At 41.5% G+C, this 72,089-nt stretch overlaps 3 protein-coding genes across 3 annotated transcripts; 2 read left to right on the top strand and 1 right to left on the bottom strand.

The window, feature by feature from the left end:
* Positions 1–30,369: 30,369 nt before the first annotated feature.
* On the top strand, positions 30,370–32,664 carry LOC115140508 (4-galactosyl-N-acetylglucosaminide 3-alpha-L-fucosyltransferase 9-like). The gene is made up of 2 exons (XM_029678843.2): positions 30,370–30,466; positions 31,239–32,664. The coding sequence occupies exon 2, from the start codon at positions 31,246–31,248 to the stop codon at positions 32,320–32,322; it is 1,077 nt and encodes a 358-aa protein (XP_029534703.1). The 5' UTR covers positions 30,370–30,466; positions 31,239–31,245; the 3' UTR covers positions 32,323–32,664.
* Positions 32,665–37,746: 5,082 nt separating this feature from the next.
* On the top strand, positions 37,747–47,412 carry LOC115139517 (E3 UFM1-protein ligase 1-like). Its single transcript, XM_029677008.2, has 19 exons — positions 37,747–38,001; positions 38,481–38,626; positions 38,827–38,855; positions 38,984–39,081; positions 39,168–39,282; positions 39,458–39,588; positions 39,686–39,744; positions 39,941–40,087; positions 40,206–40,381; positions 40,535–40,714; positions 40,826–40,952; positions 41,125–41,247; positions 42,417–42,537; positions 42,865–43,031; positions 43,398–43,528; positions 43,656–43,736; positions 46,414–46,499; positions 46,609–46,789; positions 47,043–47,412. The coding sequence occupies exons 1-19, from the start codon at positions 37,925–37,927 to the stop codon at positions 47,250–47,252; spliced, it is 2,385 nt and encodes a 794-aa protein (XP_029532868.1). The 5' UTR covers positions 37,747–37,924; the 3' UTR covers positions 47,253–47,412.
* A 9,746-nt stretch (positions 47,413–57,158) lies between these two features.
* On the bottom strand, positions 57,159–71,673 carry LOC115139516 (probable G-protein coupled receptor 63). The gene is made up of 2 exons (XM_029677007.2): positions 71,160–71,673; positions 57,159–58,892 (listed from the first exon to the last, which is right to left on the bottom strand). Exon 2 carries the CDS (start codon positions 58,761–58,763, stop codon positions 57,501–57,503), a length of 1,263 nt encoding a protein of 420 aa, XP_029532867.1. The 5' UTR covers positions 58,764–58,892; positions 71,160–71,673; the 3' UTR covers positions 57,159–57,500.
* Between the last annotated feature and the right edge of the window lie 416 nt (positions 71,674–72,089).

Below are 72,089 nucleotides of genomic sequence, written 5' to 3'. Positions count from 1 at the left end.
AAGACAAACAGAAAATCACTGTAGGCTACTGGGTGATCTATTTTTAGAGAATAGTACCTAGCATATTTGAGAAAACAATGGAGTTATATTGCTCTACCTAGCCCTGCTTACTTTACCAGCACGGTGTAACAATATTATGCATATTGAGTGTGAATATATTGCCTGCTTCTTAATGTCCCCACGTTGTGTGATGAGGGTGAACTCATTCGTCTCTGGGAGCAGGTTCACTCAGTCTGTTGAGTTTTTCTATCCTGGTGGCACAAGGCGTGACCGAATTGCAGCACCACTCAGAGCAGTCAATTAGCCGGCAGTATTTTGAGTCAGTCGCCATGTTGCTGTGAGCTTCGTTACTGCATTAAATCACTGCTCTGCCAGCTGTGCTCTGAACTTTCAGCGGGCGGAGGACTCCCACTCTCCTTTCCTCTGCAGGCCACGAGTTATAGAACGAACCACAGCACTGCAAACTATGTTGCGTAATACAACTTCGCCTCAAGGGACTTCATGAATTCCCATATTCGAAATATTTTTTAATTTCATAGCTGTGTTACACACACACACACCTTTATTTTGCTTGGTGTCCTTTCTGAAGGTTGTGAGGGCTACCCTGTACTTTACTTCTGACTGAAGCCTCATGCTAGTATTTTAGCCAATCCATCTGTCCATCAAACAGTAGCAGAAGCTGCTTAATCTTCCTCTCATCTAGACATTAATAGGTTAAGTAGCTGTTTTGGCTGGAGGTAAGGCTTAAATCCCTGAAAAGCAGCAACCACCTGCTAGCCATTGTTACCCTCAGGCAGCCTAAGGGACCCATTCAAAATGCCAAGCTGCCAATGAAAACGTGCCTCCACACAGCGAATCCAAACAAACAATGACACAGGGATCAAGCCCGGAACATTAAACCCTGCAAAGTAAATGGTAAGTGGTACAGTATCTTATTATCTACCTGCTGCTACTTTACACTGAGCAATACCACTTCCGTAATCTGCTTATATCCGAGGGGAAATGTCTTAAGCTGCACAAGGGGAGTAAATTAAAGCTTTTTCCCATGATCCCCCAGTGTGTGTGTGATGCCCTGCTCGTATCCTTGGAGATCCCTGTGTAGATTAGTATTCAGACCTGCAAACACAACCTCTCAGTGGTGGAGGCCTCTTTCAATCTCACATCCAATTCAACTCTACACCTAGTGTGTTCCTGACCTTACTCAGTAGGTAGACGGAAGGCAGGCAGCCCAATGGAATTTGAAGTTTGCCAGACATTAATTGAATGAAAACAACTGACTGGACCACCAATGACTTCAAAACGCTCAAATGTGGTGTCATGTCTACTGTAGCACTTGTACCATCCATGTAGTATATCCTCATATATTATGCAAATCAGTATTCCATACTGCCCATGCATGGACGTACCTGCTTGCTGTCAAAATACCTCTTTGAACGACATTCATTGCCAGCGTGTGTGTAGCTCACTGTGTGTTCGGTCTCCTTAAATAAAAGTTAATGGCTTCACAAGTCATTAAAAGGTTGGCTGCCCATGTCACTATCAGTGTAATCTGCTGTCACCACGCACTGCAGCTTTAGCAAACAGATTTATGCTTTGACACGGCAAGTCCAAGGAAATGGCGGTGTCACCGCAATCTGATCGGGCCCAACTTCAGGCACTCAAGTGGCTCGTATCAGCTAATGGAATCCGAGTAGCGGCTACTGTCAATACGCTGCCAATGTTTGAGATTATCTTCACATTATAGGGACATGTTGGCTGGGTTCCCTTGATAAGGTTCCCCCGTACTGGTATACGCCATCACAGGGAGACAGCATGGGAGATCACGCGCACGCCTTTCTCCTTGAAACCCTAAAAACAGCCGATGGATGTGCAGGGCAACTTTTAGTGAAACCATGCAACTTTGAGGAAATCCCAGAGCCTTCAAACTTCTCCAGGCAGCGCAAAGAAACTCAAAGACCATTCGGAACCGAACCGAAGCATTGACGGAGAACGCACACCACAGTCTAACTGAAGCGGAGTGATATTACCATTCACTGTTATCTCCGTTCCTTTGTTCCCTTCCCTCAGCATCACTGCAGGTACGGCATATAGTGACGTAAACAGTAGATCCAAACAAAAAGGGCCTATAGAGTCTAGAACGGTATTGAATCCATATACAGTATCAATGCCACTGTTCATTCCGATTGACCACATCCGGGGCTGGATCCCCAACACTTTAATGTGAATATTAAGTCAACTAATTGGATTTGGCTCTTTAAGCCTCTTCCGCAAAGGGGACAGAAGAAAATAAAAGGCAGAGTCATGGACCATCTCTGTATCTCAGTCAGGCCATGGGAATAAAGTAATTATGGTAATTGAATCCAAATTGCATGTGTGTTAATCTTTCAGGGGGGCTTGACTGTAAACCTGCATGAAAAACCAGAGTATTCGGCAAAAATACAGTTCATCTGTAAGTGGCCATTTGTGAACTGAAATATGGCTGATCAAACGGTTATTCTTCGACAACAGAATGAATGAGTTGTATGTATGAAATGTCGGCTAGTGCGAGTTCTTCCTGTTAGGATGAACCATGATGAGCTCGGGAAAGTGAACAGCACGGCTCTCGTCTTGCGTAACACAGTGAGAAATATTGTGCGGAAATTAAACCTGAAGTTAGATCAAGTGTGGGTGTTGTGTTACATTCACTGACGTAATGCTGGAAGGGTATGCGTATCACACTTACAGGGCCTTCAGAAAGTATTCACACTTCTTGACTTTTTTTCACACTTTGTTGTGTTACAGCCTGAATTTAAAATGATTTAGTGACACTGGCCTACGCACAATACCCCTTAACGTCAAAGTGGAATTATGTTTTTAGAATTCATTTACAAATTAATACAAAATGAAAAGCTGAAATGTCATGAGTCAGGAAGTACTCAACCCCTTTGTTATGGCAAGAGTACAAATGTGCTTGATAAGTCACATAATAAGTTGCATGGACTCACTCTGTATGCAATAATAGTGTTTGACACCATTTTTTGAATGCCTACCTCATCTCTGTACCCCACAAATACTGTGATCTGTAACGTCCCTCAGTCGAGCAGTGAATTTCAAACACCGATTCAACCACAAAGACCAGGGAGGTTTTCCAATGCATCGCAAAGAAGAGAGCCTATTGGTAGATGGGTAAAAATGAAAAAAAGCAGACATTGAATAACCCTTTCAGCATGGTGAAGTTATTAATTACACTTTGGACGGTGTGTCAATACACCCAGTCACTACAACCATACAGGCGTTCTTCCTAACTCAGTTGCCGGAGAGGAAGGAAACCGCTCAGGGATTTCACCACGAGGCCAAGGATGACATTAAAACAGTTACAGAGTTTAATGGCTGTGATCGGAGAAAGGATGGACAAACAACATTGTACTTTACTCCACAATGCTAACCAAATGACAGAGTGAAAAGAAGGAAGCCTGTACAGAATAAAACAATTCCAAAACATGCATCTTGTTTGCAATAAGTCACTAGCGTAAACTGCAAACATTTTGGCAAAGAAATGTACTTTATGTCCTGAATACAAAGTGTTATGTTTGGGGCAAATCCAACAGAACACATCACTGAGTATCACTCTTCATATTTTCAAGCATGGTGGTGACTGCATCATGTTATGGATATGCGTGTCATCGGCAAGGACAAGGGAGTTGTTTTTTGTTTAAAAAGAAACTGGCTAGAGCTAAACACAGGCAAAATCCTAGAGGAAAACCTGATTCATTCTGCTTTCCAACAGACACTGGGAGACAAATTCACCTTTCAGCAGGACAATAACCTAAAACACAATGCCAAATATACACAGGACTTGCTTACCAAGACGACATTGAACGTTTCTGAGTGGCCAAGTTATAGTTTACACTTAAATTGGCTTGAAAGTCTATGGCAAGACTTGAGAATTGCTGTCTAGCAAACAACCAACTTGACAGAGCTTGAAGAGTTTAAAAAAGAATACATGGGAAAATATTGTACAATACAGGTGTGCAAAGCTCTTAGAGATACAGTTGTAAATCGCTGCCAAAAATAATTCTAACATGTATTGACTCAAGGTGTTGAATACTTATCTAAATAAAGATATATTAGGGCTTCATTTCTTTGAAAATGTCTTCCACTGACAGTATTTTGTGTAGATCAATGACCAAAAAGGACAATTAAATACACTTTAATCCCACTTTGTAACGCAACCAAATGTGGAAAACAATCAAGGGGTGTGAATACTTTCTGAAGGCACTGTAATTCAGACGGATACTGCGCTAAGGGATTCAAATGTCAGTGTACAATATGTTTTTTTACATAGTAGCATATGATGGTATGAGTTGACTGACACTAGGCTGTTTAACTACCCTCCTACCCTCCTGTGAAATTTTAAGCAAGGCTGTGCAGTTTCGAATGTATGTTATATAAATGCTACATGTGCTATGTTTAGAAGATGATAATAATAATAATAATAATAAGTACTGAAAAGTTAACTTTTAAGCTGGCTAACAGTTTTTTAGACTCAAGAGTTCACCTAAGATGAGAGAGTCAGGCAAAGTTGAACAGTCATATCTTTCTCCCACAGCTCAATTCTCATTAATGTCAATTTCATAGTGCCGGCCCGAGGGGGAAGACCTTCCTAATAATATATACCACTTATTCAATACACTTCCTCACATCAAAAGAGTCTGTCGATAACATTAGCTGTTTATCCATAACGTCTGGAGAACAACTTTTGCCCTTTTGACTGGAGGTAGTCGCAGTGTCACGTAAGACAGAGTACAAAATGAAATTGTTCCTTAACACATGAGCATAGGCCTATGCTTCCTCCTTGGAGTTGAAAAATACTTGACGTTGAGAGAAAAAAAAACTGAGCTGAATTGGAAACAGCACATGAAGACCCGATGAAAACCATGGCGGCTGAAAATGTTTTTAGTTTTTTTAACAATACGAGCATTATCAATAAGGTTATGAGGTACAGTGATTCCGTGACCCATAAAAGTAAGGCTGCAGTAATAATTCATTCTCACTGTTGTCATCATCCCTTCAGCAGACACACGTTGCCTCTGGGGGGGAAAATGACATGTTAAAACCCTGCAATGGGATGCGGTTCAGCGTTCAGTCTATGACTAGTTCGTGATTCAACTGAAGTCGAGAAAATACTGGGGTGAGTTTCAGGCCAAGCATAAATCTGTTCTTTGTGTGTGGGCTCACACTGCACTATGGTAGCATGTAAAAGAACCTCAAAGATACTTTCCTCTGACGCTTTCAAGCTCTATGTTGCTCTCTTGCTGTCCTTTTATATCCCTTGTGCTTTTAGTCAAGATACATATTTTGACAGCAAAACCCGCTGTGCACTCCAACTTGGTTGCCATGGACACAGTTCAAGTTAGGGAGGGTATCATGTTGTGCTGTCCGTCTGACATTTATCCTGTTGGAGAAGGATCGGACTTACTGGGAAGAGTTTTTTCCTGCAACCTGTGTGGCTCCACAGGGGAAGGGCTGTGTTGATGGGAAAAAGCTCTCTGAGCAGCACCTGGCTGGGAAACAAAACTGATTTAGAAGCAGCTAACACCAGCAACACAGCTGAGCCTCGCTTCACAGGTCACACAAAAAAACAAGCAGAGTCGCAGTAAGACAGCAAAGATCGTATCAAATCACCTTTCTATCTCAACTAGGCACTTCTGATTTTAATGGTGCCTGGTAGGGTTGAGCAGTATCCATATTTCCATACAGTTATATATGTACATATATATACATTAGAGTGTCTAGTTTGAGAAACAGACACCTCGCATGTCCTCAATTGGCAGCTTCATTAAATAGTACCCTCAAAACACCAGTCTCAACATCAACAGTGAAGAGGCGACTCTGGGATGCTGGCCTTCTAATGTACTTGTCCTCTTGCTCAGTTTTGCACTGGGGCCTCCCACTCCTCTTTCTATTCTGGTTAGAGACAGTTTGCTCTGTTCTGTGAAGGGAGTGTTGTACGAGATCTTCAGTTGCTTTGCAATTTCTTGCATGGAATAGCCTTCATTTCTCAGAAGAAAGTGCTTTGTTTCTGGCCATTTCGAGCCTGTAATTGAACCCACAAATGCTGATGCTCCAGATACTCAACTAGTCTACAGAAGGCCAGTTGCATTGCTTGTTTAATTAGGACAACAGTTTTCAGCTGTGCAAACATAATTGCAAAAGGGTTTTCCTAATGATAAATTAGCATTTTAAAATTATAAACTTGGATTAGCTAACACAACATGCCATTGGAACACAGGAGTGATGGTTGCTGATAATGGGCCTCTATACGCCTATGTAGATATACAATTTTAAAAATCAGCCGTTTCCAGCTACAATAGTCAATTACAACAATGTCTACACTGTATATATATATATATATATATATATATATATATATATATATATATATATATATACAGTGGGGCAAAAAAGTATTTAGTCAGCCACCAATTGTGCAAGTTCTCCCACTTAAAAACTATGACAGACAAAATGAGAAAAATAAATCCAGAAAATCACATTGTAGGATTTTTAATTAATTAATTTGCAAATTATGGTAGAAAATAAGTATTTGGTCAATAACAAACGTTTATCTCAATACTTTGTTATATACCCTTTGTTGGCAATGACAGAGTTCAAACGTTTTCTGAAAGTCTTCACAAGGTTTTCACACACTGTTGCTGGTATTTTGGCCCATTCCTCCATGCAGATCTCCTCTAGAGCAGTGATGTTTTGGGGCTGTTGCTGGGCAACACGGACTTTCAACTCCCTCCAAAGATTTTCTATGGGGTTGAGCTCTGGAGACTGGCTAGGCCACTCCAGGACCTTGAAATGCTTCTTACGAAGCCACTCCTTCGTTGCCAGGGCGGTGTGTTTGGGATCATTGCTGAAAGACCCAGCCACGTTTCATCTTCAATGCCCTTGCTGATGGAAGGAGGTTTTCACTCAAAATCTCACAATACATGGCCCCATTCATTCTTTCCTTTACACGGATCTTTCGTCCTGGTCCCTTTGCAGAAAAACAGCCCCAAAGCATGATGTTTCCACCCCCCATGCTTCACAGTAGGTATGGTGTTCTTTGGATGCAACTCAGTATTCTTTGTCCCCCAAACACGACAAGTTGAGTTTTTACCAAAAAGTTATATTTTAGTTTCATCTGATCATATGACATTCTCCCAATCTTCTTCTGGATCATCCAAATGCTCTCTAGCAAGACGGGCCTGGACATGTACTGGCTTAAGCAGGGGGACACGTCTGGCACTGCAGGATTTGAGTCCCTGGCGGCGTAGTGTGTTACTGATGGTCGGCTTTGTTACTTTGGTCCCAGCTTTCTGCAGGTCATTCACTAGGTCCCCCCGTGTGGTTCTGGGATTTTTGCTCACCGTTCTTGTGATCATTTTGACCCGAGGGTGATTATCAGTGGTCTTGTATGTCTTCCATTTCCTAATAATTGCTCCCACAGTTGTTTTCTTCAAACCAAACTGCTTACCTATTGCAGATTCAGTCTTCCCAGCCTGGTGCAGGTCTACAATTTTGTTTCTGGTGTCCTTTGACAGCTCTTTGGTCTTGGCCATAGTGGAGTTTGGAGTGTGACTGTTTGAGGTTGTGGACAGGTGTCTTTTATACTGATAACAAATCCAAACAGGTGCCATTAATACAGGTAACGAGTGGAGGACAGAGGAGCCTCTTAAAGAAGAAGTTACAGGTCTGTGAGAGACAGAAATTTGGCTTGTTTGTAGGTGCCCAAATACTTATTTTCCACCATAATTTGCAAATAAATTCATTAAAAATGTAATTGACTATTGTATTTATATATATTACATATATACACACACACACAGTATTACCGGCAGTGCGCATAAGGGGGACTATTTATTTTCCAACTAAAATAATTAGCCCTGAGGGGTATACTACAAAGCCGGATCAATGAGTTATCCTGCTAACTTCTATAAACAACCAGAAATAACCACCTATTTTATGGTTCATTAAGAAAGCTAAACTTACATATGTGTTTTTGTTGTTGAGTCAACTAGATCATGTCAGTTTCAAGCCTATCTTTCGAAAAATATGTCCGAATATTTAGGCAAGTTAGATGGCTAACTCCTCCTTTGTAGATACCCCTCAGCTGCAAATAATGTATCTGGCACAATTTAGATAGTTAACTTGGCATGCTCAGCTGCAGCCCACAAATATCATTTGACAATGCTGTGTGTTTACATAATTGCATATTTAATTGCTACCTTGCTGAATCCCCTGGCAGTAAACTCAATCCAACAGGAAATGCTGCATATTGTAATCCCATTTCCAAGGCTTTTAAGTGGAGACCTTTTTTTGTTGTTGGATTGAATCAAGACAGATTGAAAGGAAGTCATCTGGAATAGGTTGCATGGCATGTAATGAAAACTCTTTAATTGACATCAGAAGAGAGAGGAAGGGAGACGTTAGGATGGACATTGAAATAGGGAACAGAGCTGCAATGCTGATTATCAAATTTGGCTCCGAATGATCAAAAGCTGAAACAATGCTAACAAGTTAACAACAGTGCCTTTATGTCCACTTCATAGACCATGCATGATAAAACTGTGTGTTGCTAGGCAACGGTATTTAGTACTAGGCTAGATTTGGACCTTCGACCTGTTGACAGAAGGCTTGTACTGCTCACTTCTGCATGCATCATCTACACTGTATGCAAGTTCTTTTGAACAGCAAAGCATGGTAAACAATGGATGTTTGATACATTTTATGAACAAGCGTTGTCATGTTGTCCACAAGGCCATCTTAAATCGTATTTCTGATTTGATCTCCATTTTTGTTTTGAAGGTATGCTGTTTCATCATCAGAGGCCTGTTAGTTACAGTATGCACACCACACAGGAAGGCCCCTTCAACTACGACTGTAGCCTAGCTCTGTACAGGGCACATCAGTGGATTTAGATATCTTCCTGTAAAGAAAATCTACATTTCAGTGCCTTCTATCCCGGTCCTCTCCGGAGTTCTCCTTTGCATTTTCCTGACCCCGATTTCTCAGTGTGCAGCTATGATTAGGATCCCCAAAGGAATTGGCTCTGTAGCGGGGCCAGGCCAACAAGGCTGGGGGTTTTCTGCACTCCGTGGAGGCTATGGATCCCTCTGGATGTGGAAATAGATTTCAGTCAGAGTCTGGCTCTAATTGTAGCTGCTCAAGGTCCTGCCCATGTCGTGGCACATTTCGCTCAAAGTGTTCAGCCTGGCGGGAAAAGGACTATCCAGAACACTCATAAAGGACTTATGCCCTCCTTACTGACATCTCAATTGTTGACTTACACTCTCTGTCTTTCCTCACTTTTGTAGTTTACAAAACTATGGTCATTGGCTACTTTTTCTGTAGTTGCAGAAGTTACTCTGAAGCATAAGCAGTTTTAATAATTAAAGAGCACATTGTCTGCCCTTAATGTCTACCATAACTTTTCAAGGAGACTGTTTGTGTTCTATTAACTATAATTCACAGCAGGGGTCATTTAAACCAAATAGACCTCGGAACTATAAAAAGACTTCATGGTGAAACGTCCTTCACTTGGCCGTGATGAATGACTGGTTCCCTCCGCTTCCCATTTCCTTTTGAAGGTCAATTATTTTTTCGAAAAATATAGGCATGAATTAAAGCCTTGTCCATTCTGTTCACATCCCTGTACTAGGGAGAGAGAGAAAAAAGATCCCATGGATAGTGAAATTTGATTTAGATCCAGGTGATTTAAATCTTTAAGTAGTCTCCGAGCTAGGTGAGAAGAGAGAGATAGGCTACTGTTCTTCCCCTTAATGATCATGATGAGTTGATGAGGTAGGATCTGAGAGAAAACGGGCACAAGTTAGGATTAATCCTTCATTTCTTCATATTAGAGAGCTTCCGTCTAACACAAATACCACCATCACTTCACTATGCACTTCCATGCGTGGCAGTCCATTCTGAAGCCCAGCCAATGGCTGTTGAGTTGTACACCTTCTGACAAATGACCAGCAGCAGTTGTTTATCATGCAGGTAATTAGGCCATTACAAATGACACAGCTGTTGGTAAAGCAAGGCTTCTGTTACCGACTGTGTACTCACTGGCACGCCTGGAGCCAAGAGGGTGTAAAAAAAAACGGAGAAAACAGAGGAGAAATCAATACTATATTACCTCAATTAAACTTGATTAACCACGGGGTCCCCGAGCCGAAGGTGTGGAGAGAGAAAGCTTGAGAGACGAGGCAGCCAGCAGGCTACATGTTGGGCTACCGAGGACCCAATAAATGACGGTAACTATAGGAGGTTCCATTTCTCTTTGTATCTTCACCCAAAATAAAGAAGAAAAAAAAAACGGTAGAAGATGATTTGAATTGTTAGCAAATAGTGCACTACACATGTGAAATTGTTGTGTATGCCAATGTTTCAAGGAATCAAATGGTAACACGCCTCGATGAATTTAAATGATCACGTTAAAAGGTGGAATCGGCATTAGGGGAAACAGCGCCCCTGCTCGCCCCAGCACAATTCTCATTGTTTTTGTTTTGTTCGTGAAAATGGAGGAAAAGAGCATCCAGGCATGGTGGTGAATTGTTGTTGTTGTTGTTGTTGTAATACTTTTCTATCGTGTGTGCAACGATTTCACATGTCATTGTTTGAAGTAACTTCTTTGTTGCTGTAACATTGCAAACGGACGAGGCAGTTTAACCATGACTGATTCCAGCTTTAACCCGAATGTTTGGTTTCATGCATATTCTAATTAAGAGGCGGCAGATGGGATAGCTCTCGAAGTAAAACAAAGTGCGTTGTTTACTTTCCTGTCCATGGGGAGAAACCGAATGGCGGATGGGAAGTTGATCGTAAGATTCTATTAGCAGAAGACAAACACAAAGAGAAGCAGACACTAGCAGCTAACTTTCAAGGCCAAAACCAGATTAGGGGAAAAAATATCCTCTGTCTTTGCAATGATCATCTGAGGTATTTCTGAATAGATATCACTGAATAGTGAATAGGTAGAAAGAACATCTTGTTTCAAATTATACAATCTAGGGCGACATACAGTACATTAAGAATGAACTTTATTCCATGTGTTTTTTAAACTTGTACCACACCTATCCAAAGATAACAGTCGTCGCGCTCACATTGATATTATTCATGAGAAATGTCCAAGGCACCGACTTTTCAAAAGACACATTCACTAATAACGGGTTCTACCTCATTCCTACCTCAATCTATTCATTTTCCCGATGATATCGGTAGAATGAGGTAGGACCCGTTACTAATTCATTAAATAGTATTTGCACATTTGAAAACATTGTCCAACCTACAATGGAACTTGATAAATGACTCATTTTAATGTAGTGGCAAATGGTGCAGAAACTTATGTTTAATATGATTCCTTTTAGTCTGAGCATATGTGAGAACCGATCATAAGTGCCCCCCCCTCCACACACACACACACACACACACACACATCCATGCGAAAAGGATATTACTCTTCAATCACGTGACAATCCCTTCCAAAAATCTCTACCATATACAGAGATGACCAACTCCCACCACAGACTTCAGAGGAGGGAAGGAAACTCAGACATGGCACATAAATCCAATTTGTAAGTCGCTCTGGATAAGAGCGTCTGCTAAATGACTTAAATGTAAATGTAAATGTATAAACAAGTCAATCAGTCTGCCCCTCAAACCTGATGCCGAGGCAGAAACGCCACTACAGCAATTTCCCCTCTGTTGTGTCGACCAGCATCTACAGTAAGTGTCTGTCTGGGCCTATGAAAACATTTCCCTCGACACATTTTGCTCTCATGCCTTACTTTAAGTCAGAGATGGGCTACTTTGATGGGGGTGGGGGCCAACAAAAAACGAATCATGAGGGGCTCGCTGGTCTGCCTCGCGGGTCTGCCTATCCACATCCATACCTACACATGCAATCAGAGCCACCCTAAGCAACATTTTGTTGGGGGGACCCCGCGACCTTGCAGGCAAAAAATGTTGTGGTCCCCGTCTTGACAGCAGAGAGAAGAAGAAAAAATCTGAGTTAATGTCATAGAATTCTACACATTTTGCCATGGGATGTAAAGAAAATACTGCCGTTTTTACAATTGTACACATTTGGCATGGGGTGGGGAGAAGTTTTTACAATTGTATAACTCATTTCATGCAATTCTACTCATTTTGCTATGCGGCAGAGATAAAAAAAAAAAATAGCAGTTTTAACAGCTAATTTCATGCAATTCTACATATTTTGCCATTGGGAGGAGAGAAATGTTTGCAGTTTTTAATATGATATTTGAATGAGCGTGGCTTACAAAATCAGTGTGGGCCCCCCAGTTGGTGATTTGAACCATGATTACTAAAATGTAGAAAGCTAGCCATTAGACTAATTTACCAATCTAAAAATGTTTAGCTCACATGGGCTAATTGACTGACTGCCAGTGACTGACATAACAAGAGAAAAACTGCTGGTTCACAACCAAATTTTGTAAATGCACCTTGTGTATTCTACTATTATAACTCTCAACAGTAAGTCGAGACCCCGACTGAGTAAACATTTTTTGTATCATTTAAAAAATATTGTGTGGAGATTGATCCGTAGGCCAACAAAAGGAGCGTGGCCGCCAGTTGCCCATCCCTGCCTTTAAGTATAGCAACTAGTCCGCTTAATTTGTCCTGGAGAGATAAGGAATTGGTTGCCAATTGAATAGCTATTTGAAATCACAGTCTCTGTCAAGTCTGAAGACATGATAAACTGACTAGCTGACCGGTGGGGGAAAGGAGAGAAAATAGGGCAGGAGCTGACAGAAAACCTACATTTACACGCACAGCCCTATACGTACACACAACTCCCTCCTCTCCCTCCCTTTCTCTGCCTTTGATAGCGAGGCGCTACAAAGCAGAGAGGGAGCTTCAAACAGGCTGCACATTAATATTTTTAAAAGGGCACCCGCTACTTTTGATGTGTGGACCTTTATGCAAATGTGCTCGTAGATACGGGTCCCAGCAGAGAATGTGTTGCTTTATTATTTGTTCCGGAACATTTTTCTTGATAAATCTAAATGAACTTTTCACACTCCCTCTGCAACCCTGAGAGCTGGAGAAAAAGACAGTTAAAATCCTCCGCCTCCAGCAGTGTGTGTGTGTGTATGTATGCGTTTGCAAATAAACAGCTGGCCACAGTGAAAAGCCTCTACCACTAACGAGGGAGTCCCTGTAGATAATGACCCTGAAAATAATGCAACATCATTCATGTGTGAGTCTCAATGTCGTAGGATGCTGCCTCTGCCAGGTAATTGTACACGGACTATATTGTATAGCATGATTTGGCATGAGTGTCATAGTGAGACGAATGCAATTATCGGCTGGCTACTCTGAACACTTTATTTGGACAGTGAAGCTAACACTTTTAATTTGGCTCTATACAACAGCGTTTTGGATTTGAGATCAAATGTTTTATATTAGGAGACAGTACAGAATGTCACCTTTTATTTGAGGGTACTTTAATACATATCTGTTTTACTGTTTGGAAATGAAAGCGCTCCCCCATTTGAAGGTGACATAAGTATTTGGACAATTTCACTTAGCGAAACTGGTGTATTAAATTTAATCAAAAGTATAGTATTTGGTCCCATATTCCTAGGACACAATGACCACATCAAGCTTGTTACTCTATAAATGTCTTGGATGCATTTGGACGTTTTTTTTGGTTGTGTTTCAGATTATGTTGTGCCCCATAGACATGATTGGTAAATAATGCATTGTGTCATTTTGGAATCACTTTGATTGTAAATAAGGACAGAATATATTTCTGAACACTTCTACCTTAATGTGGCTGCTACCATGATCACGGATAATCATACATAAATTGTGAATATTGATGAGTGAGAAAGCTACAGATGCATAAAGATCATTCCCCCAAGACAAGCTAACTTTAGCATTTTTGTAGGTATAGGATATTTATGCCTTTTATTCACGATTCATTCATGATTATCCGTAACCATGGTAGCAGCCACATTAATGTAGAAGTGTTCAGAAACACTCAATCCTTTTTTACAATAATGTAAAAATGTGACTGCCAATGTGACTGCCAATGTGACTGCCAATGTGACTGCCAATGTGAAATAAGCTGGTGTATTTCAGGATAAAAAGGTGACTACATCATCTGCCCCTTCTGAAGTGAGGGAACAGCAATGAAAAAAATGTAGACACGAGAGGACAACCAAAGAGAAATGGGTTTAATGTGAATCAGGTGTACTTCAAGACATTAGTTTAGCTCAACATTCATTTTACGTTCACTGCTTTCCCTCAATCGTTCCGGAACAAGACGGCCAAGAATCTATTTTACAGGCATCTAAAAAAAAACAAGCTTCTCTTACTGTGAGAAATAAAAAAAGATCCTAGCTTTGCTGAGACCTAGCCATGCATAAACATGAACTCTCAAAGTGTTGCCACATTTGAACTTATTGTAATTCGGTTTATGAAGAAAAACTAAGTGTATTTCTGAGTCAATCCAGTTTATGTTCGCTAATACAGTACATCTGAAATGTCAAACGTTTGAAATGTCAATATGAACAAAAGTCACTGATGTAAATGTGCTCTTTTTATGGTTGGCTGTGGGAGTTAAGGTTCTCTAAGAATATTAGCCTTCCCACTCATATTGAATTTTATAACTTACGTATGTATTTATGTAAGTGTGCGGGTCATATGTCACCCGATCGAATAATCAGCTGGAGAAACTTTGTGGAACATAAGTCATGTTAAAAGATCACCATGATGAATAACAGTTCTTACGCATTTCTACATCTAAGTTCCCTGAACATCTGAGCGTGCAATAGTTGTGAGCACATGGGTAATCGGGACCCACAACCACTCATATTTTTTGTTTGGGGGGGGTTGTCCCCATAATGCAGTTCTCCATCAGAGGGAGAGACTGTGACCCAGACAAAACTGGTTTTCTGAGAGTACATTTTTCACTGCAGTATGTGTTACGCAAGAATGCAAATGATTCGCATTCACCATGTCCAGTAACCTCTACAGTTGATGCGTGTGTGTGTGTGTGTGTGTGTGTGTGTGCGTGTGCGTGTCTCAACTGAGTAAATTATAGGCTCCTATCGTAAAGGAGAGCCGAAATAACCTCTATAATAGACTCTGTTAATATTAGAGCTTACCTCTGGGACTAATACATAGCATTGATTCCACAGTCATGTATCACCTTGTTTAATTCCTCACCTTTTCATCAAATTCCTATCTAGACGTTAATCATTGTTTCAGTGACAAAGATAAACGCGACGTCAGAATGTATTCGTACACTGAGTATACAAAACATTAGCAACACCTTCCTAATATTGAATTGCACTCCCCCCTTTTGCCCTCATATCAGCCACAATTCGTTGGTGCATGGACTCTACGAGGTGTCAAAAGCGTTCTACAGGGATGCTGGCCCATGTTGACTCCAATGCATCCGTCAGTTGTGTCAAGTTGGCTGGATGTCCTTTGGGTAATGGACCATTCTTGATATAAGCGGAGAACTGTTGAGCGTGAAAAACCCAGCAGTGTTGCAGTTCTTGACACAAACCAGTGCGCCTGACACCTACTGTACTACCATACCCCGTTCAAAGGCACTTTATATTTTGTCTTGCCCATTCACACTCTGAATGGCACACATACACCATCCATGTCTCAATTGTCTCAAGGCTTAAAAATCCTTCTTTAACCCGGCTCCTCCCCTTCACCTACACTGATTGAAGTGGATTTAACAAGTGACATCAATAAGGGATCAGAGCTTTCACCTGGATTCACCTGGTCTGTCTAAGTAACGGAAAGAGCAGGTGCTCCTAATGTTTTGTACACTCAGTGTGTATACGTATGCATGATATTGAGTGCTCGTTCAGACTATATATTCTAGTGTAGATGTGGCAAACCCTCCGTCACACTATAAATACAGATATGTTTTATATTCTTCCTGTCCTTTTGGGTGCTGACAAACTTCAATGAGCAATATTTCAGTTCCACTTTCTGAGCGGCAGTCAGCCATTTACGAAGCATCCATTTCCTGGAAACACCATTTTTCACCGGACCACCCCTTGTTGGCAGCAACTCCTGTGTTATTTCAAATCCAAATCTGTGCCCCAGTGAAACCAAGGACACCTACAGCTCCCTATAAACCAGGTTTCGGCTCAGGCAAAATAAGGATATCTGTCAAGTTAGTGGATGTGGACAGAGCATGTTTCTACAGTAGGTATCCAGATGGCCAGTCAAGGGGGATCTCCCAGGGGTGCCCTCGGGAATGACAATGACATGCTGAGAGAGACCGACAGCCAGCCAACGTTACCAGCACCAAATCCAAAATGCAACAACACTTTCATCCAATATGTTTTCTGATATATATAAACAGTACATTCCCACACACATAGGCAATATGAACACATCTTGTGAATGCATACGGGAGATCAGGGCACTCATGAAATTCATATTTAAAAATATATATATATATGTATATAACCATTATTTAACTAGGCAAATCAGTTAAGAACAAATTATAATTTACAATGACAGCCTAGGAACAGTGGGATAACTGCCTTGTTTAGGGGCAGAAGGACAGATTTTACCCTGTCAGCTTGGGGATTCGATCCAGCAACCTTTCGGTTACTGGTCCAAGGCTCTAACCACTAGGCTGGCTGCCACTCCATACAAGGACATGTGTATCAGTCAGAACCCAGGAGGTAGGTGACCGCCATGCCATCCTTGGGCTATGACGACCCACAAATTCATTTCCACCCCTGTGATTGGATCAGGGCAAACCACAGCGCTCGGCTATACCCTGCCAGACGAGGCTCCACCTCACCACTTGCTGACCACCAGCTGTCCCCAGAGGTTGGAGGGTTTGTTGAGGAGTGATACCAGGGTGATACCTGGGACCATGGGGCTTTTTCTCCTGTCAGCGAATGAAAAGATAAGCGCCAGCTCAAAGTCCCCGCTGTGGGCAATACAATCCCTGGGTGAATTCACCCAGAACGTCTGCTGCATGATAGAAAGGCAGCTCACCCAGGAGAGAAAGAAGGAAAACTGTCTAGCCTCCCTCACTGAACGTGTTGGCTTTGCTTAAATAGAGGCCGCTGGTGTAGTTGACTATATATCCCCTGAAAGGAGTGCTGGCTGCTGTGTACGTACCCCCCCCCAAACCTCTCCGGCTACTGCAGGAGACGTGGACAGCTGAAGAGCTCCCTCTCTCTCAGTATCCATCTCTCTCTCTCCCCCTCCCTGTTCTACCCTTCATGTCGCCAACTGTATAGTCATCTTACACAAGGTTCAGTTGGCTGATGCCTAATTAGTATGACGCGTTTCAATCGAGAGGAATTCACCTTTACAGAGACAAAACTGAAATGTCTGAATTTGAATCATTCCTGAACAAAGCGAAATACTGTGGGACCACTGTGAAAATGAGCTTATTTGGCCTATCATTAGTGGGGCATTTAAATGTTGAGTAAAAGAGGAATACCAGATTAAACCCTTCTGCACTGTAATACTTGTTAAGCGAGATGTTTTTGAAAGTCATATTTAGAGGAGACAGAAATTCATGTTAACTCATGTATTCTGTTTTCCTGTCTTTCTCATGTTTCATTTCCTTCTCTGCTTAACAACGGACAGGCTATTAGATGTTTCTCATCGTTACAAATGGTAGTTTGGACAAGCAGAATTGTTCCTTTCAGCCTTCTTCCATTCTACCTGATAGAGATCCAAATGTCAAGTGAGCACATTGGCATGGTTCCTTCTTCCCTCCGGTTGGGGACCGCATGGAGAGTACACCTGAGACCATTATGCTTAGAGAAGAGTAGCGCTTACTATCTTTACACTCCAGCTAAGGAATACACCGTTATCAATTCAAAAATCCGAAGTGTTGAACTAATATTTGTACAAATGGCCTCATTGCTTTTGCCATATCGGGAAATGAGTCTCAACATCAAGGTAAAACATTATGGATGAGTGTCTTTGACGACAAGGAGACAATACACATTTAGCACATGTCATTTTATGCCATAAACCACAAACAGTGACATGTATAATCCATGTATAGCCGAACTCTTCAGAGACAGCACAATAAGAGGGATAAACAGTGTACTGAGGCCATTTATAGCAAGCTGTTAAGACTACAATTCTGAAACGCACTGTACAACATGCCCTATGAACATGCTTCCGGTGTTACACAAGAAAGCACACAAATGAAGACATTTTATAACAACTTTCCCACCGTAACCAAGTGGGGGTGTTAAGTGATCACAATATCTTTGCATAATTATTGGAGAGCTCCTTCTCTGTGGGAGGTTTCACTGCAGTAAACGGTTGCTTGTCCTGAACAACTCATCTTCCTCCTACATTCCACCCAGTACAACAGAGAAGCCATAAGGAAAATGTTCACTCGTTCCCTTTCAAGAAATCGGAAGATCACCAAGAGGGTGTCAACACCTTTGACAGGTTGTGTGGAATCACCTTTCTCTGCAACCCCTGTCTCAGTCTCAATCCTAGTGGGTCAGACTGGGCCCTGGTCAACGGACCATAACCCAGTTGACACCTCTGTTGACATGATATGGTATAGCAACAGCTCGGTTGAAACTGCATTGCAGAAGAATGTAGAATGTTACTTCCTTGTACGTGTCTTCTTTGCTCGTTGAGGGACCTACGGCTGCATTAATCTACTCCCACTGAAGTTGGTCTTTGGCCACAGCTTGTGCCCTGTCCCATGAGACTCATCTCCTCCAACTCAGCGCCATCAATGTCCGTCGCCATGTTGTTTTTTTGTGTGTGTGTATGTATGTGTATAATGTGGAGCACAATGTGTTACAATTTAATTCCAACCATCGTTACAAGTCTATTGCTATTACAGACAACAAATATTTATCCTAACAAGCGTATTGTGCTTGTGCCGCTGCATCAAAGCTATACACATTTAGAATAATTATTCGTGACCATAACGAAAGTTCAATTGCTTGAAGAAATAGAAGACTGTCTGCAATGTGTTTACTCATGCTGCTCAACGTGATTACATTTCAAAGAGGCAGTCTCCTAATTTCTAAAATTGCTGAGGAAACTTGACCTAATTTGTTGAAAGGGAAGCTATCATAAGAGAAGAGATGGTGCCTTTGAAGTTTAGATTTAGATTGGTGAACTCTTGTCCCTCCTTTGGTGGGGGGACGGCTTATCGAACCTATGTTTGGTTTATTAAGCATTCAAAGTCACAGCTTTAGAAGTGCTCTGATGTGTCTTATCACTGACAAACCACTTTGCTGGTCTTGACACACTTGACAGAAGGTTGACACAAAAGATCGCAAAGGAAACTCTTGACCGCATTTTCTGCTCTTTTCTTGTGAAGGTTTGAGCAACGTGTCTTTAAACAGTGTCATCTGAATTAAGATCAACATACAGCTTCAGGAGTGGTGCAAACAAACAGGTTTATTGGTCCCAGTCTTCCAGACTGTTGGTGGGTCGTTCCACAAAGAGTGCCTTTTGCGTCTCTCTGATATTTTAAATAGAAATTGTGCACCAATATTGCATTTTATAAGCCTTTTATATTAAATTGTAAGAGTAGGGGAGTTAACCCCGGTGTCCTGGCTAAATTCCCAATCTGGCCCTCAAACCATCACCAAGAATCCCCAGTTTACAATTGGCTCATTCATCCCCCTCTCCCCTGTAACTATTCCCCAGGTTGTTGCTGTAAATGAGAATGTGTTCTCAGTCAACTTACCTGGTAAAATAACAAATAAATAAATCAACCCTGTGTCACTTCTAGGAAGATCTTAATCCCAAAATGTATCCAAGTGTCACCATCATTGTAAAGCCCTAGTGATAAGTGATTCATTTAAGTGCTGGGTCTGTCACCTCATTTGAAAAAAAAAACACCCTGTTACGTGAACAGAACTGTCATGGTGAAACTATTAATTTTTTTCCCCCAAAAAGCAACATAGAACATCTAATAGTCAAATCATAGTGTGAAAGTAGGGGAGCTGGGTCTACTCTTTTTGGCCCTTTTCTGGTGAAAAACTGAGCAGGTTGAGCAAAACACGTCAAACCTGTTACTCATAGATAGACAGGCTAGAAGTGTTTTGGGATTTAACTTTTTTATTTATTTTAATTTTAAAGCTTGCATTCAAATGCCACTGCCTGTTGCACACAACAAGTGTCCATTCCTCCTGTCAAGGTGATTAATGGCTGAGTTAAGATGAAATCGTCAACACTGTTACGGTCAACTCCGTTACTTTATGTGGTACCTAATAGACACTTGCTATAGTCGTGTTTTACCTATTGAGATGGTAACATCTGCCGATCAAAAGTTTGGAGTCACTTAGAAATGTCTTTGTTTTTGAAAGGAAAGCATATTTTTTGTCCATTAAAATAACATCAAATTGATCAGAAACACAGTGTAGACATTGTTAATGTTGTAAATGACTATTGTAGCTGGAAACGTCTGATTTATTTATGGAATATCTACATAGGCGTACAGAGGCCCATTATCAGCAACCATCACTCCTGTGTTCCAATGGCACGTTGTGTCAGCTAATCCAAGTGTATCATTATAAAAGGCTAATGGATCATTAGAAAATCTTTTGCAATTATGCTAGCACAACTGAAAACTGTTGGTGTGTTGGTCTGATTAGGTGATCAGTGCCACAAATGTTCACACACGTTTGTGAGTCTATTTTTGGAATTCTATTCAATTTGACATTTAAAGGTAGAGAAAATGTGATCTCTCACATTTGGTGGAATAGGGTTATACTGTGTGTACTAAATAGAGTATAACGTCCATCTGCTGAATTCCCCAAAATACATCTCCATACATATCACATTGCAGAAGGTGGAAGTGTGCCCCCACAAAATAAACAATTCTATAACGCTGTGTCAAAGAAAGAAAATGAATTACAAAGACAGAATGGTTTTCCTGTTTTCCTTTAAGGCCAGTCCTATTTTATTCTAAACACACAGTATGAGAGTTTGGTCTTACACAAAGAAGACATAGCCATCTGCAGCCCCTATCTAAATTGGCCACTTTAGCCTGCACCTTCCACTCACAATATATACTGGAGATTAGATGAAATGCGGGTGAGGTTCACTAGTTGTTTGTGTAATGCACACAGAGCTCCATTCTAATGGATTAAAAACATGTTTTTGGACATTTCTGGAAATGTATTGAAAATTACATACAGAAATATCTCATTCACATAAGTATTCAAACGTTCTCACCTGGACAAAAAGAACATCTATGTGAGAATGATGTTCATTGACTACAGCTCAGCGTTCAACACCATAGTGGCCACAAAGCTCATCACTAAACTAAGGACCCTGGGACTAAACACCTCCCTCTGCAACTGGATCCGGGACTTCCTGACGGGCCACACCCAGGTGGTAAGGATAGGCAACAACACATCTGCTACGCTGATCCTCAACACCAGTTCCCCTCAGGGGTACGTGCTTTGTCCCCTCCAGTACTCTCTATTCACCCATGACTACGTGGCCAAAAACGACTCCAATACCATCATCAGAACGTGTTCTCAACTATTCTACCTGGTTAAAAAAAGGTGAAATAAAATAATAAAGTTAGCCGATGACACAACGGTGGTAGGCCTGATCACTGACAACAATGAGACAGCCTATAGGGAGAAGGTCAAAGACCTGAAGTGTAGCGGGTCGAGAGTTTCAAGTTCCTAGGTGTCCACATCACCAACAAACTATCATGGTCCAAACACACCTAGACAGTCATGAAGACAACACCTTTTCCCCCTCAGGAGACTGAAATGACTTGGCATGGGTCCCCAGATCCTCAAACAGTTCAAATGCTGGACCATCAAGAACATCCTGACTGGTTGCATCACCGCCTGGTATGGCAACTGCTCAGTATCTGACCATAAGGCGCTACAGAGGGTAGCGCATACAGCCCATCACTGGGGCCAATGCTTCCTGCCATCCAGGACCTATATACCAGGCGGTGTCAGAGGAAGGTTAAAAAAATTGTCAAATACTCCAGTCACCCAAGTCATAGACTGTTCTCTCTGCTACCGCACGGCAAGCGGTACCAGAGCTCCAAGTCTAGGTCCAAAAAGCTCTTTAACAGCTTCTACCCCCAAGCTGGCACCAATAGAGATGGCAGCTTCGGTTCAAGTCCTTAGGAAACTGTGCTGTATTTAGTTTTTTAAATGTAGTATTTCTTACATTGTTAGCCCAGAAAACCTTAAGTGTTATTACATACAGCAGGGAAGAACTATTGGATTTCCGAGAGACGTCAACATGCCAGCACAACCAGCACTACAACCAGAAATATGACTTTCCCAAAGTGGATTATATGTCTGCACCTCCCAGGGCATTGGAACTGATTCCAGACGCCGGCCCAAAACAACAACGTCGGAGGAGAGGGTGCCGGAGCTGTCTTCTAGTGAGGCTTCGGATACGCGCACACCACCCACCGCTTCCGAGTACATTACTCGCTAATGTCCAGTCCCTAGTTAACAAAGTCGACAAAATTAAGGCAAGAGTTGCTTTCCAAAGAGATTGTAACATACTCTGTTTCACGGAGACATGGCTAGCTGGGTACATGCTGTCGGAGTCTGTACTGCCTACGGGATTTTCAGTGCATCATGCTGACAGGAACAAACATCTCTCTGGTAAGAAGAAGGGGCGGGGGTGTATGTTTCATGATTAATGACTCATGGTGTAATTGTAACAACATACAAGAACTCAAGTCCTTTTGTTCACCTGACCTAGAATACCTCACAATCAAATGCAGACTGGATTATCTCACAAGAGAACTCTCCTCGGTTATCGTCACAGCCGTGTATATCCCCCCGCAAGCAGATACCAAGAATGCCATCAAGGAACTTCACTGCACTATATGCAAATTGGAAACCATATATCCTGAGGCTGCATTTATTGTAGCTGGGGATTTTAACAAAGCTAATCTAATTTTGGCAAATCTGACGATGACTAAAACAGGAAGCACCCGTGCTTAGGTCTATCCAACGCTGGTCTGACCAACCAGATTCCACGCTTCAAGAATGATTCGATCACGTGGACTGGAATATGTTCCAGGTAGCCTCAGACAATAACATTGACGGATACGCTTACTCGGTGAGCGAGTTTATGAGGAGGTGAATAAGAGATGTACTCACTGTGAATATTAAAACCTTCCCTAACCAGAAACCTTGGATTGATGGCAGCATTCGTGCAAAACTGAAAGCACGTACCACAGCATTTAATCATGCCAAGGTGACTGGAAACACGACCAAATACAAAACAGTGTAGTTATTCCATCCGTAAGGCAATCAAACAAGCAAGTGTCAGTATAGAGACAAAGTGGAGTTGCAATTCAATGGCTCAAACACGAGACATATGTGGCAGGGTCTACAGACAATCACGAATTACAAAAAGAAAACCAGCCCCGTCGCGGACATGTGTTTACGGACATAATCAATCCCTATCACAGTCTGCAGTCCCCACATGCTTCAAGATGGCCACTGTTGTTCCTGTTCCTAAGAAAGCTAAGGTAATTGAACTAAATGACTCTCGCCCTGTAGCACTCACTTCTGTCATCATGAAGTGCTTAGAGAGACTAGTCAAGGATCATATCACCTCCACCCTACCTGTTACCCTAGACCCACTCCAATTTGCTTCCCGCCCCCAATAGGTCCACAGACGATGCAATCGCCATCACACTGCCCTATCCCATCTGGACGACAGGAATACCTATGTAAGAATGTTGCACACACACGGGTGCTTTCTCAGCCCTCTCCTGTACTCCCTGTTCCCCCACGACTGCGTGGCCCCCATCCACATCGACGGGACAGTAGTGGAGAAGGTGGAAAGTTCTAAGTTCCTCGGTGAACATATCACCGATGAACTGAAATGGTCCACGCACACAGACAGTGTGGTGATCTCAATGGAATCCATTTGAAATTCATGTGGAAGAAGGCACTTTACGTACACTATCAGCACAGTCGGGCCTACATATAAGTACTTAAAAGCCTCATTCACATTACATCTGAGCAGTCTGTTGAGTTGCGGCAGACGTCATTCATTTCAATGGGGACTGTCCACAACGGAGTGGTATAGCAGCGCTCCTCTTGTTGTTGAAGGATTTTGTTGCGAAACGGATGCCACACACTTTGAATTTTTCCAAACTCTGAATTGTCTTTAGTGCAGTGCCGAGGAGAACAACTGCCCCCTCTCACTGAGGATTTCAAGTCCAAGGCCAACTAGGGTACTGTAGGCAATGTTTTCAGAAAGCAGGATCCCCCATTTTAGTCAATGGGAGATTGATGATCTTCTGGTGCCAATACTTGCGTCTACTTCACCAGATGTCCTTGAACCAATTATTTTAGCCTGCAGTTTCCCGGTTGGCCTTCAACTTGATATACTCAATGATAGCGGGCAGCACTGAGCTAGTCTGCACATCATTTCCCAGAGCAGCTCAAACTGCACATGCAATGTTCCCAAAAACTCTGCCATGAAGCAAGATCGCAACATGCCAAAACAACAAATCCTGATCTTCAAATGCCCCACTGAGACGTCACATAGGAAACAATAGGTTGATGTCATCGGTGGCTTTTTCCATTCTTTTTCCAGTCTATGGTGCAGCCAGAGTCCATCAATAGAACAGGAAGTTAGCAAACCACAGAACAATAATAAAATAAGTTTAGGTGATGATGGCTTTATGGGATAGCTAGTAATTTGTAAACAATTACCCATTCTTATAAGTGAGTACTATTTTAATAGTAATGTTAAATAATACACATTGGCCGTTAGTCCAATTATATTATATGACTGTTGCCTGCCATTTGAGTTAATTGTGATGGTAATGACATTTGTTTTTTTTAATCATTATTAGGTGGAGGTCGCTAGCTTCAGTATCTTCAACCTAGCCTAGCTTTTAGCTAGCTAACGTAAACTCAAGTAAACTCGTACATTGCCTTGGTCCGTACAATTGCCCTTATTTTAGCGCCTCAAAAACGTAATACTTCCAGATCAACTGTAATGTCAATACCATTGTAAAGCACAATTTCTCCCCTTTCCAACAGAATCAATTACATGACCTAAACGCTGCCCATTTCTGCATAATTCAAGCAGGCAATTAGCCCCGTCGGGTCTTTAAAAAAAATGGCGGGTGGGGAAGCGAAACTAATGTGTGATAGTGAGAAGGAGAGATGTTGTGTGGGAAAATAGCTTTTTTCCACTCGATCTGTCCAACTTATCACCTTATCGCCTCTAAAATATAAATAAAACACTATAAAGAGTTTATATAATGTGTCATTACATACCTATTTGAAGGTTTGTCGATTTTGAATCGGGTTTTTAGGGCGGTGCTAAAGTGATCTTAGAAGTAAACAGCGGCTTTGAGAATGATGATCGCATGCAATGATGACGAAAAAAATGACTAGGTATCCCCCCTTATCCCCGTCACTGTCCATTTCTTGTTATTAAAGGATGATAGAAGTGCTACACCTGGTGGAGAGAGATTTGTAAGACAGAAATAGTTGCTTTATGCATGCTGTACGTTACGACATGACACGTCAAGATGTAACGGAGGGTCAGTTTTTTCAACTTTTCTCCAATACTATAGAGCCATTACCATGTCGATCAATGTTTGAATAGAAACCTAGTTCACGCCCCCAATTTTGACGTCAACACAGTCGCTACAGTTCCATTACTTTTCTTTGTAGCCTCGTTTGAATGTTGCGGTGAGAGTTTACGTTAGCTGCTCTGTAAGCTAGCTTGACTAGCTAGAAAGTTAGAGAAACAAGTTGAGGAAAAAGTACCAAACAAAACATGTTTTATCACCTTAAACAATACGTGTCTCCTGTCTTGAATGAAATGGTTATATTTTGCAATCTCGCAAAATAAATGCGATCTCTGACGAGAGACTAGGCTCTCCTCCATCTTGCCTTGCGTTTGTGAAACCACACACTCTCCGTCCAGTAGCGGAATGAGATTGCGTGAAGATGACGTATGTCATAATAAAATACATCATAATGAAATACGTCACGGTGTACGGCAGCAGCTAAATGTATCACGGTATACAATGGGCTGTTCGACATTGCAGCCGATCGTGCAGGTGACTGCCGACTGAACTACGAAGAACCTTGCATCATAAATAACTACCCATTATTATTTGTAGATCAGTTAGCCAGGCAAAATTTGCCCATGATAAATTTGGGTTTGATCTTCTCTAGAACGGCCATTGAGATGAGCGAGATGCGATAATTAGCTCGCACATGGTCACATACAGTATCTGCATATGTGCATGATACACTTCAAGCTGATACAGCGTGGTAGCCAGGGGCCCAAACAGCGTAGAGGTGTAGCTTCGCACTTCAACACTAAGTTGTTGTGGAAATTGACCCACTGTGCTGTTTATGTTCTGCATCTACGGCATATCACTGAGTCAACCTTTAAGAGTTCTTCAAGTCTCTTTGCAGGCACCGATGGAGTCCATTTTTAAGAGGAAAATTTCAAGGACAGAGGCATTTTCCTGCGGCTGCTATATAGAGCACTGCATTCCCATTCCATTGAAATCCTCTCAAATGAGAAAGCCATGCTTATCTCTAAGGGGGCTTTTGCAGAAATGAAAACTATCCTTTGGTCTATATCCGTAACCATAACGTAAAATAGGACCACACTACAAAAAGTGAAATCTAAGCAAGCCTATTTTATGTTGAGTGATAATTCACTTAAAATGTGTTTCTTTCTTGTTTTTTCTTACCAAGCTAAATTATCTAACGTCAGTGGCAGATCATTTTGTTTATTTTAACCTAAAAAAGACGTAATACGAGTCATTTGTCTTATCTCAAGATATTTTTCAAGATATTAGATATTACTATGATGATTAAGGTAAAAATATCTTAAAAGATCTTGAAATACTTAATACTCATAAAGTTTTTTATAGGTTAAAATAACCAAAATTATTTTCCAATGACATTCGATAATTTAGCTTGGTAAGAAAAAAACAAGAAAAGAACACTAATTTTCAGTGAATTATCACTCAATATAACTTATTTAGACTTGCTTAGATTTTACTTTTTGCAGTGCATAATTGGCTCCCAACACAGGGACACTATAAAACAGATTATAAGATTGTATGTATGTATGTATGTATGTATGTATGTATGTATGTATGTATGTATGTATGTATGTATGTATGTATGTATGTATGTATGTATGTATGTATGTATGTATGTATGTATGTATGTATGTATGTGAGTCCTGTACTTGCTAGCCCAGACAAATTAGACTTATTATACTGGCTTCCTGTTCAGATCTTAAACTAACTGCCCTGACAGTGCTGTGATAGTGGTGTGACTGGGCTCATGCTACCTTAAGCCAGCTGCAGTCGTCAATGAAAAACCATTAGTTGTCTTTTACTGCCCTCCAGAGTATGTACTTGCAAACTACACATTAATCTAAAATAGGAGTAAAATTACGCTCTTGGTAGAGAGAAGTAATTGTTACACAGAGAGGCTAAGTGCCTGGGGAATGTACTATAAGTCACAGCAATTCATTACCTTTAAGGTCTTTATAGAGGTGGACTTTCAAGAGTCTGAAGACTAGGCCACTCAGTGTTTTCTGAACGGTGGATCTGGACACACTAGCAGGATGCATTTGCAGCATATTCCTTTTGGGTCATACATTCATACTGGATTGGGTCTACACACAAAAAAAAACATTTTCATTCATTTGAACAGGTCTGGAAATGTAAAAAGGCTTTAAGTGGGTCACAGCTGGGTTTCCCAAACTTGGTCCTGGGACTCCCCCCATTTTGTATTTCTCCCTAGCACTACACAGCTGATTAAAATAATCAAAGCTTAATGATGAGTGTGTTATTTGAATCATCACTGTAGTGCTAGGGCAAAAAAAAAAAGACTGAGTTTGGGATACCCTGGGTCACAGAACTCTACCTGTTGTCCGCTGATTTCGTCCTTACGCCTTTGAAAGTTTGAGACATAATATCCACAGGAGAGCATTATTAAAACGACTTCAAAACTAGGGTCTCTGACTGTAGGTGGCTATCATGGTTTTTACAAACTGAAGTCTTGCATTTATTTACATGGTTATGCGCATGTGCCAGGTGATAGAAATCTATCTGTTTAATCATTCTTCCCTGTGGATATTTTTTCTCTCAAATTCCTACCTTCAAAAGGACAGTGGTGTAAAGTACTTAAGTAAAAAATACTTTAAAGTAGTACTTAAGCAGTTTTTGGGGGGGTATCTGTACTTTACTATTTATATTTTTGACTACTTTTACTTCACTACATTCCTAAAGAAAGTAATGTACTTTTTACTCCATACATTTTCCCTGACACTCGTTGCATTTTGAATGCTTAGTAGGACAGGGTAATGGTCCAATTCCCACACTTATCAACAGAACATCCATGGTCATCCCTACTGCCTCTGATCTGGCAGACTCACTAAACACACATGCTTTGTTTGTAAATGATGCCTGGGTGTTGGAGCATGACCCTGGCTATCTGTAAATACAATTTTTTTTAAACAAGAAAATGGTGAGGTCTGGTTTGCTTTATAAGGATTTTGAAATTATTTATACGTTTACGTTTGATACTTAAGTATATTTTAAACCAAATACTTTAAATTGTTTTACTCAAGTAGAATTTTACTGGGTGACTTTTACTTGAGTCATTTTCTATTAAGGTATCTTTACTTTTACTCAAGTATGACAATTGGATACTTTTTCCACCACTGCAAAAGGACCAACTACAAAATGACCGGTTGGTTACTTTCTATTAGTTGCCCAATTCATTTTCATAATGATTACAGCTATTATTGTCACAGATGTTGTGTCTATCAAACTGGGAACATCCCACTGGGCACACACTGGTTGAATCAATGCTGTTTCCACATACTTTTTATGAATTTACCTTGAACCGACGTGGAATAGACGTTACATTGACATATGTGCCCAGTGGGATGTGTTACACATCAGAAGCCCTGCTAAACAAAATAAAAAGGATTGGGCAACGTACCCCATGGATACAGAGGCTCACAAGAAGAGGGGTCCCAGTTTTTGTATGGACCAAGCTGTGCAGGCTGTAGCTTTTCTGTATTCTGAATACAGAATATTCTCTAACATGAGTTTGAGTTGATTCAAGTCTTGCAGGCATTTGCGGTTTCTCCTGAAGGAACCAGACACCCAAGTTAAAAGTATGCAATGACACACAAGCTGAAATAAATCAACAAGTGTGAATTCACTTCAGTTGAAACATATGAATAGAGCCTCTGAGTAGAGGTGTCATAATACCTTGTGGTCAAACAGGGAAATGGTTCCAATCGTTTTTCCACCATTCATTTTTTCCCCATAGGGGATTTTAGAAACACTTAAAATAAGGGCTGTGTTTCCTGTAGGCTTGGAATGCTGATTAACATCAAAGTAGACATTATGCAAGACTACACATCTCTGCGAGCTCCTAGCAGGCAGCTTTGCTGAAAGAGATTGTTACTTTTGCCTCCATTCGGGCAGTCTTGTCCAGATCGTGATGGCATTTGTAGTTCTTTATGATAGCCACATTAGCAGCTAATTGGCGTTTCAGTTGTTGGGGGTGAATACAGGCAACTATATTAATTAAAGTCACCTTGTCCGAGAGAGATTTACACATCAAAAGTCACACCAGGGAAGCCTACACAAAACACAGCCCTTATTTTAAGTGGGAAAAAATGTATTGTGGGAAAAAATGATTGGAACCATTCCCTTGTTTGACCTCTAGGTTTTATAGGTATTAAGACTCATACTGTGGTATTCTATTGGTAAGATGAATTAGGCCTGTGAAGTCGTGTCCCTCCATTTCGCCACACTGACTAATTGTTAATTTTAGGCATAGGCTACTCTTGCTAACCTATGACTATGCCATCACTAATCGCTTGAAACATTAAGCCTATGCTTTAGTTAAATGTAACTGAACAAACGCCAGGGTCTTGTAATCATATAGGAAATTAGAGAAATGTTGTCTTTTTATTGTATTTTTGGGGATAACTGCCAACTTTCTTTCTACTCATCATCAGTGTGGTTTATATAAGGCCTACATGAGCCATGCCAGTCAACATGTTGTTTCTCCTGACCTGGATGAACCAGATAGATACTCAAATTAAAAGCGAATTCACTTCAGTTGATAAATGTATTAATGTAAATGAATGAAGAAGGCTAATAATAGGCCTGTGCTTGGACATTCCTTCCCTTTTTTCCCCCACACAAAAGGGCTGGGGCCTAATTGTCTGCACACAATTGTAGATCACTCATGATGTTGACCTATGACTATGTCATTTCCGGCAGCCTAATCAAGTCATTTATTTAGAAATGTTTGTCTGTTTCGACAACCTGGCCCTGTTCTGCTCACCCGCATTGTGATCTGACTCGTGGGCGTGGCTCAAGTTCACAGCTCACAGGTTTCGCATCTCGGGTCATTTGCTTTCTTCCGTTTCGAGGGTAGGTAGCACCTATTCTCCTTGTTTATTATAAACGCTCATGTTTATGCAAGTTGTCTTTATGTAGTTTAATGCGTTAATTGTTGGCCATTGATGTTAATTGAGCAATCACTTTGTAGCCTATTTGCACTGTTCATCGACATTTTGAAAGTATACCTGTTTTAGGTTTGTGCCAGGTGAAGGCAGGTCCTACAGTATGATGTTAATATTGTTATTGGTCATGTCTAGCCTATTTTCTAAAGCGAAACTTAACGTCTGCATATAGGTGGAGTTGCATGCCCCCCTCTTTCTATTCACAAGACCACTAGGCTAGGTTACATGGCATTGTTTTATTTATTATTTATCTAAAACAGCATTCCCAGCATATACATGTGTACAATAGTGTAAATCTATTAAATGCACCCGTCCTTTCTTCAAAGAATAGGCATAGGATGCTGAAGCTACTATATAAATAGAGTCTCATTCTAATAGGCTACTGACTGGTGAAACCTTCAGGCTACTTATTTCAGAATCGTAGGCTATGCATTGATTGTGATCTTGCATAAGTAAGCTAAAATATGTAAACCTGTTTCTATGTTGGACATCTGTGATTTAAAATAGTGTCATGTTTTTATGATATAAAAGGCTAGAAGATAAACAATCCATATCACATGAGAAAATATATGCACTGAACCCAACCAGAACATTACTCCATTGTTTGTTTCATTATTGAAACAGGTCATCGACATTGTTTTGAAACAAACTAATGACACTATATATCTTTTTTTTTACAGGACAAAAATGGCAACTGCAACTCTTAACGGCTTACTGCGCCTACTTGTGACTGCAATCATTGCAATAGGCTGTTTTGTGACTGTTTTCCTCATGTATTTTAAACCGTCAGGTAACTGGCTTGCCAAGCCCATTGAATCATCAACACGACCAATTCAGAAGGAAGAAGAAGAAAATAAGGCTCATAATAAGACTATAGTTCTATTATGGATGTGGCCTTTTGGTCAGTCCTATGATCTAGACACTTGCAGCACCCTGTTCAATATTGAAGGCTGTTTTTTAACAGCTGACCGAGACCTATACAATAAGTCAAGTGGGGTCATCATTCACCATCGAGACATAAAAAGTGATTTATCAAATCTACCACCATTGCAGCGCCCACCTTTCCAAAAGTGGGTGTGGATGAATCTAGAGTCCCCGTCACATACTTATAAAAACCCAGGTCTTGGAAATATTTTCAATTTGACTTTGAATTATAGGCAAGACGCAGATATTGAAGTGCCTTATGGGTCAGTTGTATTCAGCCAAAAGGAGGGGGAAGCTTTCGTATTGCCAATTAAAACTAAATTGGTCTGCTGGATTGTGAGTAACTGGAACCCTGACCATGCCAGAGCGAGGTACTTCAACGAATTGCACAAACACATCGAGATACACACCTATGGAAAAGCCTTTGGAGAATACGTCAATGATCAAGACTTCCTGGACACAATATCCAGTTGTAAATTTTATCTTTCGTTTGAGAACTCGATTCACAAAGATTACATCACTGAAAAGCTGTACAACCCACTAGCTGCTGGATCTGTGCCAATTGCTCTTGGGCCACCTAGGCAGAACTATGAGAACTTTGTGCCTGGAGATGCCTTCATACATGTGGATGATTTCCTCTCTCCCAAAGAGCTGGCTAACCAACTCACACTGTTACATACAAATGAACAAATGTATCTGCGGTATTTTGAGTGGCGCAGACATTTCAATGTCAAGAGGTCACATTTCTGGGCTGAACACACGTGTCATGCCTGCGATTACATTAAAAGACACAATGAATATAAAGTTTGTAATAACCTTGACACTTGGTTTTGGGGTTGACGGCTCGTTTGCTTCTGCAATGTTGTGGTTCGATGTTATGGTATCTCACGAAACGTATACAAAAGCTGAAGAACATACGCACATCCAGGTACTTTCTGCAGGTGTGGAAGTTGTAGGCCAACTCATGGAAAACAGAAAGGAAAACGCTGTGCACTGTTGCTCATGCTCCTAGGTGATTTTATAACGTTTTGACCTGAGGGTCTTCATCAGGCAGGATTCCTTTCTGTATCTCATGAAACATAGCCTGGTCTCGTGTGTGTGATAACCAGGACACATTCTTTTGGAATATGTTAAGCAGGGCTGTGCACAGACATTTGAGGGGCAGCTGCTCAAAATGACCCCCTTCCCCATTCAACCAGTTAGCAAGTCGTACGTTTCAGAGTTTCCTAGTTCCGAATATCACATGAACGCGGTGGTTAGCTAAAGTCGACTACCTCTGTTGCTGCTGCTGACACACATGTGCAACTCCCAACTAAAGAAAGGATGAAGTTGGGTCGTAGATGCTTGCCTAGGTAGCCAGGCTCCTTGCTCCGGCCAAACGCTACGCCACTCCCACGGACATTAGTTTCTTCTCCGCGTTGAGTCTGGATCTGAGTACTTCCCCACCGATTTCTAGAACGCAAACACATTCTAACTGTTCTGATTGGTCCCAGAAACTGATTGGTTGGGCCAGAACATTTAGATGCAGCATTTAGAAAATTCGTTATTGGCTTTGTTACTCTGATTGATTAGAAATGATCCAATCGCTGATGACTTTGTTTTGGACAACACCCCTCATCACCACAAACGACTTCAATAGAGAGCAATAGTAATGGTGTCTTTTTGTAGGCACTTACTCCGCCATGGTTCATTGGACAAAGCCTATGGGAAAATAAGGTCTGTGTTAAACACAGGAAGCGGGAAGCGGGATAAATCAGAGTCACATAAATCTACTTTGAAACAAAAGTATAAACCTCCCACACATGGTTATGGGCTTTTAAAAAAGCAGGCACCTACCATGTCAGATATAGTGTTGAAATATATTACATTTTGAGTTTGCATCCCAATATTATACTTTATATACATGACAGAACTGAAATATAACAAAACCATTTGACATAGAAACACTGGATTTGCTGAGTAAAAAAATAAGTTTACTAATAATGAAAAATATATATAACATTCCACCCATGAGGACATTGCGGGGCGATTTGGTCATTGATATGTTTCGTTCTATGAGATAATCACCCTAATGTCCGTTTTTGGGAATTTTTAAGCATTTATGTAATTTTTTAAAGGACATAAAGGCTTCGTAATTCATAAAGATCATATTAACTGACTGATATTATCTCATAGAACAAAATGTATAAGATATTCAGAGTTCCAAGTTGTTTTGAACGTATGGAAGTCCAGAGAGGAAATATGAATAAAACATTTTAAAAATACCTTATGTCAAGATCATGACTTATTTATCTCATGATCACTACACAACAAAAGTTTTGTCGCGATCACAAGATAGTTTTGTTGTGATCACGACATAACAAAAGTACCACACATAAGCCAATCATTCGTTCAGATGCACGATAAACCACTCATCAAGGAGCCCTGTGGCTGCATTGATCGCAATGCGCTTGTGGGGTCCTGAACATGCCTGACAGGCAGCACTGTCTCCCAGGCTGCGTTTCGCCCCCAAGACCACAGCCAATCGCAAGGAATAACGCAGTTAACTTGGCTAGTATTGTGAGCTAGCTGATTAGCTAGGCAGTCTTGTTAGCTAGCAAGCTAGCGTGTTAACTATGCTGCATAACTGATGTGTAGAATTATAAGGGACACTTTTGTTTTACCTTTATTTAACTAGGCCAGTCAGTTGAGAACAAATGCTTATTAACAATGACGGCCTACCCCGACCAAACCCTAACGAAGCAGGGCCAGTTCTGCGCCGCCCTATGGGACTCCCAATCACAGCCGGTTGTGATACAGCCTGGATTCGAACAAGGGTGTCTGTAGTGATGCCTCTAGCACTTGAGATGCCGTGCCTTAGATCGGTGTGCCTCTCGGGGGCCCCGAGATAATATTTAAGGATAATATTTAAATTTGCAGTGGGTGAGCTCCATTCTAGACAGGCTGATCAGATTCCATTTCATCCTCACACTCATAATCAGGATGCTGCCGTGTAATGCTGTTTCATAGTTAATGCTCCTTGCAGGCAGATTAGTTATCAACTTTATAGACTGATGCATATAATCCAGAATGGGTGAGCTCTAGTTTTAGCAGGAAGAACAGATTCAATAGCAGCCGCAGGCTGATGAATCAGGATTCTGCCTTGTGGGCTGTTTCATATGTAAGACTTTTTGTTATGTAGTGATCATGGGATAATTCAATTGTGATCTCCCAAATATGTTTTATTTATTCATACGTCCTCTCTGGGTGGTCGTATGAAATCACCAATCGAGCAGCGGAAGAATTCAGTTTATTGCCTCTCTGCTGCTCATCTGTCTTTCTGCCTCTCTCAGCTGCGCGTATCAGCCAACCAAGACAGACCGAATATTGATTATCAAGTGTTAATCAAATGATGGCTGCAGCTGCTGTAACAGTACTGTTGATATTATATTTTAAATAGGTCGTTTATTCCTACACACACTCACGCATCTCAAGACATGCGTGTTTGAATACCGGGCGCGCGCAATCTCCGTGGGCAGTCCGCGGAATAGCCGCAATCTATCGTGCGCGAGCTGCAGAGTAGACCAACATGCGCAACCATAGACTAAAAATGAGGGTGCAACCAACCGATGGGGTGGGGGTGGCGAGCTTGACGACGTGACGTGGGTTCAGAACAACAACGAACAAATATATTATACCACCACCCAAAAAGGTACTTGCCGAGTGGAAGGTCAAAGGGTGCTCAGTCACAGGTAGATCTCTATCTGTTTTTCAGCAGAATTTCCATCCTTGTAATCTCTTCTGTACACTCTTAGAAAAAATTGTTCCAAAAGGGTTATTCAGCTGTTCCTGTAGGAGAACCCTTTTTGGTTCCAGGTAGAACCCTTTGTGGAAAGGGACCCCAAAAGAGTTATACCTGCAACCAAAAGGGTTCTATCTGGAATCAAAAATAGTTCCTCAAAAGATTCTCCTATGGGGACAGCTGTAGAACCCTTTAATTGTATATAGCTTTTTTTCAGTGGTGTAAAGTACTTAAGTAAAAATACTTTAAATTACTACGTAAGTCATTTTTTAATGTATCTTTACTATTTATATTTTTGACTAATTTTACTTCACTACATTCCTAAAGAAAATTATGTACTTTTTACTCCATACATTTTCCCTGACACCCAAAAGTAATTATAACATGTTGAATGCTTAGCAGGACAGAACATTGTCCAAATCGCACACGTAACAAGAGAACATCCCTACTGCTTCTGATCTGGCGGACTCACTAAACACATGCTTTGTTTGTAAATTATGTCTGAGAGTTGAAGTGTGACCCTGGCTATCTTTGGAATTTGTCATTATTTTTACTTTTGATACATTACATTTACATTTAAGTCATTTAGCAGACGCTCTTATCCAGAGCGACTTACAAATTGATACTTAAGTACATTTTAGCAACTACATTTACTTTTGATACTTAAGTATATTTAAAGCCAAATACTATTAGACTTTTACTCAGGTAGTATTTTGCTGGATGATTTTCACTTTTACTTGAGTCATTTTCTATAAATGTATCTTTACTTTTACTCAAGTAGGAGAATTGAGTACTTTTTCCACCATGCATTTTTTTTCTAATAGTGTAGGCTACACCATTGCATAGAAGTAATTCATTTAGTCTTTCAATAAGCCAATTTGTTTCATAGGCTGGTTTCCAGTGAGCAATTTACAACAATGGATAATCAAATTTGTAGAAAGCTTTTGTAGAAAGCTTGCATTTGCTGGACTTTCTGACGGGCCACCTCCAGGTGGTGAAGTTAGGAAACAACATCTCCACCCCGCTGTTCCTCAACATTGGGGCCCCACAAGGGTGCGTTCTCAGCCCTCTCCTGTACTTCCTGTTCACCCACGACTGCATGGCCATTCACGCTTCCAACTCAATCATCAAGTTTGCAGACGACACTACAGTGGTAGGCCTGATTTACCAACAACGATGAGACTGCTTACAGGGAGGAGGTGAGGGCCCTCGTAGTGTGGTGTCAGGAAAACAACCTCTCACTCAATGTCAACAAAACAAATAAGATGATCGTGGACTTCAGGAAACAGCAGAGGGAGCACCCCCCCCCCCCCCCCCCCCCCCCATCCACATTGACGGGACAGTAGTGGAGAAGGTGGAACGTTTTAACTTCCTCGGCGTAAACATCACAGACAAACTGAAATGGTCCACCTTCAACCGCAAGGCTCTCCAGAGGGTCTGCACAACGCATCACCTGGGGCAAACTACCTGCCCTCTAGGACACCTACAGCACCCAATGTCACAGGAAGGCCAAAAAGATCATCAAAGACAAAAACCACCTGAGCCACTGCATTTTCACCCCGCTATCATCCAGAAGGCGAGGTCACTACAGGTGCATCAAAGCTGGGACCGAGAGACTGAAAAACAGCTTCTATCAAGGCCATCAGACTGTTAAACAGCCATCACTAACATAGAGAGGCCGCTGCCAACATACAGACTCAAATCTCTGGCCACTTAAATAATGGTATCACTAGTCACTTTAAATAACGACACTTTAATAATGTTTACATATCCTGTGTTACTCATCTCATATGTGTATACTGTATTCCTAGTGGTAAGAGCGTTGGACTAGTAACCGGAAGGTTTCAAGTTCAAATCCCCGAGCTGACAAGGTACAAATCTGTCGTTCTGCCCCTGAACAGGCAGTTAACCCACTGTTCCCAGGCCATCATTGAAAATAAGAATTTGTTCTTAACTGACTTGCCTAGTTAAATAAAGGTAAAATAAAATAACTTGCCTAACTTGCCTATGCCGCACGCCATCGCTCATCCATATATTTATATGTACATATTTTTATTCATCCCTTTACATTTGTGTGTATAAGGTAGTTGTGAATTTGTTAGATTACTTGTTAGATATTACTGCATAGTCGGAGCTAGAAGCACAAGCATTTCGCTACACTCGCATTAACATCTGCCAACCATGTGTATGTGACCAATAAAATTTGATTTGATTTCCCGCTCTCAAGCAGTTTTTATGAAATTAGGCTATTTTGATAATAAATGTGTGTGAATCAGTGAAATTCACAAACTAGAATTGTGTTTTTGTGTGACTCTATAATGTGTGTTTGATGTTTTCCCAAAGATGTGTTGTGCAGCTGTCAGATGATGATGCTACTGAATTGAATACCGTGACGTCACGAGCAAGGAAGGAGGAGGTGTGGCGGGAAAAAGGGGTGGAATAAATGGTGGTGTTTTTTGGACTCCCATGCTTTCCGTACTACGTCATGGTTATGTTGACGTGTGGCTTTTGTGGCTCACTAGCCTGCTAGCTGTACTTTGTACAACATGGTTTAGCTAGTAGTGGCAATATAACATTAGTCAAAGAGCTGAAGTTTACCTCCATGCAAAGCTGTACTAAAACAGTTATAACTTCGAACAGTTTGAGAAGCCAACAAATACGATGGCAGCTGCCTGGGAAGAAATCAGACGTCTGGCAGCGGATTTTCAGAGAGCACAGTTTGCTGACACAGTGCAGAGGTAATGCCAGCTGGCTAGTGCCAAATAGCTATCTATAACCACAGTCCTAGCTATTTGGCTAGCTAAATCCATTGTTGACTAGCTAAATCGCTAAGCACAACAATGCGTATTGACTGCTAACTTATTAACGTGAAACTAGCAAATGAACTACTTTAGCTAGCTAAGGATTAGGATCTAACGTTAGCTATGGTGGGCTGAACTGCTGGCTGAACCAACTTAGACAGGACAGCTATATTAGTCGCTAGCTATCTGTGCCAGAAAGGGGGCTTCCTGCAGCAGTGTTTTTTTAGCTGGACTAATCTTGTATTACCACAGTTTCCAAACCAATATATAACCTGGGCCTTTGGGAAACTGCTGCTAGAGCCATTGATACGCTGTACCAGGGGACCCAAATACCTTTTAAATTGGTAGAATTAGATATAGAACTGATTTCTAGGGTCTCTGTGTGGAAATGCCTTTTCTACTGGAATCCTTCCCAGGTTGTCAGAGAGAAACTGCATTGAAATCGTTGCCAAGCTGGTTGCAGAGAAGAAGTTGGATGTGGTACACACACTTGATGGCAAGGAGTACATCACCCCATCCCAGATCAGTAGGGAGATACGGGATGAGCTCTACATCCATGGAGGTCAGTTGGCTCCTAGAGTCCACCTTCTGATTCCAATGCCTCAGTCTTCAAACAAGTGTTGCACTCATTCATCTCAGGTCATGGCTGCATAGATGTTCAAGGGTTATCATACACCTGCATTAATTGACATGGACAAAAATGTATGGAAAATATGGTGATATGTGTTTTTATTTTTTATCTTGTGTTTTTGCTTTCCAAAGGTCGGGTCAACATTGTGGACCTACAAAAGGTGTGCATTACTACTGATTCCTTCTGCTAGTGTGCAGCACTGTAGTTGTTTTATTTCACTTACCATATTGTCTAAATACACTTTTTATATATTTATGTATATATATATAATTATTTTTTTGTATACAGATTATCAATGTTGATTGGGTTCATGTTGAGGCCAGAGCAAATGACATTGCAAGATCTGATAAAAGTGTTCAACTGGTGCTGGGGCAGCTTATCGACGAGTAAGTAGGACTTTTTCCACATGATGTGTTTTTCATTGTTGTACTGTCAACTACTAGGGTAACAGATTTGTTCTGATTTCTTCTAGAAACTACCTGAATCGTGTGTCTGAGGAGGTGAACGATAAACTACAAGAAGCTGGCTTGGTGAACATCCCAGAACTATGTAAAAACTATGACCTTCCGGGGGATTTTCTGACTGAGGTGAGTAATGAGCCACCTCTGTATCTTTACCAATACGGTCCTCAAACTATGTGCAATTAATAATGTATCCTTTCAGTAGTGTATCTGTGCTTGGGCTTTTGGCTTGGGCTTTCAGCTTGAGGTGCATTTGTGGACCTGTACATAGCTATTATCTGTTAACCACTTTGTATCCTAGGAGCTGTCGAAGCGCCTTGGGAAAGTCATCCAAGGCCAGATGGATGAGTACAACAGGGGAGTCTTATTCACCCCTGCGTTCGTGTCTCGCCACAGAGCTCGCATCCGTGGGCTTTTTAGTGCAGTGACTCGGTAGGTTTAATCCAAATCCTTTCTTCCCTTGCTTTTAATCCAATACTGTCTTCCCTCCCTGCTCCTAATAATGAATGAATTTGATCTCCTTGTGTAGGCCAACACCAGTCAGTAACGTGATTGGCGTCTATGGTTTTCAGGAACATCTTCTCTACTGTAAGTAGCTCTTCTTTCTGTTGTGTTAAAATTCAAACCCCGCTGTTAGAATATTGTCAGCACTATACGATGTGTATAATGGTTTGTACTGTATATGAACACACAGATCAACCAATGTTTGGAGTAGGCCTAATCAAACATGCACTTATGTCACGCTGTCGTTCAACTAACTTCATCTTGGTCCGTTGTTGCCCAGCTGTTTTGGAGGAGCTGGTGAATACTGGCCGTCTGAAAGGCACTGTGGTGGGGGGCCGGCAGGACAAGGCTGTGTACATCCCTGACATCTACTCCAAAACACAGAACACCTGGGTGGACTCCTTCCTCAAGCAGAACGGATACTTAGGTCCTCTAACCTACTAAGATTATTGGTTGCAATATTTCTTTTTTGTCATTTCCGTACTGTAGGTCTGCCTAAAATGTAAATTGTACCCTAAAACATTCCCTCTGTTCCCGCCACGCAGAGTTTGATGCCTTGATCAGACTTGGCATCCCTGACCCAGTGAGCTATATCAGGAAACGTTTCAAGTCCAGCAAGCTGCTGTTCCTCAGGGCGGCCTGTGTTGGCCAGGCCCTAGTAGAACAGGTGGAGGCCTCTGTGGAGGAGGCTGTCAACTCTGCCACGTGGACAGATGTGCAGGTCCATACAAACCTTCCTGTACTTCATTTTCTGCCAAAGCACCAATTAATATATTGCAAAATGGTATTTGCTTTAATATAATAATCTTCACTTGAGTTACTCAGCCCTGCTCACTTTAAGTATCCGATGTGCTCTCCCATTTTTGACATGTAGCCCATTCTGCCCAGCTGTCTGTCCATGGAGGACGTTGGCATTATAATCAACGAGGCCATGAGAAAGACCAACGTGCAGTCAACTGCCAGGATCCTGGGCGACACTGTGGTGGTCAGCGAGAAGTTCATCAGCAACTGTCTCTCTCTCTTTGATGAGGCCATGCAGAATAAAGCCCTTAAAGTAAAACACACCTGTCATGAAGTTGCCTAATGGGCCAAAACTGGGATTGTCTTTTGATAAGGACATATAGCTGTGTCTTCTCTCCATCAATTCAATGCTGTTCTCTTTCAGGAAGTCAAGAACAACCCTGTTTTCCTGATAACGGAAGACGATCTCAAGCAAGGCTATATGATGACAGAAAACACAGCACCTTCCAAAAAGGAAAAAAGGGAGGCGGAGAGGAGGAAAAAGACTACAGGTAGTACAGGCCAGGCCTCTTTGTAATCCCTAAAATGTCTGTTAGGTTATCAACTAGACAGGCTGAAAAGAGTTTACAGCCCAAGTATTTCCTACCGGGTGGTTGAGATTTGATCCCTGTTTAGTTCCCTGTTATTATTTCATTGGTTGACTGTTCTTGTTTTGCTTCCTAGAGGGCAGTGGCTGTAAAGGAGGTGGTGGAGGATGCAATGCCAGAGAGGTCAGGATACGCAAAACCAAGAAGAAGGGCAGGAGGGACGACGACAGTGACGAGGAGGCGGCAGTCACCCCACAAAGTATTTGTAGTGGCTAAGGTTCCTAGAGTTAAAAAGGAGGCCGCTTCCTTAGATGCCAAATACAGACTTTGTTATTTGCGTTTCCATAGATGATACTTGACGGTTCTTGATTGCAGATGTATTTATTACTCACAATGAGATTGATCAATAGGCAGTGCATTTAATACTTGCCACGAAGCCTCTCTCCACTGCGATCCAAGCTCTGCATTCTGTTGTTCAACAAAGTTCCAATTCGATTCAATGCAGCGCAAACCTTTTCAGATGAATGTTCTTGCGTTGTGTTGTCCATATTTACATTTCAATACCGTCCCTGTATCTAGAAAGTATTTTACTAATGTGGTGGCGACGGTTCCTAAAGTTCAAAAAGCCCACTTCCTTACACGCCAAATGCAGACTTGGTTATGCTCGTATCCATAGATGATACTAAAGAGTTCTTGATTGCAGTTAAATTCTATTTATTACTCACAATGACATTGTCCAGAGTTGCCACACAGATTCCAATTATGCCTATATTTGTTTCCATTATGGCATCTGTGAGGGCACGGGCAGCGCCTTTTTGAGGCAATCTCCATCTTCACGATTGGCTGATCCCTCCTGATGGCCCGGTTGGACATGACTCCAATAGGGTCATCAGGAGTCCCACCCAGTTGACTACATGAAAATGGTGGGAGCGCTCAATGCACATGCTAAAATGGCCTTTTGGCCACTAGTCCTCTGTCATTCTCTATGGGGCTGCACACCTGTCCTAATTATTGTTCCTGATGCCATCTTTCCCCATAACCCCTGTATATGCTTTTCTACAGGGAAACCCACAATAGGACACTAGGTGTCATAACAATAAGGGAGTTTCCCATGACAAGCATTTCTATTCAATTACAAATCAACCAAATATCTTCTAGTACATTTTCTTTCCACATACAAAATGGCTCTGACAGTATGACTACGGTCATTATGTAGCCTCTTCCATACTGAATTCACTATGTAGCACAGTAAAACCTTAATTCAATGAATGTACACTATTACATTGTTTGTTCGGTGAGGCAGTTCTAAGTAGCAACGCGTTACCGGTTGTGTTGGAAGAGATGGCTCCCCTGGGTGCCTAAGTCTATTAGCGTAAGACAAAGGTAACCCCATGAGACCAATTATATTTTATTTTTACTCTTTTGCAGATCGTAACAAACCGACTGAAGTCCCCTTCATGTCCCTGGAGGAAATCGCAGCTGTCCTAGAAGGGCAAGTGTGCGACTGCCCTGAAGAAATCCTCTCCGAGTTGGCAGAACATTTAGTAAGGTATGGGTCCCAGTCAAAATCACTTTGGAGCACAATGGATTTACCCCCACGCTCCACAGACAAAGGGAACATTGTGTATCAATGGCGGCAGGTAGCCTAGTGGTTAGAGCGTTGGGCCGTAACCGAAAGGTTGCTAGATCAAATCCCCAAGCTGACAATGTAAAAAATATGTCCTTCTTCCCCTGAACAAGGCAGTTAACCCACTGTTCCCCGTTAGGCCCTCATTGTAAATAAGAATTTGTTCTTAACTGACTTGCCTAGTTAAATAATGTAAAAAATATATATATATATACATTTTTCAACATGTAAGAGTCTTACTGTCTGCAGGCCTTTGACAAAGACCTACCAGGAGGTGGTTCGGACTGTGTTCATGTCCTCCACTGTCTCCACGACCGGGGTGACCAAGAAGAGAAGTGTGAAAGACTTCCAGGAGGAGCTCTCCAACCTGTACAACAACATCAGACTTTTTGAGAAAGGGACTAAGCTCTTCTCTGGTAAACTGCTTTATTTGACCCCCCACAGAAGTAGAGGTCGTCCTCACTACCAACACATTAAACATAAAACCTATCATCCACATTAAACATAAAACCTATCATCCCCATTAAACATAAAACCTATCATCCCCATTAAACATAAAACCGATCACCCCCATTAAACATAAAACCGATCACCCCCATTAAACATAAAACCGATCACCCCCATTAAACACAAAACCGATCACCCCCATTAAACACAAAACCGATCACCCCCATTAAACACAAAACCGATCACCCCCATTAAACACAAAACCGATCACCCCCATTAAACACAAAACCGATCATCCCAGAATGAACATCAACTGAGATATTTGACCCCTGCAGATGAGACTCAGGTCCTCATTGCCAAGCACGTCCTGAAGACTGTGTGCACAGACGTCACCAACATCCTGGTGAATTTCATGGCGGCTGAGTTGATGATGTCAGCAGAGAATCCCAGCTCTATCACCAACGAAGTTAGTTCTCGTCTCAGCCTTCTCATTCCGTACCTGCTCATTCCTGTTAGTTTGGGTTGTGTTATTCAGTTAGGCTTTGTGAATGTGTACTGTACATTCCCATAAATCACTGTATCTCTCTCTTTAGGTGAGAGTGAAGATATTAGGGAAATTACCAGAGGAAACCAAAGGACCTCTTATGAAGGTGCACAACAGTCTCAATGGAAAGGTCAGTTACAGTTGAATTCGGAAGTTTAGATACACTTAGGTTGGAGTCATTAACTCGTTTTTCAACCACTCCACACATTTCTTGTTAACAAACTATAGTTTTGGCAAGTTGGTTAGGACAAGTAATGTTTCCAACAATTGTTTACAGACCGATTATTGTCATGGCTTTAGAAGTTTCTGATTGACATAATTTTAGTCAATTGGATGTATTTCAAGGCCTACCTTCAAACTCAGTGCCTCCTTGCTTGACATCATGGGAAAATCAAAATAAATCAGCCAAGACCTACCTCAGAAAAAAATTTGTAGACCACAAGTCTGGTTCACCCTTGGGAGCAATTTCCAAATGCCTGAAGGTACCACATTCATCTGTACAAACAATAGTATGCAAGTATAAACACCATGGAACCACGCAGCCGTCATACCGCTCAGGAAGGAGACGTGTTCTGTCTCCTGGAGATGAACGTACTTTGGTGCGAAAAGTGCAAATCAATCACAGAACAACAGCAAAGGACCTTGTGAAGATATTGGAGGACACATGTACAAAAGTATCTATATCCACAGTAAAACAAGTCCTATATCGACATAACCTGAAAGGCTCCTCACCATGGAAGATGCCACTGCTCCAAAACCGCAATAAAAAAGCCAGACTACAAATCAAATCAAAATCAAATCAAATTTATTTATATAGCCCTTCGTACATCAGCTGATATCTCAAAGTGCTGTACAGAAACCCAGCCTAAAACCCCAAACAGCAAACAATGCAGGTGTAAAAGCACGGTGGCTAGGAAAAACTCCCTAGAAAGGCCAAAACCTAGGAAGAAACCTAGAGAGGAACCAGGCTATGTGGGGTGGCCAGTCCTCTTCTGGCTGTGCCGGGTAGAGATTATAACAGAACATGACCAAGATGTTCAAATGTTCATAAATGACCAGCATGGTCGAATAATAATAAGGCAGAACAGTTGAAACTGGAGCAGCAGCACAGTCAGGTGGACTGGGGACAGCAAGGAGTCATCATGTCAGGTAGTCCTGGGGCACGGTCCTAGGGCTCAGGTCCTCCGAGAGAGAGAGAGAGAAAGAAAGAGAGAATTAGAGAGAGCATATGTGGGGTGGCCAGTCCTCTTCTGGCTGTGCCGGGTGGAGATTATAACAGAACGTGGCCAAGATGTTCAAATGTTCATAAATGATCAGCATGGTTGAATAATAGTAAGGCAGAACAGTTGAAACTGGAGCAGCAGCATGGCCAGGTGGACTGGGGACAGCAAGGAGTCATCATGTCAGGTAGTCCTGGGACATGGTCCTAGGGCTCAGGTCCTCCGAGAGAGAGAAAGAAAGAGAGAAGGAGAGAATTAGAGAACGCACACTTAGATTCACACAGGACACCGAATAGGACAGGAGAAGTACTCCAGATATAACAAACTGACCCTAGCCCCCCGACACATAAACTAATGCAGCATAAATACTACAGACTACAGTTTGCAACTACACATGGGGACAAAGATCGTACTTTTTGGAGAAATGTCCTCTGGTCGGATGAAACAAAAATAGAACTGTTTGGCCATAATGACCATCGTTGTGTTTGGAGGAAAAAGGGGGAGTCTTGCAAGCTGAAAAACACCAAGATGCTGGATTAAACCGGTACAAAAGTATCTATATCCACAGTAAAACGGGTCCTATATCGACATTAACTGAAGGGCCGCTCAGCAAGGAAGAAGCCTCTGCTCCAAAACCGCCATTAAAAAGCCAGACTACGGTTTGCAACTGCACATGGGGACAGAGATCGTACTTTTTGGAGAAATGTCTTCTGGTCTGAGGAAACAAAAATACAACTGTTTGGCAATAATAACCATCGTTATGTTTGGAGGAAAAAGGGGGAGGCTTGCAAGCCGGAGAACACCATCCCAACCGTGAAGCACGGGGGTAGCAGCATCTTGTTGTGGGGGTGCTTTGCTGCAGGAGGGACTGGTGCACTTCACAAAATAGAATCTTGAGGTAGGAAAATTACGTGGATATATTGAAGCAACATCTCAAGACATCAGTCAGGAAGTTAAAGCTTGGTCGCAAATGGGTCTTCCAAATGGACAATGACCCCAAGCATACTTCCAAAGTTGTGGCAAAATGGCTTAAGGACAACAAAGTATTGGAGTGGCCATCACAAAGCCCTGACCTCAATCCCATAGAGAATTTGTGGGCAGAACTGAAAAGGTGTGTGCGAGCAAGGATGCCTACAAACCTGACTCAGTTACACCAGCTCTGTCAGGAGGAATGGGCCCAAATTCACCCTACTTATTGTGGGAAGCTTGTGGAAGGCTACCCAAAACGTTTGACCAAAGTTAAACCATTTAAAGGCAGTTGTCCCAAATACTAATTGAGTATATATACACTTCTGACCCACTGGGAATGTGATGAAAGAAATAAAAGCTGAAATCATTCTCTCTACTATTATTCTGACATTTCACATTCTTAAAATGAAGTGGTGATCCTAACTGACCTAAAATGGAAATTTTACCAGGATTAAATGTCAGGAATTGTGAAACTGAGTTTAAATGTATTTGGCTAAGGTGTATGTAAAATGAACATACAGAAGGTAATAGTTTGAGGTTTACATTATTGCAGATGTTAGTATAAAGCATAAATGTTTGAGATTGTTCTGATTCATGTATGTATGGAAACGTTTTCAGACGATTGAAGATTTTCTAACCAACATAGAAACTGCGGTTGAGGTGTGTGGATTCATGCTGAAGAAGGGCGATAAGAAAAGAGAAAGGTAAAAACCAGTATCATCCTGCTTTTAGACTTTCCTAAAATGAACTCCAAGCATTTACTCTGCTGTCGATAAACCTGGACTGGACTGGAGGTGTGTTCTTGTCCACTAGACAGGCCCTGTTCCTGCACCGGCAGGCTCTGATAGAGCAGTTGAAGGACACTGAGGACCCAGCCCTGATTCTCCACCTGACCAGCGTGCTGCTCTTCCAGGCCAGCACCCACTGCATGCTGCACGCCCCCGGACGCTGTGTCCCCCAGATCATAGGCACTCTGGTGGGCCGCATCTCTGAGGTACTGCCTCCCCTCCTCTTCCTGTTTCTCATTTATAATATAGCTATATTGCTAGTGTTATTACACTAGAAATAGTTAGTGATGTGTCCTTTTGCCACCTTGTAAGTATTTGGGATATTTTATGTTAGGTCTATGAGACACACTTTTGTATGGTGGTATTTTGTTCATGCAGCACTCAAGTTTGGACCTGTTACAATTGACAGGTTTACTTCATACTGAAGGTTTTGTATGAGTGTGGTTGTTGTTGTTTCAGGAGCAGCACAGGCTGCTGACAGGCTACCAGGCCCTGGTGGTTAAGCAGTTAGTGAGCCAGAGCCAGGGAAAGAAGCAGGAGCAGGGGGAAGGAGAGAACCCAAAGGCGGGGGATGAGGCAGAGGCCATCCGGAAAGAGCTGGTTTCCCTGACCAGCGAGGTAAAGGATCTGGTTCTCGCTCAGAAGAAGACGTCTGGGACTGAAGAGTGAATAACAACTTTGACTGCTTTGAAGTTGGCAACTGCCAGCTCTCTGATTTTATAAATCGCCTAGCTTCTCAGTATTACACTGAACAAAAAATATGAAACACAACATGTAAAGTGTTGGTCCCATGTTTCGTGAACTGAAATAAAATATCCCAGAAATGTTCCATAGGCACAACACTTATTTAGCTCAAATTTTACACACATTTCTTCTTTGCCAAGATATTCTATCCACCTGAGAAGTGTGGCATATCAAGAAGCTGATTAAACAGCATGATCATTATACAGGTGCACTGTGTGTTGGTGACAAAAGGCACCCAAATATTTTGTCACAAAACACTGCCATAGATGTCTCAAGTTTAGGGAGTATGCAAGTAGCATGCTGACTGCAGGAATGTCCACCACAGCTGTTGCCAAAGCATTGAATGTTCATTTCTCTACCATAAGCCACCTTCAACGTAGTTTGTGAGAATATGGCAGTATGTTCAACCGGCCTCAACTGCAGACCACGTGTGGGAGAGCGGTTTGCTGATGTCACCGTTGTGAACAGAGTGCCCCATGGTGGGGTTATGGTATGGGCAGGCATAAGCTATGGACAACAAACATAATTGCATTTTATCGATGGCTATTTGAATGCACAGAGATACCATGGTGAGATACTGAGGCACATTGCCGAGCCAGTCGCCATCACCTCATGTTTCAGCATGACAATGCAGAGCCTCAAGTCCCAAGGATCTGTACACAATTCCTGGAAGCTGAAAATGTCCAAATTCTTCCCTGGCCTGCATACTCACCAGGCCTGCATACTCACCAGACATGTCACCCATTGAGCATGTTTGTGATGCTCTGGATAAAGGTGTATGACCGCATGTTCCAGTTCCTTGCCAATATCCGGCTACTTCGCACAGCCTTTGGCGAGGAGTGGGACAACATTCCACAGGCCGCAATCAACAGCCTGATCAACTCTATGCGAAGGAGATGTCGTACTGTTTTTCTGATCCATGCGCCTAGCTTTTTTTGTAAGGTATCTGTATTCCCAGTCAAGTGAAATCCATAGATTAGGGCCTAATGAATTTATTTCAATTGACTGATTTTCTTATGAACTGTAACTCAAATTTGAAATTGTTCAATGTTGCGTTTATATTTTTGTTCAGTATATTTGTAGATCAGTCAGTCACAATTTCCCCACAATGCAGATTTGATGTTCTCGAACACGGCCAATGAAAAATATGAATTAATGATGAAATACTGTATGTGGTAGAGTTATAAATGGTTCTGTTATTTTAAATTATTGGTGGTAAATTCCAAAAGTATTCAGCCCCTTTGGATTTGTTCACATTTTATTGTCGCAAAGGGGGATTAAAATGGATTTAATGGTCATTTTTTGTCAACAATATACACAAAATATTCTGTAATATCAAATGTTTTATACATAATTTAAAATAAAAAATACAAAAGTGTGTATATCTATATAGTCGTTGCATACATATTCAGCCCCTTTTTGTTTAGGCAAGCCTAAATTAGTTCAGGAGTAAAATTTGCCTTAACAACTCACATAAGTTACAAAGGGATTGACATGATTTTTGAAGATTTATCCTTCCTCTGTCCCACATAAATACATCTGTAAGGTCCCTCAGTCAGGTATTGAATTTCAAGCACAAATTAAATTACAAAGACCAAGGAGCTTTTCGAAAGCCTCATAAAAAATGGCAGTGATGGGTGACGATAACAAATCAGACATTGAATATATCTTTAAGCAAGTTAATAATTATGCTGTGGGTGACGTATTTAACCACCCAGGCACAAAAATAGCCATTGGTGATTTTAAAACAGCTACAGAGTTCAATGGCTGTGATGGGAGAGAACTGAGGATGGATCAACAACATTGTAGTGAGTCCACAATAATATACTAAATGACAGAGGGAAAATAATATAAAAAGTATTCCAAAACAAAAATCTTGTATGAAACAAGGCATGAAAGTAATACTGCAAAGCCCTATGTGTGGGGCAAATCCAATACATCACTAACTGCCTCATTTTCAAGCATGGTGGTGGCTGTATCATGTTATGGGTATGCTTGACATCGGCCAATACTGGGGAGTTTTTCTGGATAAAAAGAAATGGGATAGGGCTAAGCACAGGCAAAATCCTGAAACCTTTTTCAGTCTGCTTTACACCAGCCACTGGGAGGGGAATTCACCTTTTCAGCAGGACAATAACCGACAAGGCCAAATATATACTGGAGTTGCTGAATGTTCTTAAGTGGCCACAAGTTGTGACTTAAATTTGCTTGAAATACTATGGCAAGACTTGAAAATGGCTGTCTAGCCATGATCCCCAGCATCTTGGCAGAGCTAGAAGAATTGTTTAAGGAGTAATAGGCAAATATTGCACAATCCAGGTGTGCAAAGCGCTTAGGAGACTTACCCAGAAAAGACACACAGATGTAATTGCTGCCAAAGGTGTTTCTGTCATGTATGGTGGACTCAGGGAGCTGAATACTTGTGCAACGACTACATTTTATTTGTATTAATCCTTTTAAAATACATATAATTTGGCTTCCGCTTTGACAGAATATTTTGTGTAGATTGTTGACCCCAAAGAAATGACAAATCCATTTCAATCCCACTTTGTAACACTATGTGAGGGCTCCGAATAGTTTTGCAAGGTAATTCTGAGGTGGTAACTATCTTTGCTTATTTCACTTCAAAATTCACAAGTAGCTAGATATTTCTCCTTAGCTAGATATTTCTCCTTAGTAGTCCTAAATCACTGCTTCATCCATGCTACTACTGTGTCTTCAGTATTTTTTTCCCTTGTAACGAAAGATGCCTAGAACACTGGCACCCTCCATTGGTAACGCACAACACTGGGAACAACTAAACGCGAAACTTGTATTATGCTTTTACCCCATGACATTCGAAAGCACAATATAATCATAACCATTTGTAAGAGGTGAGTACTGAACTGCAAAATAGACTGGAATTATATAAAGTATTTTCTAAATTAAAACATTCCCCCCCCCCCTTCAATGTCCCATGTCAAGAGTGATAAACTGCTCAGATGTTGAGTGGCTTGGATAATATTATTAATATTGTCTGGGTTGCATGTCGGATGGAGAAAGAAATTGCAGCTTTGAAAGGGAATGCCATAGAGGATATGTAACTGGAAGGTAGTAATCAACATTCTATAGCTTGCTGAATGATACATTTAATATAGACTGCTTTAATAGAACAATTTTATTATAAAATGCTTGTTGTGGTTTTAGGAAGGTCCGTGTCTTGACCGTAGAGCTGTGATGGTCATGTAATTTTGGGTGGTGGTTATTGGGTCAGCTAAATGACCACGGTCACGTTATTAAAAACAAATGCTCCAGGCTGCATGTTTTGCAGAAAGGGGGGCATTGCTTAGGCAACCAAAGACTTGTTTGCTACAACACCTTGTGTCAGCAATGAGCAAGAGTTCCATCACTTTGTAAATAGTCCAATGCTCAGGAGTTCCGTCTTCAGTCAGCTGTTCGTTCCACACACACACACACAAAATAAATGGTTATGACGGTTATTTTATTTTCATGACTTGTCATCCGTAATCTGTTACACGACTGTCCGTAGACTGTCTGTAGACTGTTACACGATATTGCAGTAACTGCCAGGCCCGACTAGACGCATTTAATTTTCTTTCATGCTGTAGTTGTCTGCCCAGTAGTTATTTTAGATGTGTGGAATCAGATTTTCTGTTATGCAGTGTGTCTAACACCTGACTGCTACACGTGTGCTTGACTGACTATGGCAACACAGAGCGATGGGGGAAGTGTCTGTCTCTTGGGTGGTTTTCACATGCTGTAGACTCGCATGCGCTCCACTAATGATCAGGAGGGACACATGCAACACACAAGCCTCTCCACAGGCACATGTCTGTGATTGCCATGGAAACCAGCAAGAGCTGAAACCGGAGGAGTTATGTGCATGAAAGTAATAAGAGACTGTGAACTGTCTTATTTTTTGTTCCAAGGTTTCAGTGGATTTTGTATCTTTAGCCTCTAATGTATTAGTCAAGTGAGTGGGCCACACTCGGAGGCCGTCCATCTCTTTTCAGATGCTGTCCATCTCCTGCCTACCTCCATCTCTTTTCGGGAGCAAGAACAGGATATTTGATCAAACTCACTTCGAAATGTCCTTGTCTTTGAAAGAAAAGCACATTTTTTGTACATTAAAATAACTTCAAATTGATCAGAAATACGGTTTAGTCATTGTTAATGTTGTAAATGACTATTGTAGCTGGAAATTGCAGATTTTTAATGGAATATCTATATAGGCGTACAGAGGCCCGTTATCAGCAACTATCACTCCTGTGTTCCACTGGCACGTTGTGTTAGCTAATCCAAGTTGATCATTTTAAAAGGATAATTGATCATTAGAAAACCATTTTGCAATTATATTAGCACATCTGAAAACGGTTGTGCTGATTAAAGAAGCAATAAAACTGTCCTTCTTTAGGCTAATTGAGTATCTGGAGCATCAGCATTTGTGGGTTCGATTACAGGCTCAAAATGGCCAGAAACAAAGAACTTTCTTCTGAAACTCATCAATCTATTCTTGTTCTGAGAAATGAAGGCTATTCCATGCGAGAAATTGCCAAGAAACTGAAGATCTCGTACAACTCTGTGTACTACTCCCTTCACAGAACAGCACAAATTGGCTCTAACCAGAATAGAAAGAGGAGTGGGAGGCCCCGGTGCACAACTGAGCAAGTGAACAAGTACATTAGAGTGTCTAGTTTGAGAAACAGATGCCTCACAAGTCCTCAACTGGCAGCTTCATTAAATAGTACCCACAAACACCAGTCTCAACATCAGCAGTGAAGAGGCGACTCTGGGATGCTGGCCTTCTAAGCAGAGTTCCTCTGTCCAGTGTCTGTGTTCTTTTGCCCATCTTAATCTTTTATTTTTATTGGCCAGTCTAAGATATTACCTTTTCTTTGCAACTCTGCCTAGAAGGCCAGCATCCCGGAGTCACCTCTTCACTGTTGACGTTGAGACTGGTGTTTGTGGGAACTATTTAATGAAGCTGCTAGTTGAGGACTTGTGAGGCGTCTCTATCTAACAACTAAAAAAAGACAATGGTATTAGTCCATCGTCATTATGTGAGTACTTTTCAGTATGTGCTGTGGAAATTCCCAGGGGTGGTTGAGTTCTGGAGGAAAGTCAACTATGTCATCTCTGTACTTAGAAAAAATACTGCCATTAGATACAATAGTGATGTTGCTTTGTGATATGACTGATTTGCACTTGTCAGAAAGCCAAAGGAGAGTGGTTGGCAGGAACCACAGCTGCTAGGAAAATACTTGTACAAAAGTGGATTCCACCTCATCAGTTACCATTTCAACAATGACTGCTTACATTTAAGGACATTGTATTTATGGAGGTCTCCACAGCCAGAATCCACAGGGCCAAGGTGTCCACTCTGGACATTTCTGAACTCTTAGCCAACTCTTAACCTTTACATCCATGAATGTGTATCAATAATTTGTCACTATTTCTGAGGCTATATGATGAATTGTTCAACAGATTTACTATGTAATATTAATTGATTTGTTTTTATCTCATGATTTATTTTTTTACATGCTATCAGATTGCCGGTGGGGATTTATTATATGAATCCTATGAATTGAAATAATAAAAATACTTATTACCTCAAGAGCTGACAGGATGACTCAAGGGGTACATGGGCAATGGGTTGTCTGCTGTTGCTGCTGACCTGATAACACTGATGCACTTTTCAAGCAAAACCCATTTCCGGGAAATATTTTTGATGTATTTGGCTCGTAGAAAGCCTACGCCAGCAACTGCAACATCATAGAATAATCAGGTCATGGCACAGGTCAAATACCATTTATTGGACATTTTAATTGAATATCATGAGTGCTGTGTACAACAAATGCTATACACAAAAAAATATATATATAAATACAACAATTTCAATGATTTTACTTAGTTACAGTTTATATAAGGAAATCAGTCAATTGAAGTAAATTCATTAGGCCCTAATCTATGGATTTCACAACTGGGAATACAGATATGCACCTGTTGGTCAAAGATAACTTTTTTTTAAACATCGAGGAGGTTCATCAAGGAACCTCAGTTCTTGGGGAGTTCTTGCAAGAACTAACTGCCCAACTGAAACATTTGGATTTGACTTTGAGAAAACAGCAGATGTAGGCACTTACAGTGGGGCAAAACATTATTTAGTCAGCCACCAATTGTGCATGTTCTCCAAAGGGTATATAACAAAGTATTGAAATAAACTTTTGTTATTGACCAAATACTAAAAAATCCTACAATGTGATTTTCTGATTTATATTTCCTCATTTTTTCTGTCATAGTTGAAGTGTACCTATGACTAAAATGACAGGCCTCTCATCTTTTTAAGTGGGAGAACTTGCACAATTGGTGGCTGACTAAATACTTTTTTGCCCCACTGAACATTTTTAAGATCTCAGTTTAAGGTATGACCTAAATTGATATTGTTTTATGATGATGCCATCTATATTTTCATATTTGTGTAAGAAAGGTAGGGGTTGGATCAGAAAACGAGTCAGTATCTAGTGACCATCATTTGCCTCATGCAGCGTGACACATCTCCTTCGCATAGAATTGATCAGGCTGTTGATTGTGGCCTGTGGAATGTTGTCCCACTCCTCGCCAAAGGCTGTGCAAAGTTTCTGGATATTGGGATATTTTCAACTTCCAAGAATTGTGTACAGATCCTTTCGTCATGGGGCCGTGCATTATCATGCTGAAACATGAGGCGATGGTGGCGGATGAATGGTACGACAATGGGCCTCAGGATCTTGTCACCGTATTTCTGTGCATTCAAATAGCCATTGATAAAATGCAATTGTGTTCATTGTCCATAGCTTATAACTGCCCATACCATAATCCCACTGCCACCATGGGGCACTCTGTTCACAACATTGACATCAGCAAACCGTTCGCCCACACGATGCCATACATGCTGTCTGCCATCTGCCCGGTACAGTTGAAACTGGGATTCATCTGTGAAGAGTGCACTTCCCCAGCATGCCAGTGGCCATCAATGGTGAGCATTTGCCCACTGAAGTTGGTTACGATGCTGAAGTGCAGTCAGGTCAAGACCCTGGTGAGGACAACGAGCACACAGATGAGCTTCCCTGAGACGGTTTCTGACAGTTTGTGCAGAAATTCTTCGATTGTGCAAACCCAGAGTTTCATCAGTTGTCCGGGTGGCTGGTTTCAGACAATCCCGCAAGTGAAGAAGCCAGATGTGGAGGTCCTTGGTTGGCATAGTTACATTTGGTCTCCGGTTGTGAGGCTCGTTGGATGTACTGACAAATTCTCTAAAACGAGGTTGGAGGTGGCTTATGATAAATTGAATTCTCTGGCATCAGCTCTGGTGGACAATCCTGCAGTCAGCATGCCAATTGCACACTCCCTCAAAACTCGAGACATCTTTGCCATTGTGATGTGTGACAAAACTGCACATTTTAGAGTGGCCTTTTATTGTCCCCAGCACCCGGTGCACCTGTGTAATGATCATGCTGTTTAATCAGCTTCTTGATATGCCACACCTGTCAGATGGATGGATTATCTTGGCAAAGAAGAAATGCTCACTAACAGGGATGTATACAAATTTCTGCACAAAATGTGAGAGAAATAAGCTTTTTGTGCACATTAAACATTCTTTGGGATCATTTATATCAGCTTATGAAACATGGGACCAACACTTTACATGCGTTTATATTTTTGTTCAGTATATAATGCATGTTATATAAACACAAGGCTCCTCAAGAGGAAGAAGACACCTTTTCCTGAACAATACCAGATCCACCTTCTCTTGAGACACCCCCAAGTTGCTGTTGCTTAGTAATAGTGCTCAGAGCTATGATTAAAGTGAGCTTCAAAGCCCCAAGCACACTCATTAGTCACTGCTGGCAGAATAATGAATTCCAAGGAGGAAGCCGATTAAGAAAACCATCCTTTATATTCTTCAAGCTGAGAAGAATCGCCTTGGTCCAACTGTGTTCTTTTGAATGTATCTTTATCTAAATGGACCTGGCCCGGCTGCAAAGGGCCACAGAGGCAGAAGTCTCTTTGAGGATAAATGTCCACATTGGAAATCAACCTTTTGACCTTTCAGTCTAGCATCTGTTTTAGATGATGTTGCCTGGGACCTGTCTGCTCACTCTGCCACCTCGTTCTCTCTCTCTCTGTTAATTGTCCCCCCAAAAATCTTTAGAGATTACCTTTGATTGTATGTGTCTTTTAAATTCACATTAAAATAAATGGCTATGAAATGAATTTGACCAAGTTAGCTGTTTAGCTATTACTATCCATTCCAGATAAATACATCTGGAGAATTCCACTAAAACCTCTCAAGCATATCAAACAGAATCATATGCATAAACACTTTCAAACAGTCCAGGCATCAGACATGACTGGTAATAGGCCATGACCATTTCCATATTCAACACTGTTTTATAAGCGGTGTGACAAATGCAACATTGAAGTGTGTGTAGCTAATATCAACAGCCAAGATGGAGGCAGACTTATGGAAATAAGCGTATGGTGAGATCATGTGCTAATGCACAGTGGAAATGTTTCACACGTGTGTAGCCGCTCAGTGGAGGGGCTGACAGGAAGTCTGGTCCCTGATGAAGGACACCACTGGGTGATGCAGAGATGTGCTTCATTAACCCGAACCTTTAGAAAAACCTTAACTGGTAAACACAGAAAATAGTCTTGCTGCATGTGAAACACACTGAGTGTACAAAACATTAAGAACACCTGCTATTTACATGACAAACAGACCAGGTGAAAGCTATGAACCCTTATTGATGTCACTTGTTAAATCCACTTCAATCAGTGTAGGTGAAGGGGAGGAGACGGGTTAAAGAAGGATATTTAAGCCTTGAGACAATTGAGACATTGTGTATGGTGGGCCATTGAGAGGGTGAATGGGGAAGACAAAAGATGTAAGTGCTTTTGAACCAAGGCACTGGTAATGGATGGTTTCCATGTGTTTGATGCCATTCAATTCGTTCCGTTCCAGCCATTATTATGAGCCGTCCTCCCCTCAGCACCCTCCACTGCTTTGAACGGAGTATTGTAGTTTTATTAGATTTTTTATTTAACCTTTTTTTAACTAGTCAAGTCCGTTAAGAACAAATTCTTATTTACAATGACGGCCTACCCTGGCCAAACCCTAACGACGTTAGGCCAATTGTGCGCCGCACTATGGAACTCCCAATCACGTCCGGTTGTAATACAGCCTGGAATCGAACCTGGGTCTGTAGTGACGCCTCTAGCACTGAGATGCAGTGCCTTATATGGTAGTAGGTGTCAGGCGCACCGGTTTGTGTCAAGAACTGCAACACTGCTGGGTTTTTCACGCTCAACAGTTTCCTGTCTGTATCAAGAATGGTCCACCATCCAAGGACATCCTGCCAACTTGACTCAACCGTGGGAAGCATTGGAGTCAACATGGGCCAGCATCCCCGTGGAACGCTTTCGGCACCTTGTAGAGTCAATGCCCCAACGAAATGAAGCTGTTCTGAGGGCAGATGGGGGTGCAACTCAATGTTTGGTATACTGAGTGTATCGTCACTCATCCAGTGTCGTACGTCTCTAAAGTGTACGGTACACAAATAGGATTCAAGCCAAGGTTGAGAAAAACATCTAAACAAATAGATTGCTGCAATTTACATTTGTTTAACCATTTTTCTATAAAGCTCTGAGTGTGTTTCTGAGTCAAACATTTGAGACATTTCTCTGCCTTTATGACATTTGTATAATTGCAGAACACTTCCATGAAATCTAACATGAGACATAAAGAAGTAAACCAGAAGTAAAAAACAAAGACTGTATTAACAAGGTAAGAAATGTCAAAAATGTTTATTAGATTCAAGTACAGTACACTGAAATTGCAAATTTTCACCAGATGTAGCAGCATTATGACTGGTATAGACTAACTAATAGGCACAAAACAATTATATAGAAATATCAATGACAAAATGTAATCTTGGTGGCCTTATGACCATATTCAAAACCACTGAAGCAGTTAATTGACATGCTTTGTAAACAGATTCTACTCAGCTAAAATATACTGTCGAAACCGCAGTCTCAACTCATTCATTTGACTGGCGAGAACAAATTGGATAAGTGGTCAAACAAAACCTACATGGCAGTGAAGTCAGTGTCCTCCAAGTCAGTCCAGTGTTATTAGACCACAGAGCGATGCTCCCCACACACATACACAGCGCTGGGTCGGATACGTCGCTTTGTGTGGCCGGGCAGCTGAGGAAGAAACTTGAAATACTTGGGCATCAGGTCAAGGCAGGCGTCGCGGAACTTCTTGATCCGCCAGTAGTAAATGAGAGGGTTGAGGGCCGACTTGAGATAGCACAACAAAAGGAACCAGGTGCTGACTTCGAAGAAATTGGCCTTGTGGTAGAAGGGGCTGCTGAAGGTGGAAACCAGGCTGTAGGCGGTGAAGGGCGCCCAGCACACGGTGAACACCGAGAAGAGAATGAGGATGGTAGTGAAGGCACGCGTCTTGAAGCTCATGTCTATGTTCATCTCAAAGGGCCTCTGCAGGCTCATGAGGCCCAGCTTGCTGGCCTGACTCAGACAGATGCTGTCCGGGTGGCTGTGGATGCGCACGGCGTTGTGCCGTATGGTGTTCAGGATCCCCATGAAGGTGTACAGCATGACCATGAAGGGGATGAAAAAGAAGGCCAGCATGAGGAGCAACGCGTAGGCGTGGTAACCCGGCTCGCTGGTGTAGCCGAACACACACTGTGGAGCTCTAGAGGGGATCTGGAGTGATGGGTGGCCTATGGCTAGTGGGAAAGAGAAACATAAGGAGACAGTCCATGCGATGACTATGAGCACTTTGGCTCTGTGGGGACTCAATTTGTCCTGTTTCTGGACTATGATCAGGAACCGATCTATGCTTATTATAAGCAGGATGACCATGCCCTCTATGACAAAGAGCCAGAAGAACATGGCCGACACTCGGCAGAAGACATCCCCGAAGATCCAGCGTGTGGTCACCACAGTAACCAGGGCAAAGGGCATGTTCAGGACGGCCAGCATCATGTCTGCGAAGGCCAGGCTGGCCAACAGGATGTTGATGGCGGATCGCATGGCGGCGCGCTGGTAGACCATCAGGACCACCACCACGTTCCCTAGGAAGGCCACCAACAGGATGGAGACCATGGCCATGCAGAAGAACACCTGGAGGGGCAGGCTGACGCCCTGAACACTCCCCTGGGCCTCGGCTGTTCGCGTGACCGTGTCCAGGTCCAGAGGTGAAAAGGAGGAGCCATATGAGCTGTTTTCCATGGACATGTCTTCCGTGTCAGGCTGGCCGTGGAGGAGGTGGTCAGAGAGGTTCAGCAGCCCTGCCGTGACGAGGCAGCAGAGGCTGGCTTTATTGGTCTCCCCTGCCTCCACAGGGGGAACGACAGTGGAGTAAACCATTCTTCCACGGGGGGTGCAGGCTCGGGTTTAGGCATCGTTACTGGAGCTCTTCTCTTGCCAAACATGATACCTCAGATGCTGTTCTTAGTCCAACTGAAGAACCCAGCATCGTAGCATGGAGGAGAGATCCTGGGGAGACAGAAAGGGAAATGGAGGCAAAACAGAAAGCGGGGACATTAGCAAGAGAACATAAACATCAAATGCTTTGTCTGTTTTTCCTTGATGATGATACCTTAAAATGATTATTCTTTGTTTTAAAATGTTGCCTTTCTCAAAAGACAATATTGTGTATCAAGTGAAATTTTGTCAAACTGAAACGTTTATATACACATTGATCTGCATGTACAATGCCTTCGGAAAGTATTCAGACCCCTTGACTTTTTCCACATTTTGTTACGTTAGCCTTGTTCTAAAATGGATGAAATATAAAAACAATCTCAGCAATCTACACACAGTACTCCATAATGACCAAGCGAAAACAGTTTTTTTTTCTCCAAATGAATTTTAAATATAAATACCTTATTTGCATAAGTATTCAGACCCTTTGCTATGAGACTCAAAATTGAGCTCAGGTGCATCCTGTTTCCATTCATCATCCTTGAGATGTTTCTACAACTTCATCAGAGTCCACCTGTGGTAAATTCAATTAATTGGACATTATTTGGAAAGGCAAACACCTGTCTATATAAGGTCCCACAGTTGATGGTGCACGTCAGAGCAAAAACCAAGCCACGAGGTCGAAGGAATTGTCCGTAGAGCTGCGAGACAGGATTGTGTCGAGGCATAGATCTAGGGAAGGGTAAAACAATTTTGCAGCATTGAAGGTCCCCAGAAACACAATGGCCACCACAATTCTTAAATGGAAGAAGTTTGGAACCACCAAGACTCTTCCTAGATCTGGCTGCCCGCCCAAACAGAGCAATCGGGAGAGAAGGGCCTGGGTCAGGGAGGTGACCAAGAACCCAATGGCCACTCTGACAGAGCTCTAGAGTCCCTCTGTGGAGATGGAGAACTTTCCAGAAGGACTACTATCACTCAGAAGCCAGTAAAAGGCACATGACAGACCGCTTTGAGTTTGCCAAAAGGCACTTAAGACTCTCAGATCATGAGAAACAAGATTCTCTGGTCTGATGAAACCAAGATTGAACTCTTTGGCCTGAATGCCATGTGTCACGTCTGGAGGAAACCTGGCACCATCCCTACGGTGAAGCATAGGGGTGGCAGCATCATGCTGTGGGAATGTTTTTCAGCAGCAGGGACTGGGAGATGAGTCAGGATCGAGGCAAAGATGAACAGAGCAAAGTACAGAGAGATCCTTGATGAAAACCTGCTCCAGAGCGCTCAGGACCTCAGACTGGGGCAAAGGTTCACCTTCCAACTGGATAATGACCCTAAGCATACAGCCAAGCCAACGCAGGAGTGGCTTTGGGACAAGTCTCTGAATGTCATCACACAAGAAGACTTAAGGCAGTATGCAGTTGCAGTCTGGCTATTTACATGTAAGCCTGGTTACTACACTATTATAAGAATGCCAACACAACCAGGCTGCATCACATCCGGCCGTGATTGGGAGTCCCATAGGGCGGTGCAAAATTGGCCCAGCATCGTCCGGGTTTTTCCGGGGTAGGCCATCATTGCAAATAAGAATTTGTTCTTAACTGACTTGCCTAGTTAAATAAAGGTTCAATAAACATTTTAAAACTGGCTTACCAATGCTATCGCCAAAATGTCCTAGCAATTTCATGAATTATTTGATCCGTGCCAAGGGAGAGATTTTTATTCCAAGTCAATGTTTTTCTGGGGACAACTCAAGACTTCAATAAAAAAGGCTTATCACTAATATAAACATTGGATACTGTTATTTTAGACCGGCTGGTATAATTTACAATGGCTCATTGGCAAACGTCAAACAGAAAATGTTGGACCCGCTTTTCCTATGGAAGATTAGGACTGGCGGTGTTAAAAGCGGCAGACTATAAAAGCAGTCTTATCCACGAAAGCGATTTTGTCTTAGATTTCCGCAGCACTTTCAAATATGCTCTCTTCTCTCATTTCTAGGTTTAGTCATTCCATGTGGGTTGAACAGACAAAGCGATACAGGGGATTCAAAGCTTATTAAATAACTGTCAGTAAAAATGTAAATTTGTTCTAATTTTTCTGTACACTTCCGGGAGGATATGATTGTGTGACGGCTGTCGCTAGTCCGAAACCTTGAGGCAAATTCTATCCATTTACCATGCTGCAGAACTATAATTATGTCAAAGTTACCCCACCAGAGTAAAGGAGAGGGTAAAATGTTGTATTCATTAGATAAACAGGCTACCATAATAGAACAGGAACAAGTGTATTATTAGGCAATAATAGAATGACTGAGGCATTGTGTGTTCTTCCTCTTACCTTGACAACAGGGATAGAATACGCACGGCTAGATTATGATTAAAACCAAAAGGATACGTGTGGATGTGTGCAAACAAGCCTCAGACTGAAATCTATGTCTGCCTCCCGACTTCTCACTGACACGGACTGATCTTAACGCTCTGCCCTCTCCTCTCATTAGGATGCTATGACAGACACTGCTGATAGATAACGCCGCACCAATTCTGCACTGTGTAGCAATTAAGTATATGGTCAATTTCCTCATTACAGGGTTTTCAGTTACCCAAAAGACAATCCTTTGTGCTAAATGAAAGGGTGCATCATGGCCCTAGAGTATCTGTTCCCTTTTCATACAGAATGACTCAAAAGTGATTTGGCGGCTATAAAACAAAGATGACCCATAAAAGCACCCTTTTAACCTATCACTTATGAACATGAATTGGGGTGGTTAGAACAGTAGTCCCTATTCAGATATTCAGCATAATACAGTCATTTAAAAAATGTGATGGAAGAGAAAGAAAAATATTAGAGGAACATGTTTACTATTTCAAGTACATATATCCACAGAAACCATAGTAACTGCTAAAAAGGATCTGCCTGGTACCTTGCAAGTCAATGATAACACTGCATGTTGAGTAGTTGTGGAACCTAGCAACAAGGACCTGCATCCAGCTAGTATTTCTATCGGGTGGCTTTGTATCTCTTTCAAAAAGCTTTTGAGAATTTTAATAACCACTACAAAATAAACTAGATATGTGTCATACTATTTTGAATGATTTAGTTGATGTATCATATAGTCCGTTTAGCCTTAGATGATTATTTGCCCCGGTAACTAGCCTGAGACTATGGGAGAAAGTTGAAAAAGCAGTCAACAATGGAAATTGTGTTTCTTATTTTTGAGTGTAGGAATTGTAATTACACATTTGTTACTGAGCTGGATAATATTGTTCAGTTATCAAAAGGTGAAATAAAACATAATAAAGCTGAGTAATTCTTAGAGTAGCAAAGTTACAAATAATAGTAGCAGGGCTGCTGACCTTTGAAGAAAGCTTGGAGTAAAATGTTGCCTAGATGGGGTCTGGGGGTCCTCCCCTAGGAAAATTGTACTGTTTTAAAAGCTAATTTCCTGCAATTTTACATATTCGACATGGCTTAAGACTATGACCAGGGTGAAAAAAAACACAGGTCAGGTGTATTCAGAATGCTTTGAACGTTAATTTAACCCTCAAAATTGAGATTCGTTTTTTTGGTAGGGGTGAAATCTTAGGTGGTTTGACACTTTATTCAGACACTAATGAAATTAGATGGGGAGATAGGCAAATGGGAGAAGCAGTGTGGAGGTTGGAAGCAGGGATCCCTGTTGTCAGGTAGAAAGTGTTGGGGGGGGGTGTTACCGCTACATCAATGCTCTGCACAGGAAATACTCATTTTAATGGTTGATGTCAGTGGGTAACCAAATCATAGACTGCAGTCTCCTTGTCCATAGATTGCTTTCAAGGTAAGGACAAAAACACATAGTATTTTGTCATTTGGGTGAACCATCTCTTTAAAATAGGTCCGGAAGAAAATCTTGATTTCTCTCTAGGAGGGTTGACAACCCCTGATCTATGTTTCCCGTGTGCTGGGGGTTTGAAAATATTATTTTTTATAACAATTCATTTCTCCAAATCACCCAACCTTCAAGAAAAATCCCAAATGCGTGAGCGTTGGCAGCTCTACAGTAGTCCAGTTTAACATGGTAAGAGGAGTAGAAATGAGTTACTAGTGATTAAACTAAAAGTATAGCCTACAGTCAGCCATTACAGCTGTCAATTTCAAATATTATGTGCCGGCCTATTTAAAGAATATCTCATCACTGGAAATGATTGATTGTGAGGGTATATCATTTCAAAGCCTACACACTACTGGGTTGCAGGCATTGGGTCACTTAGTTGGGTTGTTTTCTTTAAAAATAGCACGTTTGGGTTGTTAATACTGGGTTATTGATGTTGGGTTATTGAGATATGACCCAGTGGGTCGGTTAATTCTCCCACCAAATCCAGATGATCAAAGTGATCTGGCAAGCTTGTGAATGAAAATTGTCGCAGCTGTTTAGCAAGTCTAACAGGCAGTCAAGGTTGCCATATCTGCAATTTTCATGATAAATTGGGCTACTTTGAATACAATGTCGCGGTGAAAATGTATTGGTCGTGGGTTGCGGGTTTCTGGGCGCCTTCTAAATTGCACCGCAGCCACCATGGCAATTTCTTAAAATATACAGTACCAGTTAATAGTTCGAACACACCTACTCATTCCAGGGGTTTTCTTTATTTTTTAAAAACTATTTTCTACATAGTACAATAATAGTGAAGACATCAAAATGATGAAATAACACATATGGAATCATGTTAGGAACCAAAAAAATATGAAACACCCTTTGCCTTGATGACAGCTTTGCACACTCTAATACAAAAAAACATGTTGATACGATATCACAGGAGTAATTGCAAATCAATTCGTGCCGCTTCTGTAGCATACCTGTACCTGGCAAAAATATGTAATAAAAAGACTATCATTTCAGTTTATTGTTGTTGTAGCCTTGTGTTATTAAGCAATTATTAATGGCCTTATTTAGTTAATCAAGTTGGAAGTTATCAATTGTGATCATGGTCACAATCCTATCGCAATTGCCGATCAGCTGTTGTTAGAGTGCATTAGATTGATGGTAACAATCAGTCAGATTAGGCTGCAGGTAAAAAAAAAAAAAAATGAAAACACTTGCTGTTGTTGACAAGCATTGGCCTATTCAGTTCATATCCATATTTTTAAAAGTGATTCAGTGATTGAAATTATGGCCCCATTGTCAGTAGCCTATTCCAGCAGGCTATTGGGCAACTCAAGCACTTCCTACCTAGAAATTGCCTCTGTTCATGTTGAATAAATTAGTCTGTGTATTTGAACTATGCAAGCTGCTAAATCGTTCATTTTACATCTTGCCTAGGCTACTGTACGCTATCTGAAATTAGATGTAGACCTATTAGGGGCTAGCCTATAGGTTACCTGCATCTAGCTAACCAAACCATGGCAAAGTTGAATTACAATCATAAAACCATATTTTAGTCAGTAGGCCCAGCCAATGCCTATTGAAATTACAAGTCAATCTTACAAATTTATAACGGTTTATAGTCTTAACATCTGGCACATAATAACGGCATAATTGCCAGAGAATTGCCTAACATTTGTTTTTTAAAGTTTATATTTGAAATTATATTTACTCTTGCAACATATTCAAATTCCTTTATTAGTCACATTAGCTCGCAATAATGATTATTTAGATGGAAAACCAAATGTAGCTTTTGAAGTCGTTAGAAGTTCAATTGAGATTCCTTCTTAATTCACTCGATAATGTAATGGAAAAAGGGTTTATTGGCTAAATGTGGCAACTCCTCTCTTGCTGCGAAAAAACACATTTTGGGCTAATTTTCAGGCCTTGTGGGCAAGTTTTGCGTAGTCATTGGCCACAATTTTAGCTTGACCTGGCAACCCTGGACAAATGGGAAAGGTGTTGTGCTTGACCAAAAACAGTGAGTAAAAAGCTAGCTACGTAACTAACATTACTAATTTTCATTCTGGAATAAATTACCTAGCTATACTGACTTGCCTAATTAAACAAAGGTAAACATTTTTTTATTTATTTTTTAACTCCCTTCCTTGACAACAGTTCTGCACTGATCCACGAAGCGCAAAAATAATGAATTCCCTGACCTCTGTTGAGGCGATATCACCATAAATCCTGCATGGCCAATGCATAACTCGGCTTGACCATGCGCCCAGATGCACAATGCACTCCTCTCCAGAATGGACTCTCTCCCGTCAATTTGTGCACATACATTGTTTCATAATTGCATTTTGTGAATGGTTTGCATTTGATTGTTAGTGTATATCAATTCCCCATTACATATCACCAGTAGTACATTTACCATTCATTCCTATAATTTCTCATCTACAATGTTTGTTACTTTGATTATGGTCATTTATTTTCATGCATTCAACCTATGCTACACTTGTGAGAAACATGTTTTGGTATATTTCATTCCATTTACGAGTTTTGTCAATTTAGTCGTTGTCTTTTGTTTGGAGCGCTCCTGTCAATGTTGAGTAAGGACACACATGGATAGAAGTAGGCCTATAGGCTACCTGGCCTTCGAACAAATGTAGATATATAAATGTGCCCAGTTGGGGATCTGATTAGTATTTCTAATTGATTTAACGCACCAACACTAATGACCTGTGGAGCTTCTCAAAGTAATGTTTTCTTCACCTCAAACAACAAGCAAACAAAGTCTGTTTTTACATCCATTGAGAATTACGATAGTTCCTCAATGTATTCGGAAAATATTTCCAGATCTCTCCCTTTCGATAACCACTCAGCGTTAAAAGGGAAAAATGTAATGCTCCGATCCAGTGGAAACCTCATAAAATAGGCCTACCTGATTACTTCTTATCAGTGCTTGACTTGGACTGAAATAGGTTCCGGTAGTCATTTTGGGTGCTGCTACTGTTAATATTTAGGTGCAGGAGATACACAATACTTTTGAGCTAATACTCTATAAGAGGAACAGAAGCTCAAGCAGTAGAACATTTGAGGTGCCGATACTCAGCTCCGTTGAGCTCCAGGCCTGGACCCAGAATTTTGATTAACCACATGACAATGATGTTGAGATATGAAGATGTTATTATAAATGAATCAAAACTGTTTCACATGTTTTATATGAAAACCATAACTGGCACGCAGATTGGTAGAAATGGTAAGATACATTGGGATTCAACATGAGAAAGGTTGCCGACTCCTCGTGTAGCCTATACCGGCAACTTCAGGAGAGTAATGGAAGAATCTATGAAAGCCAGCAGGAGCGAGAGGAGAATAATTGGGGCAGGTTAAGTTTTCTAAATTCTGTTTATCTAGATCTCTGATGCCCTCTTGAGGTATTTGTCTTGTTTTATCAAACCGTAAACTTAAAGTATCAGACAAGCTCAATGAGTATAAACTCAGCAACAGGACCCCGTCTTTCAAAGATAATTAGTAAAAATCAAAATAACTCCACATATCTTAATTTTAAAGGGTTTAAACACGGTTTCCCGTGCTTGTTCAATGAATCATAAAAAAATAATGAACAAGCACCTGTGGAACGGTCGTTAAGACACTAACAGCTTACAGGCGGTAGGCAGTTAAGGTCACAGTTATGAAAACTTAGGACACTAAAGAGGCCTATCTACTGACTCTGAAAAACAGCAAAAGAAAGATGCCCAGGGTCCCTGCTCATCTGCGTGAATGTGCCTTAGGCATGCTGCAAGGAGGCATGAGGACTGCAGATGTGGCCAGGGCAATAAATTGCAATGTTCGTACTGTGAGATGCCTAAGACAGCGCTACAGGGAGACAGGACGGACAGCTGATCGTCCAGTGGCAGACCACGTGTAACAACACCTGCACAGGATCGGTACATCCGAACATCACACCTGCGGTACAGGATGGCAACAACAACTTCCCAAGTTACACCAAGAAGGCACAATCCCTCCATCAGTGCTCAGACTGTCCGCAATAGGCTGAGAGAGGCTGGACTGAGGGCTTGTAGGCCTGATGTAAGGCAGGTCCTCACCAGACATCACCGGCAACAACGTCGCCAATGGGCACAAACCCACCGTCGCTGGACCAGACAGGACTGGCAAAATGTGCTCTTCACAGACGAGTCGCAGTTTCGTCTCACAAGGGTTGATGGTCGGATTCGCATTCATCATCAAAGGAATGAGCGTTACACCGAGGCCTGTACTCTGGAACGGGATCGATTTGGAGGTGGAGGGTCCGTCATGGCCTGGGGTGATGTGGCACAGGATCATCGGACTGAGCTTGTTGTCATTGCAGGCAATCTCAACGCTGTACATTACAGGGAAGAAATCCTCCTCCCTCATGTGGTACCCTTCCTGCAGGCTCATCCTGACACAACCTTCCAGCATGACAATGCCACCAGCCATACTGCTTGTTCTGTGCATGATATCCTGCAAGACAGGAATGCCAGTGTTCTGCCATGGCCAGCGAAGAGCCCAGATCTCAATCCAATTGAGCACATCTGGGACGGTGAGGGCTAGGGCCATTCCCCCCAGAAATGTCTGGGAACTTGCAGGTGCCTTGGTGGAAGAGTGGGGTAACATCTCACAGCAACACTGGCAAATCTGGTGCAGTCCATGAGGAGGCGATGCACTGCATTGCTTAATGCAGCTGGCGGCCACACCAGATTCTGACTGTTACTTTTGATTTTGACCCCCCCCCCTTTTGGTCAGGGACACATTATTCCATTTCTGTTAGTCACATGTCTTTGGAACTTGTTCAGTTTATGTCTCCGTTGTTGATTCTTGTTATGTTCATACAAATATTTACACATGTTAAGTTTGCTGAAAATAAATGCAATTGATAGTGAGGGGATGTTTCTTTTTTGCTGAGTTTAGTTGATTTTTTATTTTTGTGTGTGTGTATACAGTGCATTCGGAAAGTATTCAGACTCCTTCATTTTTTCAACATTTTGTTACGTTACAACCTTATTCGCCCCTCATCATTCTACACACAATAAACCATAATGACAAAGCAAAATCAGGTTTTTAAAAATGTATAAAAATATATATAAACATATATATATCATATATCAAATTATATATCACATTTACATAAGCATTCATCCCCTTTACTCAGTACTTTGTTGAAGCACCTTTGACAGTGATTACAGCCTTGAGTCTTCTTGGGTATGACGCTACAAGCTTGGCACACCTGTATTTGGGGAGTTTCTCCCCTTCTTCTCTGCAGATCCTCTCAAGCTCTGTCAGGTTGGGAGGGGATTGTCGCTGGACAGCTATTTTCAGGTCTCTCCAGAGATGTTTGATCGGGTTCAAGTCCGGGCTCTGGCTGGGCCACTGAAGAACATTCAGAGACTTGTCCCAAAGCAATTCCTGCGTTGTCTTGGCTGTGTGCTTAGGATTGTTATCCTGTTGGAAGGTGAACCTTCGCCCCAGTCTGAGGTCCTGAGGATCCTTATGTACCTTGATCCTGACTAGTCTCCCAGTCCCTGCCGCTGAAAAACATACCCACAGCATGCTGCTGCCACCCCCATGCTTCACCATAGGGATGGTATTGGCCAGGTGATGAGTGGTGCGTGGTTTCCTCCAGACGTGATGCTTGGCATTCAGGCCAAAGAGTTCAATATTGGTTTCATCAGACCAGAGAATCTTGTTTCTCATGGTCTGAGAGTCCTTTAAGTTCCTTTTGGCAAACTTCAAGTGGGCTGTCATGTGCCTTTTACTGAGGAGTGGATTCCATCTGGCCACCTGATTGGTAGGGTGCTGCAGAGATGGTTGTCCTTTTGGAAGGTTATCCCATCTCCACAGAAGAACTCTGGAGCTCTGTCAGAGTGACCATCGTGTTCTTGGTCACCTCCCTGACCAAGGCCCTTCTCTCACGATTTCTCAGTTTAGCCGGGCGACCAGCTCTGGGAAAAGTCTTGGTGGTTCCAAACTTCTTACCTTTAAGAATGATGGAGTCCGTTGTGTTCTCGGGGACCTTCAATGCTGCAGACATTTTTTGGTACCCTTCCCCAGATCTGTGCCTCGACACAATCCTGTCTCTGAGCTCTACAGACAATTCCTTCGAACTCATGGCTTGGTTTTTGCTCTGACATGCACTGTCAACCGTGGGGCCTTATATAGACAGGTGTGTGCCTTTCCAAATAATGTCCAATCAATTGAATTTACCACAGGTGGACTCCAATCAAGTTGTAGAAACATCTCAAGGATGATTAATGGAAACAAGATGCACCTGAGCTCAATTTTGAGTCTTATAGGAAATGGTCTGAATAATTATGTAAATAAGGTATTCATGCTTTTATTTTTTGATACATTTACAAAAAAAAATATTTCTCATTTTGGGGTATTGTGTGTAAATTCATAAGGAAAATAAATATTTAATACATTTTTAGAATGAGGCTGCATTGTAACAAAATGTGGGAAAACTAAAGTGGTCTGAATACTTTCCGAATGCACTGCACACAAAAGAAATGGGTTAAAAATATTAATATATGTTAATAATATTTGGTAACTCAGCACTGGGTAAATATTGGACAAAACACACACTAGGATACTTTGACCCAGCCAGCTGGGTTGTGTGAATAACCCATGTTGGGATGTTTTATTTATCCCAAAAATGTGGTTATTTTGACACAGCAGTGGGTCGCTTTTTACTCTTTTGCTGGCTTATTGTTTTATATGTATTTTTGACCCAGCAATGCATTATTTCTTACTTTATTGCTCGGATATATTTTTTGTTCCGTCTCTATTACAGAATCTGTTTTTCCATTCCACAATTGTCTAGTGTTTGTGATGGCGTGCCCACTGGAACCGATTCGTCTTGTTTTTAGCAGACAGGACTGGAACCCGGTGTGGTCGTCTGCTGCAATAACCCATCTGGGACAAGGACCGTTATTTGCCAGTTTGTGGCCCGCCTGTTAGCTTGCACGATTCTTGCCATTCTCCTTCGACCTCTCATCAAAGAGCTGTTTTCACCCACGGGACTGCCATTGACTGGATGTTTTATGTTTGTCGCATCATTCTCGGTAAACCCTAGACACCATTGTACGTGGAAAGCCCAGGAGGCCAGCAGTTTCTGAAATACTGTAACCGGCGCACTTAACACAGACGATCACACCACGCTCAAAGTTGCATACATCAATCACCACATGACTCAACTCAATAACATCTTCAAAATGGGCAAACCATTTTCTTGAACGGGTTAGTGTACTTAAAAATCTGGCCGCTGAGTTTATATCCCAACATTGGGATAGTTACCACTGTTATAATATGTATATAAGAATGTTATTAATTTTATATTTGAATATCTAATGTGCAAAAATAATCAAGGAATGTTTAAATGTGCAGTGTACAAACTTAACATGATCAACAGGAATGACATGTACTCTCACATGTGGCCAAAAATAAGTATCTGGATTACATTAAAAAAGACCCAGCATGAAAGTGAATAAAAACCCAACTGATGGTTAAATTAAGCTTTGGGCAATCCCTACAAGCCCCGAGTCTCTTTACTTACAAATTAACCCATGTTTGTGTAATTCCAAAAACCCAACTGACTGGATCAAAATAACCCAACTGGCTGGATCAAAATAACCCAACTGGCTGGATCAATATAACCCAAATGGCGGGATCAATATAACCCAACAGGCGGGATCAATATAACCCAAATGGCGGGATCAATATAACCCAAATGGCGGGATCAATATAACCCAACAGGCGGGATCAATATAACCCAAATGGCGGGATCCAAATAACCCAAATGGCGGGATCAATATAACCCAAATGGCGGGATCAATATAACCCAAATGGCGGGATCAATATAACCCAAATGGCGGGATCAATATAACCCAAATGGCGGGATCAATATAACCCAAATGGCGGGATCCAAATAACCCAAATGGCGGGATCAATATAACCCAAATGGCGGGATCAATATAACCCAAATGGCGGGATCAATATAACCCAACAGGCGGGATCAATATAACCCAAATGGCGGGATCAATATAACCCAACAGGCGGGATCAATATAACCCAACTGGCGGGATCAATATAACCTAAATGGCGGGATCAATATAACCCAACTGGCTGGTTCAATATAACCCAAATGGCGGGATCAATATAACCCAACAGGCGGGATCCAAATAACCCAGCGTTGGGTTACCAACTAACCCAAATAGGGTTGTTTTTTAACCCAGCATTGTTTTGAGTGTAGGCCTATTTATTTTGATATTTTTGATAACATTATTATTATACTGTGGAATTAAATGTAAGGTCAAATGCTTGTTTGATGAGAACCTATGATTAGTTCAATCAAACAAGCTGAATTGTTTGAAAATACGTTTATATTGTATCAATTAAACCACTTTTCAGGGAGTAGTATTGTTTGTTACAGCAGAATCCCCAAGTGAAATTACCGTTTTCCTTCCAAAGTCAGGTTGACATCGTTGGGTTTCAGTAGACAGACAATTGCTCGCGGCTCATTTCAGTCTTTCAGTTGATCCAATTCGCTGTCCAGATGCTTTTTGTAATTCCTCGAAGTCACAACTAGATATACTGTATTAATCTCTCATTGCACGCGAATTAATAAATCTAATCAAATAAGATTATTTACAGTGCGAAACACGGGCAATGCCACCTACACAATTCAACAAAAGCGGTAAGTAAAATGTAGTTCCGCGTATCATTCTGCCTTTGTTTTGCAGGGAATGGGTTCTCCGACAAAAGAAAACACCGCTAGATTGGTTTACAAGACAAAATCATGACTCAAAGAGGCATTAAACAATTTGATTGTCAGTCATTTCATTTTCTTTCCAACCCTCATCTTTCTGTTATCCTGAGAATGATAATTTCGTCTTCCACTATTCGGGGTTCACGGTATAATATTCCATCTCTGTTACGAACTACGATCACTGTCCGTATACTGGTTAACTGACAGTCTCATCATCCAATAGTATGGACAGCTCGGGTAGGGTCCTTTGTTATGACGCGCCCATTATCTAGAGCTCCAATTGAAATGACAAATGGCCATAAAGAGGCGTAACGTTGTGGTTCAAGATCTAGGCTTTACCGGGCACGTGCATATAAGCGTTGTACTGTTACGTTGTATACAATCAAACACAGAGATAAATACAATATTACAAGGTTCCATAAAGTATAGGGTTTGGTCATTAGATGTTCTTAATATTACACGTTTTGTGCATGTAATAGATAGCCTGCATCCCCTTCTTTCCATTTTTGGACATAAATTATGTCTTTGGAATTACCTGGATTTCTGCAAAAAATTGGTCACATAACTTGATCTGATCTTCATCTAAGCCACAACACAGTCTGCTTAAACTAATAAC

The sequence above is a fragment of the Oncorhynchus nerka genome, linkage group LG13, assembly GCF_034236695.1.
Source record: "Oncorhynchus nerka isolate Pitt River linkage group LG13, Oner_Uvic_2.0, whole genome shotgun sequence".
In the NCBI taxonomy this organism is placed as follows: Eukaryota; Metazoa; Chordata; class Actinopteri; order Salmoniformes; family Salmonidae; genus Oncorhynchus; species Oncorhynchus nerka.
The sequence above is the reverse complement of the archived record's forward strand: the minus strand, read 5'-3'. Positions and strand labels throughout refer to the sequence as shown.

Bases quoted from the DNA above. Each gene is read 5' to 3' on its own strand.
- LOC115139516 (XM_029677007.2), bottom strand. From the start codon at position 58,763: ATGGTTTACTCCACTGTCGTTCCCCCTGTGGAGGCAGGGGAGACCAAT.
- LOC115139517 (XM_029677008.2), top strand. From the start codon at position 37,925: ATGGCAGCTGCCTGGGAAGAAATCAGACGTCTGGCAGCGGATTTTCAG. The intron at 38,856-38,983 runs GTGTGCATTACT...TTTTGTATACAG, and splicing joins ACATTGTGGACCTACAAAAG to ATTATCAATGTTGATTGGGT. The intron at 40,715-40,825 runs GTAAAACACACC...GTTCTCTTTCAG, and splicing joins TGCAGAATAAAGCCCTTAAA to GAAGTCAAGAACAACCCTGT.
- LOC115140508 (XM_029678843.2), top strand. From the start codon at position 31,246: ATGGCAACTGCAACTCTTAACGGCTTACTGCGCCTACTTGTGACTGCA.